Genomic DNA, 72,089 nt, shown 5'->3' with positions numbered 1-72,089 from the left:
ATAAGAGTGAGGTTTGTGCACATAAACTGGTTTAAACCCCCAGTAAATTTACATTTTACTGACCGTTCCAGGGCGGTACCTAACAACTCTTGATAAACATACCAATTATATATATGCTACTGAGCATGTTTTTGTAGCTTTTTGCATATATATTAATTATTTTTCTTATAAATCATTTGCAATATCGAATTTTACATATAAACATGTACGGAATTCACCCATCCAATATGTCGAATATGATTAATGTTGTTAAGCAAATATGTCGTTATGCTAACGTTTGCCCTTTTCTTCAAGAACGACCAATTTTAATTTCAGCATGTCCAGCCATCACCAATTGTAAGCGCAGAAGCTGCACAACAACCTCCAACGTAATCTGCAAGGAGTGTAACGATAACAATGTCTTCTTCAAGCGTTACAACAGAGACAAGGAGTGTCAGAGTAAGGATCTATAAATATTTACAAAACAACAACAATATTTTCGAAATACTTGGGACAAAAAAATGAACAATTGAAGCCTTGAAGCTTAAGTCTTATACTCAGACTGAAGACGTTAGTGAATACGATACCGGAAATATATGTTGCAAATACTGTGTTTGACAATTATTCCAATATTTTTGTAAAAATAACTATATTGAAGATCATCCGTGACATTTGAAAAATCACTTTTCCTCATTGAGTTTCAAAGTCACACTGAGTTAGTGAATATGGACCTAGCCCCCCAAAAATACAAATAAACTTTTACATTTATTATTTGTCAATGGAAAAAAGTTATCAATAGTTTTATCTAAAATAAAGTCTATCAATAACTTAATTTCATTTGGACCGTAATTCATCACAATGACAATTTTTAATTTCAAGTAGTATGTGATGTTTAAGAAAACGTTAAATTTCATTTATATGCATATGAGGTCACCACAAATGTTGTTGTATATAATGTTTTTCTGTTATAACTTAAAATCCAAATGCTTGTAAGAAAAGTATTTAAATACTATTATTTTTTGTTTCATTAGAGATGTGTTCCTGGAACAACCACTACTGTTGGCCTGGCAGCTGCAGCACAAATGGTCTAACGAAGGACTGCACGTGCGCGACGGGGTTTAGCAAGATTCAAATTCTGCAGAAACCTCGTGTCATCCAACTAAGAAACCATCTATCTTAACTTGTGACACTGTTACAATCGGTCCAAACGGTGAAAAGAAGAGGGCAATGTCATCAAGAATTTCAAGTGCATGTCAATATTTGCAAGATATGTACGGCAATTATCAGCCGTTCACAATTCAGTTTGATTTGAGCACGGAATACACAATTGACATTTCCAGATACTCGCCTCCGTCATTTATTGTCGAACAGGCCTTCGGAATAACGGACACAACGATATATATCAAAAGGCAATCCGTATCAGGTACGTACAGCAAAACAAATATTCAGAATTTCATTTCCGAATATTTATGTTATTATTTCCATGCTATGAATCACATATTTGTATGATTGAATTATGCGAAAATGTATGTCTAATTGCTAGTAAAAGTTTACATCTGATTTACATAAGGTAATATTTGAACAAAAGAATACAAGTTCCGATTTCAGTGTGTGGGTCAATACAAAGTCTTTTGATTTACAATGTTGTTTGTGCATGTACAATGTATAGGTTTGCTAAGACTAAAACTATGTTAAAAACTTGTGTTATGTTTTTCATTCGCTGTTATATTTTTTGATAAGTCAATACTCAAAATGTGTCTGTATTTGGGACAGCTTTGCTCACTACGTTAGCAACAAACCGACGGCTTATCGATATAAACTTGAGCCAGTCTGTTAAGAGCAGGCATTACGATTCACATAATCTTACTGTTTCCTCAACTGCATACTCACTCGCAAATGGCCAGGCGTAAGTAAATTGTTGATATGTTGATTATTTTATTCATGGCATTAATTCAAATCGAGAACAGTTCTTTTGCAAATGTTAAAGTACGGGAATAATTCCAACTTGTATTTAATTATTTTGAAACAGGCTGTGTTTAGAATTCGAAACTAAAGGCGGTGGTTACTTAAAAGCCAAGGATACAAGAACCCACCTTGTTCTCAGTTCCAAACCTTATCGTAAAACTGTGGAACGACGAACAATCTGCTATCGGTATGACAGCCAGCCACCTGAACACTGTTCACATCTATCGACATGTACCACTAAGCCACTCCAACTGGACGAACGGATAACACGATCAAATCTCCACCATATTAAGTTTAACGGTTGGGTAGATCCTGTCCCTTCAGGGGGAGCGTCGCGCTCCGCTTCATCTATTGAGAGCTATGAAGTTCGCGTAAATGAGGTTTTGCCCTCTGGCGGGAAATTACATGTAGATTACACAACCAATGTTCTAAATATAAAGGTTAGTAATACAGTCAAAAACATGAGTCTAAATCTTACTTCAGACACACCAAGGCTCTATTGTTTTACACTGGAGGTTAAGGATGTAGCAGACAATGTCCGTCAGTGTCGGCGATTTGTTCTCTACGATAACTCTTCATCAATTCAAATTTGGAATGATAAGCCATTTAGATTACATCTGCCTCACATGACACAGATTACACATGGCAAACTCATCACAACGATGTCTGTGTAAGCTGGAAAGATTACTTTTACAACGATTTCTACATTCATAATGAACTTCTGAATCCTATTGAGCCCGACCCGCACGGTCTCATCACCGGTTCATGCGAGCAAACAACTGGAAAAATACCTGTTTCCGGAACATCAAATGTATACGGTATCGTAGCATACGAAGTTTCGTGGAGCCATAATAATGGTTCATTTTCAGGAGAAAATCTAGTTCCCTCGTTCACGAACCAATCGTTTTGCAAAGATTTGATGGTTAATGACGGTGATATATACACACTGAATGTAAAGGCTATTGATATAGCTGGAAATACTCTTAGCGATAAGCGAACTGTATTTATCGATCGCTCAGCGCCACACCTCAATGAAATTAGGCTTGAGAAAGATGAAAACGAAATGCTTTATGTACATTCCATCACGGACTTATCGAAGATGAAATTGACTTTCAATGCTCTTGACAAACACAGTGGAATTTGCTGTGCAACTTGGACATTTGGCGATTCAAAAGCTGACACAGAGTTTTTATCAGCACAAATCTTTGGTCAAAAGGTTTCTACGGTAGATATATTTATTAGTTTTACTAACGTAGTAATCAAAAACTTTAATAATAACATCTCAATTATCTGAAATTATCTCGTATGCAATAAGACATGTAAGACGTAGAATGTCCAAGCTAAAGTATTTATTACATTTTATTTAATTGCCTTTAAGGCTTAAACAATTTGTACTGCCTTCCTTCTTCCGGCATACAAAAGTTTTCTTACAAAAAAACAAATTTCGCCTGATATTTATTGCAGGAAATGTGTGACATCAAGTACGATAGCACATGTTATTGTCCGAAGATTGGGCACTGTGAAGTCTCCAAGTACAACATCGACCTATCCGAAAGCATAAATGATAACATGATCATTGGTGTACAAAATGAAGAATACTTTTTCAATATATCGGTCAAGAACAAAGCAGGCTTGATAAGTGAAAAACGGATTACAGTAGTTGTAGACGAAACTCCGCCACAAGTGGGCAATGTATCCATAGAACAATCGCAATTCAATGGTAAATCTGCTCATTTTTAATATGAATACGATTTCCTGCATGATTTTTGTGTAATATAGGTTTTGCCATTGAAATAACAGCAATGAAATTTAACTGCAGACTTTGGAGTGAAAATACAAACTTTAAGAACTACTTTTTGAAATCAATAGTAGTAACTTCCCTTTGATAAAAAAGAAAACCTCAATTATGAATCAGTTAATTATGTCAATCCCCTTATTGGAACGTTTTTGAAGCTGAATGTTCGACTATTTACTTCCGTACAGTAGAAAATTAATGTTCGATCATAAATGAAACTTTCAAATACGCATTCATCAAATGGCGAATGGTGTAATTCGGTCCATGTAGGAATAAAATGGATAAATAAATGTTTATGGGTAAATTTTTTAAAAAACTAAACAAGACAGTAAAATTAAATTTAAAATCAAATCTTTGAAAACTATTTATCCACGAGCCGGCGTTTGAACGACAGTCTACGTCATTTATCCGCGATCAAAACTGCGCATAAGGGGCGTCCAAAGGGTTGCCGGGTAGCAAAGGGGTATTCCAAAAAAGTGGTATCTATCCTCTATTCAATATATTTTTTCGATGAATTATAAACATTAATATGAGAAATAAAAAATCTGTTTCAGTGTTTCAAACATTTAAATAACAATTTGAAAGTGTTCACTATTTAGAGAGACCGAATTCACGTTCGAATAAAACGTCATCGCGCACATGGCTGAGACGCAAGACAACGTCGCATTTGCATACGATTCCATGCACTTTCCTTAACCAAATACAATCATCACAAAACATTCTACCCCGTTAACACAAAAAGTAAATATGTCACTCGTGGCCACACCACAATGTAAATTAAAACATTCTACCCCGTTAACACAAAAAGTAAATATGTCACTCGTGGCCACGCCACAATGTAAATTAAGTTTTTCATGGTCACTCGGTGAGATGTGTTGCAATCTTACACTGAAACAAACAACTATCAAACAATCCTCCTCTATGTAATGTTGAAGATTGGCGTTTAATCCAGGCATATTTATTACTTAACTGAATTTAATTCGCTACTTTCTCATACATAACGTCTATTGATATTTTATTTCATTTATCTGAAAAAAAACCTATCACTATTGCAGATACAAATGGTACACAACGATACTCAGTTGTCAACTGGCATGGATTTTCTGATCCGGAAAGTGGAATAAGATCATACCGTATAGGTATTGATACCCGATGTTTGATAAAAGAAGAACTGCACAATTTCTCGAACACAACAGAATCGACGTTGTATGCTGAGATTTCATTCAACGAGTCTTCAACAAAGATAGTCGACAATTTCACCTGCACATCTTATATCACTTTTATTGCAATCAACAACGCTATGCAGCCCTCGTCGGCCGTATGTATCGAAGGCATAAATAAGCATGTCGGAGACAGTTGTGAAGGTAAGCTTTGCATGTCTAAACTGGAAATTGCGATTAAGAAAACGATCTTTAACGGATGCGAAGATATTTGTTATTATTTCGAAAGAGTCAACGAAAGATTCAATGTATGAAACTTAATTTAAGGCATGTACACATTTTATCAATACGTTTTCAAGGCTGTACGTTTATCAGATGAAATTCTTGAACCCTTAAAGCATATATTAGCAATTATAAAAAAATCTTCTTTTTTTCAATGCTCTTATCGGGTTTGGAATCTCTATAAATGTTCTCTATTTATAGCTAACCTTACACAAAGATACACAATACTTGTATATGAAGTGTTCATTTTTTAAAGAAAGCTTTGTGTTTTAGTTGATGAAGTATCCATGCATAAAGATGATAATCCGGTGTTGGCAGTTGTGCTTTCTACATCCGGAGCTATAGTTGTTTTTCTTGGTGTGGCTGTTGTTGTCTATCTTGTGATCAAAAGGTATAGTTTATGTTTCTGTTCGCTTGCAAACTTTCTCAAAACTAGAAATTCACTAGATAAGTTTCAATATTTATATGAAAAACTACAAAAACAAGCACATTAGAAGATAGTTTAAGCATTAAAACCGCTGAATGGCACAGGGTCAATGCCAAATGATTAATCTTAGTAAATTTTTAAAACAAATCTTCTCACACGCTGAAGCATTCCTAGCCAGTCAGAAACGGTTTTAAAGAAAACACGAATCTGCAATTTTTAAACTAAAGCAAAGAACTGATAGCTAAGTTATGTTACGACACCATATTTAACTTGTTGTTTTGTGTGAGGAATTTATTCTCAAAAAAAACACAGAAGGCAAGTACTCTTCAAAGAATTACCATTATGTCCACGGTTTAAATAAGATCCAAGCAATTCATTGAGTTTATCTGCCCAACTAATCTTTAAAATCAAATCAAAAATCGTTTACAATTTGCATCTATTTTTACATCAATTTTTATTAATTGCAGACCATATCAAAATGATTTATATTTACTCAATATTTAAAGAAATGAACAAGTTTGTCAGATTATGGGCAAAACAGAAAAATAAAATTACAGTCTTATACAATTGAATATACTCGTAATACCATTTTAACACAGAATCGAAATGTGTTTTTCCGGTTAGCACAGGGGTCAGCGCACACGCCCCTCATCATAGCGTCCCAAGTTAAATTTCCGGCCTGAGCCTGTCAGTTTGCTTTACGGTCACCAAACTGGGACAGTGAGTTTTGTTGGAGTTCCCCGGGTTTCCCCTCAATACAAGACCACACATTTGAAAAACATTGTGCCAAGGGGTCTGATTTATGTAATGTTGCAATCACTTATTAAACAATCTTTTAACAGGCGCCGTTCCAATGCTGTGGAAAGAAAGGAATGTCCAGTATCGTATCATAAAGGTACACATTCGTCTTTTTGATCACATATAAAGCGTAAACCTTAACACATATAGACTACGTTTCCCTTATTGTTATACATGTTATCCCACTGTCGAGAATGAAAATGGTTCGTCTCTCAGGGCGACTGGAATTATCCAAATACACTTTTATGAAGAAATAAAACAATAAAGTTTCCAAATTTATCAAACGATGTTTACTTCTACATCGACAAAATATGAGTGCAAATACATCAAATTACACAAGACAAATTCACACAATGCCAACATGTATATTATAGTAATAAATCATACCTGGAATTATCCAAATACATTTTTATGAAGAAAAAAGACAATAAAGTTTCCAAATTTATCAAACGATGTTTACGTCTCCTTCGACAAAATATGCGTGCGCTTCGCACGAGGAAAATACCGCCACCAACTGTGAACGAGGCAAACTAATTTAATAAATATAGAAAGTGAAAGCGAAAATGAAAGTAAAATTAGTATATGACTTAGTGGATGATAGGAATGACTGAACGGAATGAAATAATAGGAAAATAGATTATCACAAGAAAGATGGACTTGGAAGGTATGTGTACTGGATAAACATACATGTAGACATATGACACTAACACAAACATATAGAGCAGGGCAAATTGACCCCGCGACACCACAATTAAAATCTTTACAGTTCATGGCTTTGGCTGTCACCAAACGAGAACTATAGATTTAGATGTAAACAGTAGTTTGTGATAATATAGTTTTGTTTGGTATACTACCAGAAGCAATGTCTTTCATAGTCATTACTTTTAGAGAAGGGTTTTAGAAAATACGGCTCAAGCCAATCCCTCCCTTATTAAAATTTAGTTTATACTAAAGTCATTCAGCTCGACTGTAACAAAATTTGGTAGAATGCTTGTGTCGATTTTCAGAGGCTTTTATAAAATGATCAATCCCGTAATCTATAGTGTGAGAAATGGCCACATGAACCACTACTCCAGTCTCAACCTGATGGGGATCGAACCCACAACCTCTATGAGAGAAAACCACATGTGCCACTATACCAGTCCCCCTCGAATGAGAATCAAACCCACAATCTCTTGTGAGAGGTGGCCACTGATGCAACAATCGATTGATGTAAACTTTCACAGAGACATTTCAAATAGTATTGGTATCTCACGTTTAATGTTTTTAAAACATGCAGTTTGTTCTGCCTTTTTCTTGTGAAGACAGCTAATGACCCAATTATGCCCATCGCACATTATACGTTTTGTACTTTAAGATAATCCTACCTACGAGTGGACTGAGCAGGAAAATGATATTGCTTCCTCGCCGTACAGTAATTTAAGCAGACGCTGTGAGGAGAACCCCTACGACTCGCTCTCGAATGAAATTGAAGGAAGAAGAATTTTCTCCGTGGAGAATGCAACATACATGAACCTTAAACTGAAAACCTCGTGAATTCTTGAATTCTCAGCTTTGAATTTTTAAATACATTTTGTTTTCAAATTTATGTTGAACCTTTTTGAATTTTGGATACAAGTTACTCAACTTGATTTGTTGATACCTGTGATATAAATGAAATGATTTATATGGCGTTAGAAGTAAATTCAAATTTGCTTCTAAAACGTCTCGAATATGAGTGGAATATACCAATAATTCGTTGTTATAACTGTACAATTAAATGTTGTTTATCATATAAGCAGCATTTTCTTTTAACAAACAGATTGACTATTAAACATTTTATCATTTAAAAGGCTGATCCACTCCTAGACAGTTTACTCTTGTAAATTCTCAATGTGTTTTATTATATGTTTTCACTTCAAAAGAAAAACAAATATATCAGGTGCTTCACTAAATATCTTGTATCCAATACCTTAACGGAAAAAGAGTTTTGTTTTCAGCAGAATGGCTTACACTAACTGTACAAGATATGATATTCAAATAACAGCAAATATTTTAGGAAGCAATGCTGAATATGAATATCAAATATCAAAATTAAATAACAATGGTCAATGTTTATTATTGTTTGTTTCATATGTATGTATCATAAACACCTATCGAACACGTGCAACTGTGTAGTTTTATCCGGCAAGTTATTAATGAGGTGTTACGATTAAGTATTTACAATTACACATTACACAGTTTGGATGTTTAGGTAGTGACCGATTTCTCATAGGAGAAACCGTGTATCCATATTCTAAGGTTTCTGATGATGCCAGCACTAGACGTAGTACTTTGAATTTCATGATAAGTTAAGTACCTTCTCATTGCAAATCATTTTCGCAAACTACGCACTACTATGCTGTAATTATCATGCACATATAACGGTAATTGCAGCAACGCTGTCTTAAATGCATAGTATTATTATCATAAATACATGCTGTTAAAACCGTACAGCCAGAAAAACTATTTTCCCTTAATACCATTTTATGACCTCATATCCTATATATAGAAAACAACAAAATCAATACTTTTCAATGGTATTATTTTGGAAAGCTCAGTGAAGCGATTTGGGAAACCAATAAACACATACAGCATAAACTTGCAACATGAGCAAAGATGTCTGGTAACAACATGCCTGACAAAAATGGAGCTTACAGACGTGGCCGAGGAAAAACTGACATAAAACCCTCCTTCTCGGGAAAACTCAGAAACCTCTGCCCGTTTGTCATCCAGATTTACAGGATTTGTCTCGTACCACTAGATGTCGGGCCTCATCACCCATAAGCTCCTTAACAATTAGGTATAAAATGCATATCATTTATATGATTCATGTCACGTACTATATCAAAATATACAATTGTCAATTACAACGCTATGTATACAAGTGAGAACAAAAAGATCATTTATATGATGAAATTGCATAATAACAGAAAACTTTCACCGTAAACATTTCGAGGGGTGAAAGCGAAAAGGTTCTATCTGCTTCTTTATTTAATGTCACTTAGAACCTTTTCGCTTTCACCCCTCGATTTGCTTGTAAAATGTTACAATCAATTGTATCGATGTGAGCGTATCGGCTTCCCAGCGCTGAATGCCTTTACATTCATATACGCACGAAATACTCGTTCCTATGAACCACTCGTGCATATAAAACGCCACCTGGCGGTTATTCCATTACTGTCACACAAGGGAAAATAATTTTCTTCTAATTCGATTCACTCAAACGCAGAAAATAATATGACATTATCATTGTATACAGTCTCTTTTTCATTGTATTTTGTGTAAGTATTTGCATCCATATAATTAGAAACGGTTTTTGTGAATATATGTAAGTTATTTTTAACGATATGCTTTTATATCGAGTTCATCTATTCATTGTCATGTATTGTTATGTTTTGTTTAGTATGTTTGTTAACCATGTCAAAATAGTTAATTCAGATAATTTTGTAAACCATATACCCGACTATAAATAAAGATGTTTGTTTCGTGTATCTTGTAAGTGCGCAGGCGAGCGTTGACCAAAATTACACAAGAGGCCGATAACTGTCCTGTTTTTTAGAACATGCAATAAAGATAAATAGAAATTGGATGAATGGAAAATCAAAACAAAAACTAGGAAGGACTATGTAATCAAAAAAGAAAAGAAGACACCTATCCAATACACCACGAGCCCAATTTCCTCATATATTTAAAAAGGGAAGGTAACGACCTATAACCAACTTACTGTTGCACCGCTGCTACCATTAATTTAAAAAGAGAGTTTATCAAAGCTGTGGATTCAGCAGTTTTTGGTTTATATCATTTATATATCTGAGTTTCAGAAACACACGTCCGTTTAGTCCCGAGTTTTATCACCAGACACACAATTTTCCATTTTGACGGAGCAGTAAATAATCTTCCTATATTTTCACTACAAAAACTTAATAATACTAAAACGTTTTAGGGTCAGGGTGCGTGAGGTTCCTCCCCTCTCCCCAAAACACCGTATCTTGTGTGAACAATTGTGACTAAAATGATGGACGGTGTGTGTGCGTGTGTGTATGTGCGTGCGTGCGTGTGTGCGTGCGTGCGTGCGTGCGTGTGTGTGTGTGTGGATAAGGACTGGCAGCCAGCTGCTTTGTTGGTTTTGGCCATCGTGATGGTGTCCTGGTAATCATGGGTTCGAGCCCCATACCGGGCACTTATTCTCCCAATTTAACATTAACGGAGAGTGTGTCCCCTATTGTCATGCAACACCGTGTTTGTGTGACAGAATGCAACAAGAAAGGGAGGGCGCGTGAGGAGGGTCCCCTCCCGTCAAGGACTGCCTGTCTTGTGTGAGAGATTGTTACTAAACTGATGGAAGATGTAATATTAGTATGGATAAGGACTGGCTGCCGGATGCTTGGTTGGTTGGAACACACAATCATATATAATAATTTAGGTCTGTGACACATCGATTTTTTAAGTAGACATACTTTTATATCAAACTGAAGTCAGCATTCATTTGTTTTATCTTATCATTTTGTGTCTTAAGTAAATCTCGCAATTGATTAAGCCGATACTTACGTTTGCTACTGATTCCAAAGCCTTCTTATATGGGATTGGTAAGTCAGATCTATTAAGCCTCAGTGTATGATTATCTTAATATGATATTCTTACTTAATACCGTTGCCATATTGTCTGGGTCAGAGGTAAACATAAAATCATTATATTTAAGTGTCTGTCCGATGTACTGAGATATCGAAAAAATATACACAAAAGTGTTCCTTGCCAACAAACAATTACAGCCGTGCCAAAAATACTAGGTTAGGCTGGAAAACCGGGAACAAACATTTTATTTGTTGTTGTTTCTTATGTTACAACTAATGAAATACAAAATGAATAATTTATTTTTTCTCACTTGAGGGAGATCATTGCGTAGTAGATTAATTACCTCCGATATACATTTGTTTCAGAAATATACAAGCGAATGATTTTTAAACACGAACCGACTAAGTTGTCATCGCCATACAATGTAAGGCCCCTATTGACTTTATATTCTCTACACGACAGAGACTGATTTGAAACATTGTTTCTTTGATAGTTTACCTTTTCTGTCATAACAAAGTGGTTTTACTGTTCATTGATGATATTCGATTTAAAAAGTGAACCTTTAGTGTACCCTTATTCAGGTTTAAGTGTTCATCATTATTAAAGCGCAATAAAAGTTTTAAAGGTTTTCACTAAATTATGACGCTTTCTTACAGGAAAAACATTCTTGGTGTACCCTCACGTTGCCAAGATTCAAAATAAGAAGTCATCGGGTGTTTTAAAATAAGAATCAGGACGCGCAAAAAGTTCCTTCCTTTTATGTTTCTACAACTATTGCATAGAGCTTGATTTATATTATGTTTAAGACTATCATAACATTATAATACCTTGTTGCAGTATGCTACTCTTCATAATAATTTTAATTATAATATGTGGTACACTGTACTGATACCACTTAATGCGATCAATGCGTACATATATTTTTTCCTTATATTTAACGTGCCATCTTTGTCATTTTGTCGAATGCTGTAGTAACAGATGGAAACAAGAAAGTGCAATAGTTTTAACTTTAAGATTATTTACTCACTTTTGGTTAATTTGAAAACCAATAGGGAGCCATCCACAACATCAGACTGCCCAATTAAAGTAAATCGGCAGGGTATTGCGAAAGTTGCAATTCAAATCGGGATAATTAGCGACATGTACGAGACCGCGAATGGAACTGTAATTGTCCTTCTTGAAAAGGGCGACCACGTTTACGTTCATTTAATAGTGTGAATTTGGGCTCAGGCAAATACTGCTAACCTCGGACAAATGGCTGTGGCAATATGAAATCACCTAATAAATAACATTATATTATTGCTCCAGTTGCATTACATCCTAAATGAATATACTTCACATATCGAACGTATATACCGGTATTTAGCTCGCGATAATCATGTCTGTTTCAATTGTTTCTTTATAACCTACTTACATCATATTTCAATCAGGATAGACACCCATGACTTCCCATGATATATACAGGTATTTGAGTTTAAGGTATCTGATTCTCTATTATGTGAGCTTTGAAGGCCTTATTAAAAGATTTTCACAAATCTTTAGGCTTTAACAAGTACGATTTGAGAAGATTACACCACTTACTTTACTAGGGAAAATCAAAATATTAATGATAATACTGCTTTAGTTGAACGCAACGTTTCTAGTTTTCGTTAAGGGTCGATTCGTTTGTTATCAATTGGTCTGTTAGAATTGTATTAATAACAAGTGGCATATCTTCAAATGTAACAGGATTTATTTGTTATTGCGAATTTCACATTAAAACATTTCCACAAGTAAATAAGAGGTTCCAATGAAATAACTTAACGTCCAAGAAAAAAAAATTCTATTCCAGATTTATGTTTCAAAAATATAAATTATAAAGGAAATTGACATGCGTTTAAGTGACCAATTGAAAAAGAAGCTGTGCTTAAAAGCACAACTCAACTCAAAACTTGTTTTATTTACTAATTCAGGTTACAATGTATGCAACAACATGAATAGGGTATATATAAAACGCATGTTAAATTATTGGTAATCGGGTACAGGAATTCGAAATAACTTATTAATAGTACGCAACATTATAACTATCTATACATGAACGTGTATAAAAGCTTAACAGGGGCACTGTTGTTTTATCTCGTCTACAAAATGGAGCAGTATCACACCGAGTCAACTCTGTTATTCAGAAAGCAGTATAAAACACCAGGGGCTCTGTTTGGCTATTTCATTCATTAAAACATACAAGTACAATGTTATACAGAGTGATAGTAGTATTCAGATACTATGCATGTCACACAAGTAAAGGTAATTGTATATTAGGTAATATCAATTATGTTACAAAAACAGTCAATTCATACATATTATAACGGCAATGAAAGTCTAAATGGAGACAAATATGTTTCAAGGGTTAGTATCAATTAATATTTAGTGTAATAGATATATACTTGTATTGGCAAGACATTGCCGGGGGAGGTTGGGGTGTTCATGTTCATTATGGATAGGATACATACATTACTAGACATTTGGGTTAATAATGAGTTATACAAAGTGAATAGGGTTGCATAAACGGCGGATGAGTAAACAAACCGTACCACCAGTGGAGCTGGTATTTGTTCTTCGTTGTCTGCGTGTGTTTAGTGCGAATACATGAATGGGAATATTTTGATGAATGAACAAATGTTTTGGTTGTAAATTTTGCCATCGGCGACTGAAGAAGCTAAGTATTAATTTGTAGGGTAAATTATTTTTCTGTTTCTTTCAATTAAGTGTTGAGTATTTTGTATTATTTTAATTTGAAATGTTAGTATATGATGCGAGGTAATTTTAAATTGGTTGCATGATTTAAGTATTATTCGAATTAACCTACATAAATTTTCGAGAGTGTCTTTATCTGTACTTGTCATTAATAGCTTATATTTCACAATATTAAGGCTGTTAAAAAATAATGGTGAGATGTATATCATTCTTTGGTTTATGAATTTCTTACAGACTAGTAGCGAGTGAAATTTATCGCCAATGTCTAATGAGCAAAAATAACACTATATTTTGTTATGGGCATTGAATGTGCTTTGCCATCTACCTCTTTCAACAGCTTGTTTGTGGTTTGAAGATCTGAACCTATATAAAGTTAGAGCATCATTTCTGTTCGAGATCTTTAGGTAGGAGGCTTGTTAGGTGTCTTCTTTGAATAGGTTAAAAATTGTGCTTTTATTTGTATTATTAATGTTTGCATGCCAGGACAGTTTAAATTAGTCAATTAGAGTGTGTTTTACCAATTTGTCAATCGACTTAAGGTTTCAAGGTGCTTGTTGGAACCAAACATTTGGGTGGCCTACATCGTTTAGTGTTTTTTGTATGTAAGCAAACCATTTTGACTTTAGTTGCGTATATAGCATATAGTGATAACATGACGATACCAATTTTAGAGAGTTTTATCATTTTCGAAGGTATAATTATATTTAGGGATTCTTCCAAGTTCTGCGTAAAGAATATACATTGGTGTACTTCTCCTTGAGTTAGTGATTTTCCTCAAACAGTCATGCACTTTCTCAATGATATCAATATTTTCAAACCCCCAAATTTCCGATCCGTATGTAAGTATTGGTAGAATAGTGCTGTCAAAATGTTTTAATTGAAAGTCTATTGGAATATCAATATTATGTATTCTGGTTTAAACAATATTTATTTCGATATAATATTTACAATTAGTTTAGTTCTACAAATTGGAGCATAATCCAAATTAACAAAGACCAAATACGTAATGCACTGAAACAGAAAAACATGTAAATTATGCACAAAACAATAGTGTACACAGAATTGAGAAGAAAGCATTGAGGCTTATATTATGTATGCTTAGTAAGTGCATTGCCTTGTTTGCTTGGTAAGCTTTATGTTGTCTTGCTGATTTAAAGTTTCCTTTACTGGAGAAAAGAGTTCCGAGATATTTATAGCTGTTAACAATTTCAATTTCATCATCATTAATCCTAAATCGGAATTTATCTGTTTTTCTGGCACCAAAAATCATTATTTTAGTTTTACTTTGGTTAATGTTTAGTTTCTATCGATTTCAATAATTTTGAAAAAATAATGTGTATCTTCGAAGTCTTTTTTATTGCGAAAAAAGGACAGTATCTTCAGCATAAAGTGAAATTAGCACGTTGAAGAAAATTTTCATCGTTCAATACTTTTTCTTTATACCTGTGTTTATGTTTGAGCGTATATATGTTTCCAGATAATTTAAGTATAGACTAAACAGCACAAGACTTATTTGATCGCCTTGTTTCTACTCCGCATGTAGTTTTGAAATAACATGACTTTTTATCGTCTATCATTACACATGTTTTGATGTTTTCATATAGAGACTTCATGGCTCTGAAAACTTTCCCGTTAATCTGGTTAAATAGGAGTTTATGGTTGAGACCATCGTGCCAGACTGAGTCAAAGGCTTGAGAATATGATGACCTAAAATCTGCTAGGTTTTCACGGAGTATTTCCTGGGTTTATAGATATCTGTTAAATATTTCATTTCAAACTGACGAAAATAGTTTGCAGAGGCAGCTCAAGATACAGATTGGTCTATAATTAGCCGGGTCCTCTGTTGACCCTTTATTTTTGTATATAGGTCTAATAATGCCTTCCTGCCAATATAGTAGGATTATTCCACCGTCAAAAACGGCGTTGAATAGAGCTTCATGAATCGGTAGCTTAGTGTCTTAGTAGATGCAATGTACTCATTTTGAATAAGATGGTTTGCATAAGCCTTCCCTTTTTTAAATTACTGATTGCCTTTTCAATTTCCTGTTTTGTAATTTTGGAGTTCAAAATGATATCGTCATTGTTAATGTCATTTTCTTCTAAAAGAACGAGTTTTGGTTCATTGCTTTTATTATCATTTGCCCCAATTGTTTTAAAATGCTCGTACAATTTACTTAGTCCAGGTATTTAATATTGTGCTTTTTTGTTTAAACTGTTTAATTCTTTCCAATAGTCTTTGGGGTGCTTTGAATGAATTTGTCTTAGCCTAATTTCATTCTTGTGCTTTTGATTACGCATAAGTTTATTCATTTTCATTTTATAATGTTAACTGGCCTGTGTTAAGTTATATTTATTAAGTTCAGTTTTATCCAATTGGTATTTAATGGCCGACACAAACCAACAAATTCCTTCACACTGAATAACTTCCATATTATACAGCTATTAACTGTTTATCCTTTGTACAACGACTTAATATATAATCTTTGATGATTTGATCAGATGACATAGTAAGCAACATGGAACTAATTTTTGTATATGGTCGTCATCATTTGCAAAGCTGTTATGGTAATTATTGCAAATATACCAAATAGCAGCTTGTGAAAACATCCCCAGAATAACCTATAACGTGATATGCATGCAAACATAAATAACTAAGAAAACATTAAATATACTGTAAAATAATGCACATTCAAGTTTATCAACAAGCCTAAAAAATAAAGGGTTACATCGCCAATTTGATGTAAAAATATCTCATTAAAAGCCAATTATAAGCAACAATTGTTATATGAATCCGATTAAATGGAGTTATAAGCTATAAAAGACGCGAATCGATCAATACGCACATTTGGAAAAGTGACTTAAATAGCAAAAAATACATTTAACAATACATCAAATATACATGAAAAGATCTTCACTGTCAGGAAAATAGCTTTTGGACAATTACACTCACACGTTCAAAATGAGGCGAAGTCATTTGCAATACATTCATTCACAGTCAATTGAAATGCAAGAAATAGTCACATTATATGTCATAGAAAGGAAAGTAATTAGCATTTTACGAAAACAATTCTTAAGAATAATAATATTGACAATAAGAAGAAAGTAAGAATGTGATACCTGTAAATTATATGTATATCAAAGGCAGATGGTTTATCATGAAGCATACAATTCTGCAAAAATGGCGGCAAAAACTGAGAACAAAACCAAGGTCCTTAACACTTTTGACATATGCAAACTATCAACTAAATTTTACAATTCCTGTTACCACGGCACGTGTCTTTTTTGTTTGAGTAAATTGCACCGGTTTTTGTATGTTGTCTTGTGATGAAATTTGTTAAATAAGTTGGCAATTGTTTAATTGATTATAAACATATTTATCAACAAGCAAATATGCGTGCCTGTGAACCAAAACTACTATCATGGACAGAGAAAAAAAGAAACTGTTTGATGGAGTTGGACGTCCAAACTGCCGTGAATCTCAAAAGTCGGATCAAAACAAGTTAAATAGCGTATCATCCGGTTAACATGATGTCATTAAAGGTATCCAGTGTAGAAATGCGATTTTGATTTTAACGTGCTATCAACCTTAATGTTTAATTTAAATGCTTTGTGACCCCATCTTTTGTTGGTATAGTTTGAAAGAGTATTTCTTAATGTGCAATAAATGACCAAAAAGTATTATAGATATAGTTATTGCATATTTGTTATGGTTATTTGTGCAACTGAAATCAAACGTCAACTTATCTATTTTGCAATTGTTCATACCTTCTTTCTTATATTCACGCGATACTTGTTACATATTCTGCTGGTCATGACCTACATTTCTTTCAAGTTTAATAACCTCTTATCTTATTTGTGCACATTTTCTCTTCTGTGTAATGCCTTTCAAATGATACCAACATTAACAAGGTGTCACAAAAACAAATAATCCTGAAATCATACAATTGTACTCCGGATATCTCAAATCATATTTACTTGTATGGCAAGTTTGATGGTATATCATATCATTCAATTAACATGTGCGTTTTATATTGTGGAGTATAATTGACAAAAACTACTACCCCTTTATGAATTTAACGATAAAAATAATACAATACAGACTACAGACTACACTACTCAAGTTGAATATCTTTAATATACATCTAAAATGAGAAAGGCGTTTGCATTGCTATCACCAATCCAACAAGGAACAAATATGTTGGTTTTTTTGACATACTGCTTATTTGATAATCATCGATTCTGACATTGAATTTGAAATAGTCTTTATTATAATAACATTCTGCTTATGTATTCGAATAATGTAAAATTGTACTGTCATATTATATAAACTGTAGCATTTGCTTTATGTTCGGCTACATACATGCGTAAACGTTTAACTAAACTATCTAGCATATGTCTCTATTCAACAGATACATATGTCTCCATTAAACAGATATATATGTCTCCATGAAACGGATATATATGTCTCCATTAAACAGATACATATGTCTCCATTAAACAGATATATATGTCTCCATGAAACAGATATATATGTCTCCATGAAACAGATACATATGTCTCCATTAAACAGATACATATGTCTCCATTAAACAGAAACATATGTCTCCATTTAACAGATACATATGTCGCCATTTAACAGATACATATGTCTCCATTTAACAGATACATATGTCGCCATTTAACAGATACATATGTCTCCATTAAACAGATACATATGTCTCCATTAAACAGATACATATGTCTCCATTAAACAGATATATATGTCTCCATGAAACAGATACATATGTCTCCATTATACAGATACATATGTCTCCATTAAACAGAAACATATGTCTCCATTTAACAATTACATATGTCTCCATTAAACAAATAAATATTTCTCCATTAAACAAATACATATTTCTCCATTTAACCGATACATATGTCTCCATTTAACAGATACATATGTCTCCATTAAACAGATACATATGTCTGCATTAAACAGAAACATATGTCTCCATTTAACAATTACATATGTCTCCATTAAACAAATACATATTTCTCCATTAAACAGATACATATGTCTCCATTAAACAAATACATATGTCTCCATTAAACAGATACATATGTCTGCATTAAACAGAAACATATGTCTCCATTTAACAATTACATATGTCTCAATTAAACAGGTACATATGTCTCCTTTAAACATATACATATGTTTCCTTTAAACATATACATATGTCTCCATTTAACACATTAAACAGATACATATTTTTCCATTAAACAAATACATATGTCTCCATTAAACAGATACATATGTCTCCATTAAACAGATACATATGTCTGCATTAAACAGAAACATATGTCTCCATTTAACAATTACATATTTCTCCATTTAACAGATACATATGTCTCCATTAAACATATACATATGTCTCCATTAAACACATTAAACAGATACATATTTTTCCATTAAACAAATACATATGTCTCAATTAAACAGATACATATTTCTCCATTAAACAGATACATATACCTCCATTAAACAGATATTTAATAGAAAAGAAACATCAAGTATACTATTAATTATTACTTTCATCTACTCATTTTGTGAGATTTAACTTGAAACAAACCGAAATTTTACATTTTACGCCTTATTTCTATTTTCATTTTGTATCAGAGGTACCACCAAATAAAAAGTTGAACGTATATCCAAAATAATAATCGGTTTAACTGAAATTAAAAACAAATATTAGAAACCCAAAGTGGAGCATTCGAAAAATTACGACGGTTTGAGTTGAAGGTTCATGTATGTTGCATTATCCACGGAGGAAAGTCTGTTCATTCCAATTTCACCTGAGACTGAGTCGTAGGGGTTCTCCTCACAGCTTTTGCTTATATCACTATACGGCGAGTGAGCACTAGCATTTTCTTGCTCAGTCCACTCGATGTAAACATTATCTGAAAATACAACTTAATTAGTCGTGGATTCGATTAAGCCGTATATATATACTAAAATTCCTCGCCTATAGTAGTGACAATGAAATACATGGCTTCTGGAAGTACACTCTACAAACGTTTGGATTTGCATTGAATATATTTACAAAACACAGTTTAAATATCAATTCATAATTATATTCTGGTTTGGTGGCAACTTAAACCTTGCAATGTTATGTTCATAGCTGTGGGACAACACATGTATGACAAGAAAGGGATAGGTAGTTGCTATTGTTGTATTTTTAAGCTTTAGTTGTGATCCAGATAACAAATTCGTACCTTTATGATAAAATACACGACTATCCTTTGTCTTTGGCTTAGCATTGGATCGCCGCCTATTAAAATAATTAAGTTATTGCAATCTTATAACAATCACATTTGTTTGCACAATGTTACGCGAGAGTGTGATCTTGTGTTGTCGGGGAAGCAGAAGTACCCGGAGAAAACTCACAAGTCCGGCGTGGTGACCACAAACCAAAATAACATGCGCACAGGCCGGGAATTGAACCCGGGACGCCTGTATGAGAAGCGAGATTGCTAACCACTGCGCTAACAGGAAAATATATTTTTATTCATCAAGTGTCCAGATAATAATTAAGAGTATATCAAAATAGATAAGTATTGTTATTATATTTTTATCTGTTATGATGATCTAACATACTGCTACTTTTCTTTATTAGATAAATGCCATTCATTTTTATATGGATATACATAAATTCACTTAAAATTATTAAAAAACACACTCGTAGACATGTATAACAAGCATAACGTTTGAGCGAAAAACCTTTGAATACATACTTAATAATGCATTAATAGAAAATATTAATTTCTGATAACAGGATTTTTACCGCGTAATTAATAGCTGAACATGCACAAATATTGAATGATTGGTGAGTTCGTAAAGATTTACAGTGATCAACTATCGTCTCATAAGGTAGAATTTCCGCATTTTCTGCACCTCTCTTTCAAATTAAACACGGTATCCCCCAAAAGAACCTTTTCTTCGATATGTATTCATCCTTTTCGGTAAATTAAAACAATTGTCCTAATTTTGGTCAATCTTATTTGGGAGCAAGAATACATATTTAAAACATAAATCATGCAAGCCAGCAAAAAAGTAGATTACTATCAACAAAAATATAAATACCTTTTGATCACAATATAGACAACAACAGCCACACAAAGAATAACAACTATAGCTCCGGAGGTAGAAAGCGAAACTGCCAACACCGTATTATCTTCTTTATGCATAGATGCTGCATCAGATAAAAAACAAAGCTTACGTATACAATAGGCGCGTACTTCAAATTCTAGTGATGTACATGTTTGGGAAAGTTTAGCATTAAATAAAGGATATTTGTTCAACTTCGGTATAAGATCGATATTTCACTGATTAAAAAAGTAGAACATATGTTCAAGAGTGGCATAGACACAATGTTATATCTTTTGAACATACGCCGATGTTCAACATATTGTCTTTTTTATGCCACAATAGATAAAAACGTTCAATTTAATTAGCTTTAAATCGAAAATTGCGTGATCATCATAATGTTGAAACGTATTTAGTTGCGTCATTTCAGAAATGTTGATCACTACACGTATAACGCTAACTTGAACATGTCCAAATTAATATTTTCATTGCAATGGAAATAACAAAAGTGCATATAACATGGCCTTTCACTTAAAAACATACCACAATATGAGTCTTCACTATGTAATATTGAAAATAAAACAGTACTATTATTGCTAAAAATTACTTAAACTCGTACCCCATGAATCCGATAACCTTAAGTTATTACTATTAAGTAGTGCAAAGTTTACCTTTACAATTGTCTCCAACAGGCTTAGTTATTCCTTCGATACATAATGTTGACGAGGGCTGCATAGCGTTGTTTATTGCAACGACAGTAATATAAGTTGTGCAAGTGGAATTGTCATATATCTCTGTTGAAAATTTGTTAAATGAAAGCTCCACAAACAACGATTCTGTCGTGTACATTTCGTCTTTCATCAAACATCGCGTATTTACACCTACACGGTAGGATCTAATTCCACTCTCCGGATCAGAAAATCCTTGCCAAACGGCAACTATGTATCGTTGTGTACCATTAGTATCTGCAAAAGTGCTTGTTAATAATTTAACTGAGAAAATGAAACAAAACATAGACAAATGTAATGACACATTACGCCATAGAAAACTTTAGAGAGTTGGCGCTTCAAGGCGGTTAATTAATATGCATTTATTCAACCCCAATATTTAACAATATACACACAAGCATTATTTCTTTCAGTGTAAGATAGAGTGAATAATTTTTTGTTTCGTTGTAACAATTGTAGAAGCTATTAGGCTATTGAATACAGGTTCAATACATTTCGTCGGAATTAGGAAAAAATATGTATGCCATTATTCAGACAAAATATTTGTTTGGAAGAAGGAACGTATTTTACACTGAATAAAACAAATTAAGGAACATATAGTTCTGATGTAAATCGAACGAGACTGATTCGTGCTTGGAGCGTTCATAGAAATAAATTTCGACATCACAATTTTCAAAGATCGAAATCGTATTCATATGAGAAATGATCAGTTTTACCATTGAATTGCGATTGTTCTATGGATACATTGCCCACTTGTGGCGGAGTTTCGTCTACAAGTATGGTTATACGTTTTTCACTCATCAAGCCTGCATTGTTCTTGACCGATATATTGAAGAAGTATTCTTCATTCTGTACACCGATGATCATATTATCATTTATGCTTTCGAATAGGTCGATGTTGTACTTGGAGACTTCACAGTGCCCAACCTGCGGACAATAGCAAGTGCTATCGTACTCGATATCACACATTTCCTGGAACAGGCGAAGTCGAAATGTTTTTGATTAATGTCAGACAACCGTTTTATTCTGGAGAAAGGTAGGCCAGCACAAACAGTTGTCATTTGAATGTAAATTAAATATTATGTAATAATAACTATATCATAGACATTCTACGTCTTTATTGTCACATGCCATACGAGTTAGTTTGTATTAGCTGATTTGACTATATTAGACTTCTACGCTAGTTAAACGTTTAAATATATTATCGTACAAACCTTTTGAACCCCAATTTGCCCTGATAAAAGTTTTGTGTCATCTTTTGCATAACCAAATGTCCAAGCTACACAGCAAATCCCACTGTGCTTGTCAAATGCATCGAACGCCAGTTTTATCTTTGACAGGTCCGTGCTATAATGAACAAACAGCATTTTGTATCCATCTTTCTGAAGCCAAATATCGTTGAGGAGTGGCGCTGAGCGATCGATAGATACAGTTCGGTTACCACTAAGGGTATTTCCAGCTATATCAATAGCCTTTACGTTCACTGTATAAAGATCGCCGTCATTAACAAGCAAATCCTTGCAAAACGATTGATTCGTGAACGAGGGAACAGGTATTTCTCCTGAGAATGAACCATGATTATGGCTCCACGAAAGATTGTATGCAATAACTCCGTATACATTTGTTGTCCCTGAGACTGGAATTTCTCCAACTGTTTGCTCGTATGGACCGTTAATAATGCCGTGCGGATCGGGCTCAATAGGATTTAAAAGTGGATTATTAATGTAGAAATCGTTGTAAAAGTAATCTTTCCAGCTAACGCAGACATCGTTGTGATGTGTTTGCCATGCATAGTCTGTGTCAGGTGAGGCGGATGTAAATCTAAATGGCTTTTGATTCCAAATTTGAATAGACGAAGAGTTATCGTAAAGAACGAAACGCCGACACTGACGGACATTGTCAGCCACATCTTTAACCTCCAGTGTAAAACAATAGAGTTTTGGTGTGTCTGAAGAAAGATTGAGATCCATGCTTTTGATTGTGTGGTTGACCTTTTTACTTGAAACGTTGGTTTCGTAATCTACCTTCATTGTCCCCTTTGATGGCAAAACCTCATTAACCGAAATCGCGTAGCTCTCAATGGATGAAGCGGTAGATGAAGCTCCCCCTGGAGGGACTGGATCGAACCAACCTTTAAACTCAACGTGATGGAAATTAGATCGTGTAATCCGTTTGTCCAGTTGGATTGGCTCATTGGTACATGTCGATAGTTCAAAACAATGTTCAGGTGGTTGGCTGTCGTACCGATAGCAGACGGTCCGTTGTTCCGCAGTTTTGTTATAAGGCTTAGAGCTTAGAACAATGTGGGTTCTCATATCCTTGGCGATTAAGTAACCACCACCATTAGCTTCGTATTCTAAACACAATCTGTTTACAAATAATAAAAAACAATGGGAATAATGTTCGAACCTTTACATTTGCAGTAGAACTGTTTTTTAATTGAGTTATTGCCATAAATAAGATAATCAACAGTTTACTTACGCCTGGCCATTTGTGAGTGAGTATGCAATTGAGGAAACGGTAAGATTATGTGAATCGTAATGCGTGCTTTTAACAAACTGGCTCAAGTTTCTATCGATAAGCCGTCGGTCCGTTGTTATCGTAGTGAGCAAAGCTGTCCCAAAAACAGACACATTTTGATTAAAATCATATCGATATATTATACAGCAAATGACATACATAGTTCATATATACAATAAATGCAATTAACATGTATGTGACTCTTGAAATAATAACGTAAATATGCAGAAATATAATTCTGAATATTGTTTATGCTATGCTAACCTGTTACAGATTGACGTTTTATATATACTGTTGTATCTGTTATTCCGAAGGCCTGTTCGACAATAAATGCAGGCGGCGAGTATCTGGAAATGTCAATTGTGTATTCCGTGCTCAAATCAAACTGAAGTGTAGATGGTTGATAATTTCCATACATATCTTGCAAATGGTGACACGCACTTGAAAGATTTGATGACATTGCCCTCTTCTTTTCACCGTTCTGACCGATTGCAACTGTATCACAAGTTATTATAGATGGTTTCTTGGTTGGTTGACAAGAAGTTTCCCCAGAATTTAAAATCTTCCTAAACCCCGTTGCGCACGTGCAGTCCTTGGTTAGACCATTTGTGCTGCAGCTGCCAGGCCAACAAAAGTGGTTGTCCCAGGAACACATCCCTAAATTAAACAAAAATATTAGTATCTATATGCATTTCTAACAAGCTTTGGGAATAAAGTTATGAAAGTTAACCATTTCATACAATAACATTTGTGTTGACCTAATATAACTGAAAATTGTAGAAAAAGTAAATTTGTGAAACAAACCACATAGGATGTTTCATGTCACACGTTTTCTAAAAGATCATATACTTCTTTAAATGAAATATTCCTGATATTGATTTTTCTTCTATATCTAATGACAACTTTGTTAACGTAGTTTTCACTGCTGAAAGCAAAACGTCATTATGGTGACATGTCGTGATGACATGTGGCCTAAGAAATTCAGATTTTGAAAGACTTATTTTAGACTATTTATTTCTTTGGTTGAATGACCAATAAAATAGGCCTGAATAAATTCAAAAGGTCTTAGATGTGAATGTCAGTCAAAGAAAATGGTTAAAATAAAAGTCAAATCCCAACATGAACTTCAGCTCATTTTACCACATCGCAATAAAGCTATTCAAAATCGTTATTTTTACATTTTTTACATGTTAGTAAATGCAACTGCGTACAACTTTTTTTTTAAATTTTGACATGAGGTTTTTTATCAAAACATTATATTAAAATATGTTTTAAAATGTGTAAAAAAGTTCAATATGTTGAATCATACTGTTATTTATGCGGTAAAAGTGGCTGAGATTAAGATTTAAAGTGTATTTGGAATGTTTGGGGCTTAGTCCGTATTTACTAACGACTTGACTCAGAGTTTGAAACCTCCTGAGGAAAAGTGATATTTTAAATGTCATGAATTATCTTTAACATAGGTATTTTTACAGAAAATAGTAGAATAATTGTTAAACATGGTATTTGCAAAGACATAAGTTAATACGGACCCAGGTTTGTCCAAAATATAAACAGTCTTAATCATACAATTATAAATTGTTTGTTGTTTTGCAAATATTTACAGATCCTTACGTTGACACTCCTTGTCTATGTTGTAACGCTTGAAGAAGACATTGTCATCGTTACACTCTTTACAGATGACGTTGGAGGCTGATGTGCAGCTTCTGCCCTTACAATTGGTGATAGCGGGACATGCTGAAAACAAAATTGGTTGCTCTTAGATAAAGAGCAAACGTTGGCATAACGAAAAATTTGCTTTATAAACATGACTCACATTCGACATATGGGATGCTTGACAGGAATATATATGCTTAGATGTAATTCCACTTAACAGTTTTTCGTTATATTCATTTGTTTTAACATTGCTTTAAAAATGACACTGATTAACACAGATACCATACATCAAACAGGAATTAAATTTCAATATTCCGGAAATATTTGGTTTATGGCATTTTATATTTAATAAAAACACACTTCATCACATGATTTTGCAAATGAATGCAGTTCAATATATCTTTGGCGGTATGGATGCAAATGTATGTATATGTATAAATATTAAATAAATGCATTTACTATAAAAGCATGTATTATTATGAGCAAACGTTTCCCGGATGTTTCCAATTGTTAAATCCTGCCATACTTAATGGAATGCGGCAATCTGCTCAATACTTCTGTTTTCAGTTAGTGGGAAAGTTTAGTCCATTCCGAATATCTGGAATCTGTGTTGTTTGTACACTTTAAGTCTTTTTACAAGTGATGTTTGTTCAGAAGAGCTTTCAAGTTTTAAAAAGCAACTGTGCGCTTTCCTTTGTATATTGGAATAATAAATACTATGTTTACACATTTCGGGAACTCTCTCGTTCCGTTAAATAACGTTTAAAAGCTGAATTAGCGCAGATTGTACTATTACATGAAAAAACATCTTCTGTACACACATAATCTGTCCCAAGTGACTTTATTAGGGTTTCTGTATTTTCACAATATTCTGCTAGAAAGTAGAGTATTTAAGCAGTCATTCGCAAGTTAATTGAGATCACAATCATTTATCGCAAAACAGTTAAATCACTGCTATTGTGAATATCACCAAAGCACTTATTCTCACACTCACCATGCTTTAAATCTTGTTTGTTTACGAAACTCAGATTTTTCTTGTTTGTATTATTGGTTAAACTCGTTCCAAATTCACTTCTCGTGGGACTTGCTTACCGGTACACAACGCTCAAAAAGTCCGGATCACACTTTAACTTCTTATTTAAGAATATTCAACTTAAGTATTTTTGATCGTACTTTATATTTTGCATGTTTCGTTAGTTCGCCTAATCAAAGCTATATATGACCTTTTTTCGTTTAAATTCAAATCTAGAAAGCAAATTCAATGAATACGCCGTGATGAGATACTTTCAAGTATATATATCAACTGTTTGTATCTGCTCTTCATGGGATTGTTACATCAGCATATACTTTATTTAAAAGAAAGTTGGAAGAAGAAACTATGTAAAACATTTATAAACATATAAAAAATGGCAGTTCCAATTAAACAACTTTACTTATTGACACCGATATCAGTTATTGGATAGCAGACAAAAACATCTCAGACACACTCCCCCTCCCCCCCCCCCCCCACGCACGCACGCACGCACGCACGCACACACACACGCGCGCAAGAAAACAAGCAAAATCAATACATAACAAGGCACGCCCTCATTGCGTGAGTGAAAATGACAGTAATATAACAAATAAAAAAATGGTTTTATCAGTTTGACGCTAGTGGACCATCGATAACAAAGGCAGCACAGCGAAAAATATCTATGTGACATACGATTATACCGGAATGTCGATAACTTCGCTGTTGATTGAAGTAATATCTGATATTCCTACCAGAACATCCTCCGTTATAACCTTCACTATAGTACGGGTCGTCACATCGAAGACAGCGGATACCATCTGGATTTCCACTGCATTGGTGCTGAGAGGTTGGACAGTTTACGATAAAGTTTGTCCTGCAGCCTATAAAATGAAAACATGGTTATATAATAGTTAATTAATATAATAAATAATTTGCAATAGTAATTCAATATTTAGATTGATTGTTAAAATTCTAGAATATTTGTTGTTGTTGACATTTTGACAAATACAGCTTAAAGTTTAACCCCAAACAGTTATCAGAGTAAAATATTTAGGCGAATGTTGCCTACAAAGTTATGGTGGACATCAATTGTTAAACGGTTTGTTGATAAAAACAAAAGCTCATTTTAGCTCTTTTATGGCACAGTTGAAAAACAGGTACGCAACAGTCCGCTTTCTGGTTAGATAACAATAATACCGGTTCTTCAAAGTTTAACAAAACGTTTCCACTCCTTATTTTGCTGAGTTAAATGTACTACACAAAACTTAGCACATATAACCAAATCTAGTGTTTTTGAAGATTATATTCGGCTAAGCGTCACCACAACTGTCAAAGCAATATTTAGAAACAACTACAAATAGCTTTTAAAATGAAGTAAAAGGAGATTGCCTTCACAACAAGTTCCATCTCGCCAGCTGGAACAATGACATCTCCCGCCAGAATATGTGTTTCCATGGTAACATAACTCGTTGCATCGTTCAGTGAAAGCCTTGTCTATTCTCCAAAAACAAGACTCACACGTTCTTGACTTAGTTCCTCCTCCACAACTTGCTGTGCAGGTGCTCCAAGCCGGACAGTCGTCATATTCCCCCCAAGTACAGCCGTCTGTTTATTCGTGAATTGCAATTAATAGTTATTAAACACGTTAATTTCACATGATTAAGAACGCATGTCATCAGTCTTTTTTTAAAGTACATGTATAAACAAGACAATGATGTGTTAATTTGAAAAAAAAACTGGTATACTTTTCAATTTGGAGCACTATGTAGTTTATATTTTCTACTTGATATAAATTATTTTGTCTACAAAATTATGACCCACTGTCGAATGTAAACGAATATACACCTAATTTAAATAGAAAATAGAGCTCACGTGAAAGATTATGAATTAGAAGATATGCCTGTTTTATATTATTCATCACTCCTGGCAAAAAAGGCTCATGTGTTTTGCACATATCAATAGATATTGGGGCAAGTGTGCGGTTTTTAACGTATCATGCAATGTTGGGGCAAGTGTGCGGTTTTTAACGTTTCATGCAATCTTGGGGCAAATGTGCGGTTTTGAACATTTCATGCAATCTGAGTTGTGAGGTTTTGAATTGGGGCAAGTGTGCAGTTTAAACGTATCATACAATGTTGGGGGCAAGTGTGCGGTATGAACGTATCATACAATGTTGGGGCAAGTGTGCGGTTTAAACGTATCATACAATGTTGGGGGCAAGTGTGCGGTTTGAATGCATCATACAATGTTGGGGCAAGTGTGCGGTTTAAACGTATCATACAATGTTGGGGCAAGTGTGCGGTTTAAACGTATCATACAATGTTGGGGCAAGTGTGCGGTTTAAACGTATCATACAATGTTGGGGGCAAGTGTGCGGTTTGAACGTATCATACAATGTTGGGGCAAGTGTGCGGTTTGAACGTATCATACAATGTTGGGGCAAGTGTGCGGTTTAAACGTATCATACAATGTTGGGGCAAGTGTGCGGTTTGAACGTATCATACAATGTTGGGGCAAGTGTGCGGTTTAAACGTATCATACAATGTTGGTGCAAGTGTGCGGTTTAAACGTATCATACATTGTTGGTGTAAGTGTGCGGTTTAAACGTATCATACAATGTTGGGGCAAGTGTGCGGTTTAAACGTATCATACAATGTTGGGGCAAGTGTGCGGTTTGAACGTATCATACATTGTTGGGGCAAGTGTGCGGTTTAAACGTATCATACAATGTTGGGGCAAGTGTGCGGTTTGAACGTATCATACAATGTTGGTGTAAGTGTGCGGTTTAAACGTATCATACAATGTTGGTGTAAGTGTGCGGTTTAAACGTATCATACAATGTTGGTGTAAGTATGCGGTTTGAACGTATCATACAATGTTGGGGCAAGTGTGCGGTTTAAACGTATCATACAATGTTGGGGCAAGTGTGCGGTATGAACGTATCATACAATGTTGGGGCAAGTGTGCGGTATGAACGTATCATACAATGTTGGGGCAAGTGTGCGGTATGAACGTATCATACAATGTTGGGGCAAGTGTGCGGTTTGAACGTATCATACAATGTTGGGGGCAAGTGTGCGGTTTAAACGTATCATACAATGTTGGGGCAAGTGTGCGGTATGAACGTATCATACAATGTTGGGGCAAGTGTGCGGTTTGAACGTATCATACAATGTTGGGGGCAAGTGTGCGGTTTAAACGTATCATACAATGTTGGGGCAAGTGTGCGGTATGAACGTATCATACAATGTTGGGGGCAAGTGTGCGGTTTAAACGTATCATACAATGTTGGGGGCAAGTGTGCGGTTTAAACGTATCATACAATGTTGGGGCAAGTGTGCGGTTTGAACGTATCATACAATTTTGGGGCAACAATGCCGTTTAAACGTATCATACAATGTTGGGGCAAGTGTGCGGTTTAAACGTATCATACAATGTTGGGGGCAAGTATGCGGTTTGAACGTATCATACAATGTTGGGGCAAGTGTGCGGTTTAAACGTATCATACAATGTTGGAGCAAGTATGCGGTTTGAACGTATCATACAATGTTGGGGCAAGTGTGCGGTTTAAACGTATCATACAATGTTGGGGGCAAGTGTGCGGTTTAAACGTATCATACAATGTTGGGGGCAAGTGTGCGGTTTAAACGTATCATACAATGTTGGGGCAAGTGTGCGGTTTAAACGTATCATACAATGTTGGGGCAAGTGTGCGGTTTGAACGTATCATACAATGTTGGGGGCAAGTGTGCGGTTTGAACGTATCATACAATGTTGGGGGCAAGTGTGCAGTTTAAACGCATCATACAATGTTGGTGCAAGTGTGCGGTTTAAACGTATCATACAATGTTTGGGCAAGTGTGTGGTTTAAACGTATCATACAATGTTTGGGGCAAGTGTGCGGTTTAAACGTATCATACAATGTTGGGGCAAGTGTGCGGTTTAAACGTATCATACAATATTGGGGCAAGTGTGCGGTTTGAACGTATCATACAATGTTGGTGTAAGTATGCGGTTTGAACGTATCATACAATGTTGGGGCAAGTATGCGGTTTAAACGTATCATACAATGTTGGGGCAAGTGTGCGGTTTGAACGTATCATACAATGTTGGGGCAAGTGTGCGGTTTAAACGTATCATACAATGTTGGGGCAAGTGTGCGGTTTGAACGCATCATGCAATGTTGGGGCAAGTGTGCGGTTTAAACGTATCATACAATGTTGGGGCAAGTGTGCGGTTTAAACGTATCATACAATGTTGGGGCAAGTGTGCGGTTTAAACGTATCATACAATGTTGGGGGCAAGTGTGCGGTTTGAACGTATCATACAATGTTGGGGCAAGTGTGCGGTTTAAACGTATCATGCAATGTTGGGGCAAGTGTGCGGTTTAAACGTATCATACAATGTTGGGGCAAGTGTGCGGTTTAAACGTATCATACATTGTTGGTGTAAGTGTGCGGTTTAAACGTATCATACAATGTTGGGGCAAGTGTGCGGTTTAAACGTATCATACAATGTTGGGGCAAGTGTGCGGTTTGAACGTATCATACAATGTTGGGGGCAAGTGTGCGGTTTAAACGTATCATACAACGTTGGGGCAAGTGTGCGGTTTGAACGTATCATACAATGTTGGGGCAAGTGTGCGGTATGAACGTATCATACAATGTTGGGGGCAAGTGTGCGGTTTAAACGTATCATACAATGTTGGGGGCAAGTGTGCGGTTTAAACGTATCATACAATGTTGGGGCAAGTGTGCGGTTTGAACGTATCATACAATTTTGGGGCAACAATGCCGTTTAAACGTATCATACAATGTTGGGGCAAGTGTGCGGTTTAAACGTATCATACAATGTTGGGGGCAAGTATGCGGTTTGAACGTATCATACAATGTTGGGGCAAGTGTGCGGTTTAAACGTATCATACAATGTTGGAGCAAGTATGCGGTTTGAACGTATCATACAATGTTGGGGCAAGTGTGCGGTTTAAACGTATCATACAATGTTGGGGGCAAGTGTGCGGTTTAAACGTATCATACAATGTTGGGGGCAAGTGTGCGGTTTAAACGTATCATACAATGTTGGGGCAAGTGTGCGGTTTAAACGTATCATACAATGTTGGGGCAAGTGTGCGGTTTGAACGTATCATACAATGTTGGGGGCAAGTGTGCGGTTTGAACGTATCATACAATGTTGGGGGCAAGTGTGCAGTTTAAACGCATCATACAATGTTGGTGCAAGTGTGCGGTTTAAACGTATCATACAATGTTTGGGCAAGTGTGTGGTTTAAACGTATCATACAATGTTTGGGGCAAGTGTGCGGTTTAAACGTATCATACAATGTTGGGGCAAGTGTGCGGTTTAAACGTATCATACAATGTTGGGGCAAGTGTGCGGTTTGAACGTATCATACAATGTTGGTGTAAGTATGCGGTTTGAACGTATCATACAATGTTGGGGCAAGTATGCGGTTTAAACGTATCATACAATGTTGGGGCAAGTGTGCGGTTTGAACGTATCATACAATGTTGGGGCAAGTGTGCGGTTTAAACGTATCATACAATGTTGGGGCAAGTGTGCGGTTTGAACGCATCATGCAATGTTGGGGCAAGTGTGCGGTTTAAACGTATCATACAATGTTGGGGCAAGTGTGCGGTTTAAACGTATCATACAATGTTGGGGCAAGTGTGCGGTTTAAACGTATCATACAATGTTGGGGGCAAGTGTGCGGTTTGAACGTATCATACAATGTTGGGGCAAGTGTGCGGTTTGAACGTATCATGCAATGTTGGGGCAAGTGTGCGGTTTAAACGTATCATACAATGTTGGGGCAAGTGTGCGGTTTAAACGTATCATACATTGTTGGTGTAAGTGTGCGGTTTAAACGTATCATACAATGTTGGGGCAAGTGTGCGGTTTAAACGTATCATACAATGTTGGGGCAAGTGTGCGGTTTGAACGTATCATACAATGTTGGGGGCAAGTGTGCGGTTTAAACGTATCATACAACGTTGGGGCAAGTGTGCGGTTTGAACGTATCATACAATGTTGGGGGCAAGTGTGCGGTTTAAACGTATCATACAATGTTGGGGCAAGTGTGCGGTTTGAACGTATCATACTATGTTGGGGGCAAGTGTGCGGTTTAAACGTATCATACAATGTTGGGGGCAAGTGTGCGGTTTAAACGTATCATACAATGTTGGGGCAAGTGTGCGGTTTGAACGTATCATACAATTTTGGGGCAACAGTGCCGTTTAAACGTATCATACAATGTTGGGGCAAGTGTGCGGTTTAAACGTATCATACAATGTTGGGGCAAGTGTGCGGTTTAAACGTATCATACAATTTTGGGGGCAAGTGTGCGGTTTAAACGTATCATACAATGTTGGGGGCAAGTTTGCGGTTTAAACGTATCATACAATGTTGGGGCAAGTGTGCGGTTTGAACGTATCATACAATGTTGGGGGCAAGTGTGCGGTTTGAACGTATCATACAATGTTGGGGGCAAGTGTGCGGTTTAAACGCATCATACAATGTTGGTGCAAGTGTGCGGTTTAAACGTATCATACAATGTTTGGGCAAGTGTGCGGTTTAAACGTATCATACAATGTTTGGGGCAAGTGTGCGGTTTAAACGTATCATACAATGTTGGGGCAAGTGTGCGGTTTAAACGTATCATACAATGTTGGGGCAAGTGTGCGGTTTGAACGTATCATACAATGTTGGTGTAAGTATGCGGTTTGAACGTATCATACAATGTTGGGGCAAGTATGCGGTTTAAACGTATCATACAATGTTGGGGCAAGTGTGCTGTTTGAACGTATCATACAAAGTTGGGGCAAGTGTGCGGTTTAAACGTATCATACAATGTTTGAGGCAAGTGTGCGGTTTAAACGTATCATACAATGTTGGGGCAAGTGTGCGGTTTAAACGTATCATACAATGTTGGGGCAAGTGTGCGGTTTAAACGTATCATACAATGTTGGGGGCAAGTGTGCGGTTTGAACGTATCATACAATGTTGGGGCAAGTGTGCGGTTTGAACGTATCATGCAATGTTGGGGTAAGTGTGCGGTTTAAACGTATCATACAATGTTGCGGCAAGTGTGCGGTTTAAACGTATCATACATTGTTGGTGTAAGTGTGCGGTTTAAACGTATCATACAATGTTGGGGCAAGTGTGCGGTTTAAACGTATCATACAATGTTGGGGCAAGTGTGCGGTTTGAACGTATCATACAATGTTGGGGGCAAGTGTGCGGATTAAACGTATCATACAACGTTGGGGCAAGTGTGCGGTTTGAACGTATCATACAATGTTGGGGGCAAGTGTGCGGTTTAAACGTATCATACAATGTTGGGGCAAGTGTGCGGTTTGAACGTATCATACAATGTTGGGGGCAAGTGTGCGGTTTAAACAAATCATACAATGTTGGGGGCAAGTGTGCGGTTTGAACGTATCATGCAATGTTGGGGCAAGTGTGCGGTTTGAACGTATCATACAATGTTGGGGGCAAGTGTACGGTTTAAACGTATCATACAATGTTGGGGGCAAGTGTGCGGTTTGAACGTATCATGCAATGTTGGGGCAAGTGTGCGGTTTAAACGTATCATACAATGTTGGGGCAAGTGTGCGGTTTAAACGTATCATACAATGTTGGGGGCAAGTGTGCGGTTTAAACGTATCATACAATGTTGGGGCAAGTGTGCGGTTTGAACGTATCATACAATTTTGGGGCAACAGTGCCGTTTAAACGTATCATACAATGTTGGGGCAAGTGTGCGGTTTAAACGTATCATACAATGTTGGGGCAAGTGTGCGGTTTAAACGTATCATACAATGTTGGGGCAAGTGTGCGGTTTGAACGTATCATACAATGTTGGGGCAAGTGTGCGGTTTAAACGTATCATACAATGTTGGGGGCAAGTGTGCGGTTTAAACGTATCATACAATGTTGCGGGCAAGTGTGCGGTTTAAACGTATCATACAATGTTGGGGGCAAGTGTGCGGTTTAAACGTATCATACAATGTTGGGGCAAGTGTGCGGTTTAAACGTATCATACAATGTTGGGGCAAGTGTGCGGTTTGAACGTATCATACAATGTTGGGGGCAAGTGTGCGGTTTGAACGTATCATACAATGTTGGGGGCAAGTGTGCGGTTTAAACGCATCATACAATGTTGGTGCAAGTGTGCGGTTTAAACGTATCATACAATGTTTGGGCAAGTGTGCGGTTTAAACGTATCATACAATGTTTGGGGCAAGTGTGCGGTTTAAACGTATCATACAATGTTGGGGCAAGTGTGCGGTTTAAACGTATCATACAATATTGGGGCAAGTGTGCGGTTTGAACGTATCATACAATGTTGGTGTAAGTATGCGGTTTGAACGTATCATACAATGTTGGGGCAAGTATGCGGTTTAAACGTATCATACAATGTTGGGGCAAGTGTGCTGTTTGAACGTATCATACAAAGTTGGGGCAAGTGTGCGGTTTAAACGTATCATACAATGTTGGGGCAAGTGTGCGGTTTGAACGTATCATGCAATGTTGGGGCAACTGTGCGGTTTAAACGTATCATACAATGTTGGGGCAAGTGTGCGGTTTAAACGTATCATGCAATGTTGGGGCAAGTATGCGGTTTAAACGTATCATACAATGTTGGGGCAAGTGTGCGGTTTGAACGTATCATACAATGTTGGGGCAAGTGTGCGGTTTAAACGTATCATGCAATGTTGGGGCAAGTGTGCGGTTTAAACGTATCATACAATGTTGGGGCAAGTGTGCGGTTTGAACGTATCATACAATGTTGGGGCAAGTATGCGGTTTAAACGTATCATACAATGTTGGGGGCAAGTGTGCGGTTTAAACAAATCATACAATGTTGGGGCAAGTGTGCGGTTTGAACGTATCATACAATGTTGGGGGCAAGTGTGCGGTTTAAACGTATCATACAATGTTGGGGCAAGTGTGCGGTTTGAACGTATCATACAATGTTGGGGGCAAGTGTGCGGTTTAAACGTATCATACAATGTTGGGGGAAAGTGTGCGGTTTAAACGTATCATACAATGTTGGGGCAAGTGTGCGGTTTGAACGTATCATGCAATTTTGGGGCAACAGTGCCGTTTAAACGTATCATACAATGTTGGGGCAAGTGTGCGGTTTAAACGTATCATACAATGTTGGGGCAAGTGTGCGGTTTAAACGTATCATACAATGTTGGGGGCAAGTGTGCGGTTTAAACGTATCATACAATGTTGGGGGCAAGTGTGCGGTTTAAACGTATCATACAATGTTGGGGCAAGTGTGCGGTTTAAACGTATCATACAATGTCGGGGCAAGTGTGCGGTTTGAACGTATCATACAATGTTGGGGGCAAGTGTGCGGTTTGAACGTATCATACAATGTTGGGGGCAAGTGTGCGGTTTAAACGCATCATACAATGTTGGTGCAAGTGTGCGGTTTAAACGTATCATACAATGTTTGGGCAAGTGTGCGGTTTAAACGTATCATACAATGTTTGGGGCAAGTGTGCGGTTTAAACGTATCATACAATGTTGGGGCAAGTGTGCGGTTTAAACGTATCATACAATATTGGGGCAAGTGTGCGGTTTGAACGTATCATACAATGTTGGTGTAAGTATGCGGTTTAAACGTATCATACAATGTTGGGGCAAGTATGCGGTTTAAACGTATCATACAATGTTGGGGCAAGTGTGCTGTTTGAACGTATCATACAATGTTGGGGCAAGTGTGCGGTTTAAACGTATCATACAATGTTGGGGCAAGTGTGCGGTTTGAACGTATCATGCAATGTTGGGGCAAGTGTGCGGTTTAAACGTATCATACAATGTTGGGGCAAGTGTGCGGTTTGAACGTATCATGCAATGTTGGGGCAAGTATGCGGTTTAAACGTATCATACAATGTTGGGGCAAGTGTGCGGTTTGAACGTATCATACAATGTTGGGGGCAAGTGTGCGGTTTGAACGTATCATACAATGTTGGGGCAAGTATGCGGTTTCAACGTATCATACAATGTTGGGGGCAAGTGTGCGGTTTAAACAAATCATACAATGTTGGGGCAAGTGTGCGGTTTGAACGTATCATACAATGTTGGGGGCAAGTGTGCGGTTTGAACGTATCATACAATGTTGGGGCAAGTATGCGGTTTCAACGTATCATACAATGTTGGGGGCAAGTGTGCGGTTTAAACAAATCATACAATGTTGGGGCAAGTGTGCGGTTTAAACGTATCATACAATGTTGGGGCAAGTGTGCGGTTTAAACGTCTCATACAATGTTGGGGCAAGTGTGCGGTTTAAACGTATCATACAATGTTGGGGCAAGTGTGCGGTTTGAACGTATCATACAATGTTGAGGCAAGTGTGCGGTTTAAACGTATCATACAATGTTGGGGCAAGTGTGCGGTTTGAACGTCTCATACAATGCAGGGGCAAGTGTGCGGTTTAAAATTATCATACAATGTTGGTGTAAGTATGCGGTTTAAACGTATCATACAATGTTGGGGGCAAGTATGCGGTTTAAACGTATCGTACAATGTTGGTGTAAGTATGCGTTTTAAACGTATCATACAATGTTGGGGCAAGTGTGCGGTTTAAACGTATCATACAATGTACGGGGCAAGTATGCGGTTTAAACGTATCATACAATGTTGGGGCAAGTGTGCGGTTTGAACGTATCATACAATGTTGAGGCAAGTGTGCGGTTTAAACGTATCATACAATGTTGGGGCAAGTATGCGGTTTAAACGTATCATACAATGTTGAGGCAAGTATGCGGTTTAAACGTATCATACAATGTTGGGGCAAGTGTGCGGTTTGAACGTATCATACAATGTTGAGGCAAGTGTGCGGTTTAAACGTATCATACAATGTTGGGGCAAGTGTGCGGTTTGAACGTATCATACAATGTTGAGGCAAGTGTGCGGTTTAAACGTATCATACAATGTTGGGGCAAGTGTGCGGTTTAAACGTATCATACAATGTTGGTGTAAGTATGCATTTTAAACGTATCATACAATGTTGGGGCAAGTGTGCGGTTTAAACGTATCATACAATGTTGGGGCAAGTATGCGGTTTGAACGTATCATACAATGTTGGGGCAAGTGTGCGGTTTAAACGTATCATACAATGTTGGGGGCAAGTGTGCGGTTTGAACGTATCATACAATGTTGGGGCAAGTGTGCGGTTTGAACGTATCATACAATGTTGGGGCAAGTGTGCGGTTTAAACGTATCATACAATGTTGGGGCAAGTGTGCGGTTTAAACGTATCATACAATGTTGGGGGCAAGTGTGCGGTTTAAACGTATCATACAATGTTGGGGCAAGTGTGCGGTTTAAACGTATCATACAATGTTGGGGGCAAGTATGCAGTTTGAACGTATCATACAATGTTGGGGGCAAGTGTGCGGTTTGAACGTATCATACAATGTTGGGGGCAAGTGTGCGGTTTAAACGTATCATACAATGTTGGGGGAAAGTGTGCGGTTTAAACGTATCATACAATGTTGGGGCAAGTGTGCGGTTTGAACGTATCATGCAATTTTGGGGCAACAGTGCCGTTTAAACGTATCATACAATGTTGGGGCAAGTGTGCGGTTTAAACGTATCATACAATGTTGGGGCAAGTGTGCGGTTTAAACGTATCATACAATGTTGGGGGCAAGTGTGCGGTTTAAACGTATCATACAATGTTGGGGGCAAGTGTGCGGTTTAAACGTATCATACAATGTTGGGGCAAGTGTGCGGTTTAAACGTATCATACAATGTCGGGGCAAGTGTGCGGTTTGAACGTATCATACAATGTTGGGGGCAAGTGTGCGGTTTAAACGTATCATACAATGTTGGGGGCAAGTGTGCGGTTTGAACGTATCATACAATGTTGGGGGCAAGTGTGCGGTATGAACGTATCATACAATGTTGGGGCAAGTGTGCGGTTTGAACGTATCATACAATGTCGGGGCAAGTGTGCGGTTTGAACGTATCATACAATGTTGGGGCAAGTGTGCGGTTTAAACGTATCATACAATGTTTGGGCAAGTGTGCGGTTTAAACGTATCATACAATGTTGGGGGCAAGTGTGCGGTTTAAACGTATCATACAATGTTGGGGCAAGTGTGCGGTTTAAACGTATCATACAATGTCGGGGCAAGTGTGCGGTTTGAACGTATCATACAATGTTGGGGGCAAGTGTGCGGTTTGAACGTATCATACAATGTTGGGGGCAAGTGTGCGGTTTAAACGTATCATACAATGTTGGGGGCAAGTGTGCGGTATGAACGTATCATACAATGTTGGGGCAAGTGTGCGGTTTGAACGTATCATACAATGTTGGGGGCAAGTGTGCGGTTTAAACGCATCATACAATGTTGGTGCAAGTGTGCGGTTTAAACGTATCATACAATGTTTGGGCAAGTGTGCGGTTTAAACGTATCATACAATGTTTGGGGCAAGTGTGCGGTTTAAACGTATCATACAATGTTGGGGCAAGTGTGCGGTTTAAACGTATCATACAATATTGGGGCAAGTGTGCGGTTTGAACGTATCATACAATGTTGGTGTAAGTATGCGGTTTAAACGTATCATACAATGTTGGGGCAAGTATGCGGTTTAAACGTATCATACAATGTTGGGGCAAGTGTGCTGTTTGAACGTATCATACAATGTTGGGGCAAGTGTGCGGTTTAAACGTATCATACAATGTTGGGGCAAGTGTGCGGTTTGAACGTATCATGCAATGTTGGGGCAAGTGTGCGGTTTAAACGTATCATACAATGTTGGGGCAAGTGTGCGGTTTGAACGTATCATGCAATGTTGGGGCAAGTGTGCGGTTTAAACGTATCATACAATGTTGGGGCAAGTGTGCGGTTTGAACGTATCATACAATGTTGGGGGCAAGTGTGCGGTTTGAACGTATCATACAATGTTGGGGCAAGTATGCGGTTTCAACGTATCATACAATGTTGGGGGCAAGTGTGCGGTTTAAACAAATCATACAATGTTGGGGCAAGTGTGCGGTTTAAACGTATCATACAATGTTGGGGCAAGTGTGCGGTTTAAACGTATCATACAATGTTGGGGCAAGTGTGCGGTTTAAACGTATCATACAATGTTGGGGCAAGTGTGCGGTTTGAACGTATCATACAATGTTGAGGCAAGTGTGCGGTTTAAACGTATCATACAATGTTGGGGCAAGTGTGCGGTTTGAACGTATCATACAATGCAGGGGCAAGTGTGCGGTTTAAACTTATCATACAATGTTGGTGTAAGTATGCGGTTTAAACGTATCATACAATGTTGGGGCAAGTGTGCGGTTTAAACGTATCATACAATGTTGGGGGCAAGTGTGCGGTTTGAACGTATCATACAATGTTGGGGGCAAGTGTGCGGTTTGAACGTATCATACAATGTTTGGGGCAAGTATGAGGTTTAAACGTATCATACAATGTTGGGGCAAGTGTGCGGTTTAAACGTATCATACAATGTTGGGGGCAAGTATGCGGTTTGAACGTATCATACAATGTTGGGGGCAAGTGTGCGGTTTGAACGTATCATACAATGTTTGGGGCAAGTATGAGGTTTAAACGTATCATACAATGTTGGGGCAAGTGTGCGGTTTAAACGTATCATACAATGTTGGTGTAAGTATGCGGTTTAAACGTATCATACAATGTTGGGGCAAGTGTGCGGTTTAAACGTATCATACAATGTACGGGGCAAGTATGCGGTTTAAACGTATCATACAATGTTGGGGCAAGTGTGCGGTTTGAACGTATCATACAATGTTGGGGCAAGTGTGCGGTTTAAACGTATCATACAATGTTGGGGCAAGTGTGCGGTTTAAGCGTATCATACAATATTGGGGCAAGTGTGCGGTTTAAACGTATCATACAATGTTGGGGGCAAGTGTGCGGTTTAAACGTATCATACAATGTTTGGGGCAAGTGTGGAGTTTAAACGTATCATACAATGTTGGGGCAAGTGTGCGGTTTGAACGTATCATACAATGTTGGGGCAAGTGTGCGGTTTAAACGTATCATACAATGTTGGGGCAAGTGTGCGGTTTAAACGTATCATACAATGTTGGGTGCAAGTGTGCGGTTTAAACGTATCATACAATGTTGGGGCAAGTGTGCGGTTTGAACGTATCATACAATGTTGGGGGTAAGTGTGCGGTTTAAACGTATCATACAATGTTGGGGCACGTGTGCGGTTTAAACGTATCATACAATGTTGGGGCAAGTGTGCGGTTTGAACGCATCATACAATGTTGGGGCAAGTGTGCGGTTTGAACGTATCATACAATGTTGGGGCAAGTGTGCGGTTTAAAAGTATCATACAATGTTGGTGTAAGTGTGCGGTTTAAACGTATCATACAATGTTGGGGGCAAGTGTGCGGTTTAAACGTATCATACAATGTTGGGGGCAAGTGTGCGGTTTAAACGTATCATACAATGTTGGTGTAAGTATGCGGTTTAAACGTATCATACAATGTTGGGGCAAGTGTGCGGTTTAAACGTATCATACAATGTTGGGGCAAGTGTGCGGTTTAAACGTATCATACAATGTTGGGGGCAAGTGTGCGGTTTGAACGTATCATACAATGTTGGGGGCAAGTGTGCGGTTTAAACGTATCATACAATGTTGGGGGCAAGTGTGCGGTTTGAACGTATCATACAATGTTGGGGCAAGTGTGCGGTTTAAACGTATCATACAATGTTGGGGGCAAGTGTGCGGTTTGAACGTATCATACAATGTTGGGGCAAGTGTGCGGTTTGAACGTATCATACAATGTTGGGGCAAGTGTGCTGTTTGAACGTATCATACAATGTTGGGGCAAGTGTGCGGTTTAAACGTATCATACAATGTTGGTGTAAGTATGCGGTTTGAACGTATCATACAATGTTGGGGCAAGTGTGCGGTTTAAACGTATCATACAATGTTGGTGTAAGTATGCGGTTTGAACGTATCATACAATGTTGGGGCAAGTATGAGGTTTGAACGTATCATACAATGTTGGGGCAAGTGTGCGGTTTGAACGTATCATACATTGTTGGTGTAAGTGTGCGGTTTAAACGTATCATACAATGTTGGGGCAAGTGTGCGGTTTAAACGTATCATACAATGTTGGTGTAAGTATGCGGTTTGAACGTATCATACAATGTTGGGGGCAAGTGTGCGGTTTAAACGTATCATACAATGTTGGTGTAAGTATGCGGTTTGAACGTATCATACAATGTTGGGGCAAGTGTGCGGTTTAAACGTATCATACAATGTTGGGGCAAGTGTGCGGTTTAAACGTATCATACAATGTTGGTGTAAGTATGCGGTTTAAACGTATCATACAATGTTGGGGGCAAGTGTGCGGTTTAAACGTATCATACAATGTTGGGGGCAAGTGTGCGGTTTAAACGTATCATACAATGTTGGGGGCAAGTGTGCGGTTTAAACGTATCATACAATGTTGGGGCAAGTGTGCGGTTTAAACGTATCATACAATGTTGGTGTAAGTATGCGGTTTAAACGTATCATACAATGTTGGTGTAAGTATGCGGTTTGAACGTATCATACAATGTTGGGGCAAGTGTGCGGTTTAAACGTATCATACAATGTTGGGGCAAGTGTGCGGTTTAAACGTATCATACAATGTTGGTGTAAGTATGCGGTTTAAACGTATCATACAATGTTGGGGGCAAGTGTGCGGTTTAAACGTATCATACAATGTTGGGGCAAGTGTGCGGTTTAAACGTATCATACAATGTTGGTGTAAGTATGCGGTTTGAACGTATCATACAATGTTGGGGCAAGTGTGCGGTTTAAACGTATCATACAATGTTGGTGTAAGTATGCGGTTTGAACGTATCATACAATGTTGGGGCAAGTGTGCGGTTTAAAAGTATCATACAATGTTGGGGCAAGTGTGCGGTTTAAACGTATCATACAATGTTGGGGCAAGTATGCGGTTTAAACGTATCATACAATGTTGGTGTAAGTATGCGGTTTGAACGTATCATACAATGTTGGGGGCAAGTGTGCGGTTTAAACGTATCATACAATGTTGGTGTAAGTATGCGGTTTGAACGTATCATACAATGTTGGTGTAAGTGTGCGGTTTGAACGTATCATACAATGTTGGGGCAAGTGTGCGGTTTGAACGTATCATACAATGTTGGGGCAAGTGTGCGGTTTGAACGTATCATACAATGTTGGGGGCAAGTGTGCGGTTTGAACGTATCATACAATGTTGGTGTAAGTATGCGGTTTGAACGTATCATACAATGTTGGGGGCAAGTGTGCGGTTTGAACGTATCATACAATGTTGGTGTAAGTATGCGGTTTGAACGTATCATACAATGTTGGTGTAAGTATGCGGTTTGAACGTATCATACAATGTTGGGGCAAGTGTGCGGTTTGAACGTATCATGCAATGTTGGGGCAAGTGTGCGGTTTAAACGTATCATACAATGTTGGGGCAAGTGTGCGGTTTAAACGTATCATACAATGTTGGTGTAAGTATGCGGTTTGAACGTATCATACAATGTTGGGGCAAGTGTGCGGTTTAAACGTATCATACAATGTTGGGGCAAGTGTGCGGTTTAAACGTATCATACAATGTTGGGGGCAAGTGTGCGGTTTAAACGTATCATACAATGTTGGGGCAAGTGTGCGGTTTGAACGTATCATACAATGTTGGGGGCAAGTGTGCGGTTTAAACGTATCATACAATGTTGGGGCAAGTGTGCGGTTTAAACGTATCATACAATGTTGGGGGCAAGTGTGCGGTTTAAACGTATCATACAATGTTGGGGCAAGTGTGCGGTTTAAACGTATCATACAATGTTGGGGCAAGTATGCGGTTTGAACGTATCATACAATGTTGGGGCAAGTGTGCGGTTTAAACGTATCATACAATGTTGGGGCAAGTGTGCGGTTTAAACGTATCATACAATGTTGGGGCAAGTATGCGGTTTAAACGTATCATACAATGTTGGGAACAAGTGTGCGGTTTAAACGTATCATACAATGTTGGGGGCAAGTGTGCGGTTAAAACATATCATACAATGTTGGGGCAAGTGTGCGGTTTAAACGTATCATACAATGTTGGGGCAAGTGTGCGGTTTAAACGTATCATACAATGTTGGGGCAAGTGTGCGGTTTGAACGTATTATACAATGTAGGGGCAAGTGTGCGGTTTAAACGTATCATACAATGTTGGGGCAAGTGTGCGGTTTAAACGTATCATACAATGTTGGGGGCAAGTGTGCGGTTTAAACGTATCATACAATGTTGGGGGCAAGTGTGCGGTTTGAACGTATCATACAATGTTGGGGCAAGTGTGCGGTTTAAACGTATCATACAATGTTGGGGGCAAGTGTGCGGTTTAAACGTATCATACAATGTTGGTGTAAGTATGCGGTTTAAACGTATCATACAATGTTGGTGTAAGTATGCGGTTTAAACGTATCATACAATGTTGGTGTAAGTATGCGGTTTAAACGTATCATACAATGTTGGTGTAAGTATGCGGTTTAAACGTATCATACAATGTTGGGGCAAGTGTGCGGTTTAAACGTATCATACAATGTTGGTGTAAGTATGCGGTTTAAACGTATCATACAATGTTTGGGCAAGTGTTCGGTTTAAACGTATCATACAATGTTGGGGCAAGTGTGCGGTTTAAACGTATCATACAATGTTTGGGGCAAGTGTGCGGTTTAAACGTATCATACAATGTTGGGGCAAGTGTGCGGTTTGAACGTATCATACAATGTTGGGGCAAGTGTGCGGTTTAAACGTATCATACAATGTTGGGGGCAAGTGTGCGGTTTAAACGTATCATACAATGTTGGGGGCAAGTGTGCGGTTTAAACGTATCATACATTGTTGGGGCAAGTGTGCGGTTTAAACGTATCATACAATGTTGGGGCAAGTGTGCGGTTTAAACACGTATCATACAATGTTGGGGCAAGTGTGCGGTTTGAAAGTATCATACAATGTTGGGGCAAGTGTGCGGTTTAAACGTATCTTACAATGTTGGGGCAAGTGTGCGGTTTAAACGTATCATACAATGTTGGGGCAAGTGTGCGGTTTAAACGTATCATACAATGTTGGGGCAAGTGTGCGGTTTAAACGTATCATACAATGTTGGTGTAAGTATGCGGTTTAAACGTATCATACAATGTTGGGGCAAGTGTGCGGTTTAAACGTATCATACAATGTTGGGGGCAAGTGTGCGGTTTAAACGTATCATACAATGTTTGGGCAAGTGTGCGGTTTAAACGTATCATACAATGTTGGTGTAAGTATGCGGTTTAAACGTATCATACAATGTTGGGGCAAGTGTGCGGTTTAAACGTATCATACAATGTTGGGGCAAGTGTGCGGTTTAAACGTATCATACAATGTTTGGGGCAAGTGTGCGGTTTAAACGTATCATACAATGTTTGGGCAAGTGTGCGGTTTGAACGTATCATACAATGCTGGGGCAAGTGTGCGGTTTAAACGTATCATACAATGTTGGGGCAAGTGTGCGGTTTAAACGTATCATACAATGTTGGGGCAAGTGTGCGGTTTAAACGTATCATACAATGTTGGGGCAAGTGTGCGGTTTGAACGTATCATGCAATGTTTGGGCAAGTGTGCCGTTCAAACGTATCATACAATGTTGGGGCAAGTATGCGGTTTAAACGTATCATACAATGTTGGGGGCAAGTGTTCGGTTTGAACGTTTCATACAATGTTGGTGTAAGTATGCGGTTTGAACGTATCATACAATGTTGGGGGCAAGTGTGCGGTTTAAACGTATCATACTATGTTGGGGCAAGTGTGCGGTTTGAACGTATCATACAATGTTGGGGCAAGTGTGCGGATTAAACGTATCATACAATGTTGGGGCAAGTGTGCGGTTTAAACGTATCATACAATGTTGGGGGCAAGTGTGCGGTTTGAACGTATCATACAATGTTGGGGGCAAGTGTGCGGTTTAAACGTATCATACTATGTTGGGGGCAAGTGTGAGGTTTAAACGTATCATACAATGTTGGGGCAAGTGTGCGGTTTAAACGTATCATACAATGTTGGGGCAAGTGTGCGGTTTAAACGTATCATACAATGTTGGGGCAAGTGTGCGGTTTAAACGTATCATACAATGTTGGGGCAAGTATGCGGTTTAAACGTATCATACAATGTTGGGGGCAAGTGTGCGGTTTGAACGTTTCATACAATGTTGGGGGCAAGTGTGCGGTTTAAACGTATCATACAATGTTGGTGTAAGTATGCGGTTTGAACGTATCATACAATGTTGGGGGCAAGTGTGCGGTTTAAACGTATCATACTATGTTGGGGCAAGTGTGCGGTTTGAACGTATCATACAATGTTGGGGCAAGTATGAGGTTTAAACGTATCATACAATGTTGGGGCAAGTGTGCGGTTTAAACGTATCATACAATGTTGGGGCAAGTGTGCGGTTTAAACGTATCATACAATGTTGGGGCAAGTGTGCGGTTTGAACGTATCATACAATGTTGGGGCAAGTATTAGGTTTAAACGTATCATACAATGTTGGGGCAAGTGTGCGGTTTAAACGTATCATACAATGTTGGGGCAAGTGTGCGGTATGAACGTATCATACAATGCTGGTGTAAGTATGCGGTTTAAACGTATCATACAATGTTGGGGGCAAGTGTGCGGTTTAAACGTGTCATACAATGTTGGTGTAAGTGTGCGGTTTGAACGTATCATACAATGTTGGGGGCAAGTGTGCGGTTTAAACGTATCATACAATGTTGGGGGCAAGTGTGCGGTTTAAACGTATCATACAATGTTGGTGTAAGTATGCGGTTTAAACGTATCATACAATGTTGGGGGCAAGTGTGCGGTTTAAACGTATCATACAATGTTGGTGTAAGTGTGCGGTTTGAACGTATCATACAATGTTGGGGGCAAGTGTGCGGTTTAAACGTATCATACAATGTTGGGGGCAAGTGTGCGGTTTAAACGTATCATACAATGCTGGTGTAAGTATGCGGTTTAAACGTATCATACAATGTTGGGGGCAAGTATGCGGTTTAAACGTATCATACAATGTTGGTGTAAGTGTGCGGTTTAAACGTGTCATACAATGTTGGGGCAAGTGTGCGGTTTAAACGTATCATACAATGGTGGGGCAAGTGTGCGGTTTAAACGTATCATACAATGTTTGGGGCAAGTGTGCGGTTTGAACGTGTCATTCAACGTTGGGGCAAAGTGAGTTATTTAACGTTTAATGCAATCTTGGGGCATGTTTGCGGTTTTTAATTGGGGCAAGTGTGCGGTTTAAACGTATAATACAATGTTCGGGCAAGTTTGCGGTTTGAAACGTATCCTGCAATGTTGGGGCAAGTGTGCGGTTTAAACATATCATGCAATGTTGCGGCAGGTGTGCGATTTTTAACGTATCATGCAATGTTGAGGTAAATGTTCGGTTTGAACATATCGTGCGATGTTGAGGCAAGTGGGCAGTTAAAACGTATCATGCAATGATTGGGCAAGTGTGCGGTTTGAACATATCATCATTGTTGGGGAAAGTGTGCGATTTGAACATATCATGCAGTGCTGGGGCAAGTGTGCGGTTTGGACATATCATGCAGTGCTGGGGCAAGTTTGCGATTTTAAACGTATTATGCAATTTTGGGGAAAGTGTGTGCTTTTAAACGTATTATGCAATGTTGGGACAGTTTGCGGTTTGAACAAATCATTCAATGTTGGGGCAAGTTTGCGGTTTTAAACGTATTATGCAATGTTGGGCAAAGTGTGTGGTTTGCACATATCATTCAATGTTGGGGCAAATTTGCGGTTTTAAACGTATTATGCAATGTTGGGGAAAGTGTTTGGTTTGCACATATCATTCAATGTTGGGGCAAGTTTGCGATTTTAAACGTATTATGCAATGTTGGGGAAAGTGTGTGGTTTGCACATATCATTCAATGTTGGGGCAAGTCTGCGATTTTAAACGTATTATGCAATGTTGGGGAAAGTGTGCGGTTTGAGCATATCATTCAATGTTGGGCAAAGTTTGCGATTTTAAATGTATTATGCAATGTTGGGGAAAGTGTGTGGTTTGCACATATCATTCAATGTTGGGGCAACTTTGCGTTTTTAAACGTATTATGCAATGTTGGGGAAAGTGTGTGGTTTGCACATATCATTCAATGTTGGGGCAAGTCTGCGATTTTAAACGTATTATGCAATGTTGGGGAAAGTGTGTGGTTTGCACATATCATTCAATGTTGGGGCAAATTTGCGGTTTTAAACGTATTATGCAATGTTGGGGAAAGTGTGTGGTTTGCACATATCATTCAATGTTGGGGCAAGTTTGCGGTTTTAAACGTATTATGCAATGTTGGGACAGTGTGCTGTTTGAACATATCATTCAATGTTGGGGCAAGTTTGCGATTTTTAACGTTTCATGTAATGTTGGGGCAAGTGTGCGTTTTTTAACGTTTCATGCAATATTGGGGCAAGTGTGCGGTTTGCACATTTCATTCAAGGTTGGGGCAAGTGTGCGGTTTTTAACGTTTCATGCAATGTTGGGGCTAGTGAGATATTATATAAATATTGCATGGCTTCCAGTGTGACAGTACATATTGTCAACATCAGGGAAATACTGTTACCCGAGGCGAAGCATTTATATACATATATAAGATTTTTTCCAAGACACAAATTTCAAATTTAATCAATTTATTCTGTTATTATTGTTTGTTAACATTATTAGCTGTCATTTTGTTGCAAATGACGTTTAGAAATAATGCAAACATCGGTTGTAACCAGATTAACAACAAATTTTAATAAGCGCTTACCACCTCAGCCTTGGGAAACCAAAAAAAAGCCTATTTTTAGACCTTTTTGTACTTTAGGAATATTTATAAACCAACTAATGTATTTCCATCGGCCTCCGTATGAGAGGCAAAAGGTTAAGAATTCAGTTTCCACTGCCTCTGATGTCCTGACAAAAATAGTATTTTTTTTATTTTTTTCATATCGTAGTCGATAACTTGAACGGTTTTGTTATGCAATTTTATTTATTGTGCGGGCATCAGCTCTTATTATTAATGCGGCCATTAAACATTCTAAAGCGCACGCGCATCTTTTGTGCGCATGTGATATTACTTTGCCATTCAACATTACCGGGCAAAAGTAAAAAATATTGACCGCTCGGGTTTAGGGAATTTAACATGGAGAATATAAGTGAGGTATAATAAATGCATTTATCATTCAATGTCGGGTCAAGTGTGCGGTTTGAACATATTATGCAATGTTGGGGCAAGTTTGCGATTTTTAACGTTTCATGCAATCTTGGGGCAAGTGTGCGGTTTTTAACGTTTCATGCAAAGTTTGGGCAAGTGTGCGGTTTTTAACGTTTCATGCAATATTGGGGCAAGTGTGCGGTTTTTAACGTTTCATGCAATATTGGGGCAAGTGTGCGGTTTGCACATATCATTAAATGTTGGGGTAAGCGTGCAGTTTGAAGATATCATGCAATGTTGGGGCAAGTGTGCTGTTTGAACGTATAATGCAACGTTGGGGTAAGTGTGAGGTTTGAAAATATCATTCAATGCCGGGGCGTGTGTGCGGTTTCAACATAGTATTCAATGCCGGGGCATGTGTGCGGTTTGAACATATCATGCAATCTTGGGGCAAGTGTTCGGTTTGAACGTATCATTAAATGTTGGTCCAAGTGTGCGTTTTTAACGTATCATGCAATGTTGGGTCAAGTGGTCGGTTTTTAACGTATCGTGCAATGTTGGGGCAAGTGTGCGGTTTTGAACGTTTAATGCTATCTTAGGGCCAGTGTGCGTTTTGAACATTTTATGCAATCATGGAGCAAGTGTGCAGTTTTGAACGTTTCATGCAATGTTTGGGCAAGTTGAGGTTTGAACGTTTCATGCAATGTTGGGGCAAGTGTGATGTTTGAAAGTATCATGCAGTCTTGTGGCAAGTGTGAGGTTTGAATGTATCATGCAGTGTTGGGGCAAGTGTGCGGTTTCGAAGGAAACATACAATGTTGGCGCAAGTGTGCGGTTTTTAATTTTTCATGCAATGTTGGTGCCAGTGTGCGGTTTGTAACGTTTCTTGCAATGTTGGGGCAAGTGTGCAGTTTTGAAAGAATCATGCAATGTTGGGGAAAATGTGCAGTTTTGAAAGTATCATGCAATGTTGGGGCAAGTGTGCAGTTTTGTACACATCATGAAATGTTGGGACAGGTGTGCGGTTTTAAACGTATAATGCAATGATTGGGCAAGTGAGCGGTTTTGTACACAAAGTGAAATGTTGGGACAGATGTGCGGTTTTAAACGTATCATGCAATGATGGGGCAAGTGTAAGGTTTGAACGTTTCATGCAATATTGAGCAAGTTTGAGGTTTGAACGTATCATTCAATGTTGAGGCAAGTGTGCGGTTTTAACATATCATGCAGCACAGGGACAAGTGTGCGGTTTTAACGTATCATGCAGTACAGGGACAAGTGTGCGGTTTTAAACGTATAATGCAATGATTGGGCAAGTGAGCGGTTTTGTACACAAAGTGAAATGTTGGGACATATGTGCGGTTTTAAACGTATCATGCAATGATGGGGCAAGTGTGAGGTTTGAACGTTTCATGCAATATTGAGCAAGTTTGAGGTTTGAACGTATCATTCAATGTTGAGGCAAGTGTGCGGTTTTAACATATCATGCAGTACAGGGACAAGTGTGCGGTTTTAAACGTATTGTTCAATGATGAGGCAAGTGTGCGGTTTTAATCGTATTATGCAATGTTGTGGCAAGTGTGCGGTTTGAACATATCATTCAATGTTGGGGTAAGTGTCTGGTCTGAATGCATCATGCAATGTTGGGGCAAGTGTGCGGTTTTGAACGTTTCATGCAATGTTGGGGCAAGTGTGAGGTTTTGAACGTGATATACAATGTTGGCGCAGGTGTGCGGTTTTGAACGTTTCTTGCAATGTTGTGGCAAGTGTGCAGTTTTGAAAGTATGATACAATGTAGGGGCAAGTGTGCGGTTTTGTTCACATTATGAAATGTTGGGACAAGTGTGCGGTTTTAAACGTATCATGCAATGTTAAGGAAAGTGTGCGGTTTTTAACGCATCATTATTGATGGGGCAAGTATGCTGTTTAAACGTATCATCAAATGTTTGGGCAGATGTGCGGTTTTGAACGTTTCTTGAAATGTTTGGGCAAGTGTGCGGTTTTGAACGTATCATACAATGTTGGAGCAAGTGTGCAGTTGTGAGCATATCATACAATGTTGGAGCAAGTGTGCAGTTTTGAGCGTATCATACAATGTTGGAGCAAGTGTGCGGGTTTGAACGTATCATACATAGTTGGGGCAAGTGTGCAGTTTAGAGCGTATCATACAATGTTGGAGCAAGTGTTCGGTTTGAACGTATCATTCAATGATGGAGCAAGTGTTCGGTTTGAACGTATCATACAGTGTTGGAGCAAGTGTTCGGTTTGAACGTATCATGCAGTGTTGGAGCAAGTGTTCGGTTTGAACGTATCATACAGTGTTGGAGCAAGTGTTCGGTTTGAACGTATCATACAGTGTTGGAGCAAGTGTTCGGTTTGAACGTATCATACAGTGTTGGAGCAAGTGTTCGGTTTGAACGTATCATACAGTGTTGGAGCAAGTGTTCGGTTTGACGTATCATACAGTGTTGGAGCAAGTGTTCGGTTTGAACGTATCATACAGTGTTGGAGCAAGTGTTCGGTTTGAACGTATCATACAGTGTTGGGGAAAGTGGTTTGGACGTATCAACCAATATTGGGGCATGTGTGGGGTTTTGACGTATCAACCAATATTGGGCATGTGTGAGGTTTTGGACGTATCAACCAATATTGGGGCATGTGTGAGATTTTGGACGTATCAACCCATATTGGGGCATGTGTGAGGTTTTGGACGTATCAACCAATATTGGGGCATGTGTGAGATTTTGGACGTATCAACCCATATTGGGGCATGTATGAGGTTTTGTACGTATCAATCAATATTAGGGCATGAGTGGGGTTTTGGACGTATCAACCAATATTGGGCAAGTGTGAGGTTTAGGACGTATCAACCAATATTAAGGCATGTTTGAGGTTTAGGACGTATCAACCAATTTTAGGGCATTTGTGAGGTTTTGGACGTATCAACCAATATTGGGGCATGTGTGAGGTTTTGGACGTATCAACCAATATTGGGGCATGTGTGAGGTTTTGGACGTATCAACCAATATTAGGGCATGTGTGAGGTTTTGGACGTATCAACCAATATTGGGCATGTGTGGGGTTTTGGACGTATCAACCAATATTGGGCATGTGTGAGGTTTAGGACGTATCAACCAATATTAAGGCATGTTTGAGGTTTAGGACGTATCAACCAATATTAGGGCATTTGTGAGGTTTTGGACGTATCAACCAATATTGGGGCATGTGTGAGGTTTTGGACGTATCAACCAATATTAGGGCATGTGTGAGGTTTTGGACGTATCAACCAATATTGGGGCATGTGTGAGGTTTTGGACGTATCAACCAATATTAGGGCATGTGTGAGGTTTAGGACGTATCAACCAATATTAGGGAATGCGTGAGGTTTAGGACGTATCAACCAATATTAGGGCATGAGTGGGGTTTTGGACGTATCAACCAATATTGGGCATGTGTGGGGTTTTGGACGTATCAACCAATATTGGGCATGTGTGAGGTTTAGGACGTATCAACAAATATTGGGCATGTGTGAGGTTTTGGACGTATCAACCAATATTGGGGCATGTGTGAGATTTTGGACGTATCAACCCATATTGGGGCATGTGTGAGGTTTTGTACGTATCAATCAATATTAGGGCATGAGTGGGGTTTTGGACGTATCAACCAATATTGGGCAAGTGTGAGGTTTAGGACGTATCAACCAATATTAAGGCATGTTTGAGGTTTAGGACGTATCAACCAATTTTAGGGCATTTGTGAGGTTTTGGACGTATCAACCAATATTGGGGCATGTGTGAGGTTTTGGACGTATCAACCAATATTGGGGCATGTGTGAGGTTTTGGACGTATCAACCAATATTAGGGCATGTGTGAGGTTTTGGACGTATCAACCAATATTGGGCATGTGTGGGGTTTTGGACGTATCAACCAATATTGGGCATGTGTGAGGTTTAGGACGTATCAACCAATATTAAGGCATGTTTGAGGTTTAGGACGTATCAACCAATATTAGGGCATTTGTGAGGTTTTGGACGTATCAACCAATATTGGGGCATGTGTGAGGTTTTGGACGTATCAACCAATATTAGGGCATGTGTGAGGTTTTGGACGTATCAACCAATATTGGGGCATGTGTGAGGTTTTGGACGTATCAACCAATATTAGGGCATGTGTGAGGTTTAGGACGTATCAACCAATATTAGGGAATGCGTGAGGTTTAGGACGTATCAACCAATATTAGGGCATGAGTGGGGTTTTGGACGTATCAACCAATATTGGGGGCATGTGTGAGGTTTTGGACATATCAACCAATATTGGAGCATGTGTGAGGTTTAGGGCGTATCAACCAATATTAGGGAATGTGTGAGGTTTAGGACGTATCAACCAATATTGGGGCATGTGTGAGGTTTTGAACGTATCAATCAATATTAGGGTATGTGTGGGGTTTGGGACGTATCAACCAATATTAGGCATGTGTGAGGTTTAGGACGTATCAACCAATATTAGGGCATGTGTGAGGTTTAGGATGTTTCAACCAATATTAGGGCATTTGTGAGGTTTTGGACGTATCAACCAATATTAGGGCATGTGTGGGAGTTTGGACGTATCAACCAATATTGGGCATGTGTGGGGTTTTTGACGTATCAACCAATATTGGGCATGTGTGAGGTTTAGGACGTATCAACCAATATTAGGGCATGTGTGAGGTTTAGGACGTATCAACCAATATTAGGGCATTTGTGAGGTTTTGGACGTATCAACCAATATTAGGGCATGTGTGGGGTTTTGGACGTATCAACCAATATTGGGCATGTGTGAGGTTTAGGACGTATCAACGAATATTAGGGCATGTGTGAGATTTAGGACGTATCAATCAATATTAGGGCATGTGTGAGTTTTAGGACGTATCAACCAATATTAGGGCACGTGTTAGGTTTTGGACGTATCAACCAACATTGGGCATGTGTGAAGTTTAGGACTTATCAACCAATAGTAGGACATGTGTGAGGTTTAGGATGTATCAACCAATATTAGGGCATGTGTTTGGTTTTGGACGTATCAATCAATGTTGGGGCATATATGGGGTTCTGGACATAACAATGTTTGTTATGTGTGTGGGTTTAGACATTTCAATCAGTGTTGGGGCATATGTGAGGCTATACCCATATTAACCAGTAGTTGTGCAAGTTCCAGGTGGTAACAGCTATGAATTTAATGCTTTTCGGCTTTTTGTTGATATTTAACGTCGTGTTGAAATACTGCGTATATTAATATTTAATTTTTCTATTCAACAATTCTAGACCGTTTAAATATGTAAACGAACATCATTCTAATCTGAAAATAGACGACGATAGTGGCATTTGGCATGTTTAAGGGTGGACTTCACTGGACTTGATTATTTATTTCATTTCACCCCGCCGTGACAAAAATTACCAAGGACAATTTTACTAAAAAGTAGTGCTTTGTTGGAACAATAACTTCACTTCATGTTTTCTTGTCGAGATTAAATCATTTCACGTCGATTTAATTTCCGATGCAAATGTAACTTTTGTCCTTAAATGAGTTTGAACTCGATGTAGTGATCAAATGTGAGGAGCAGGTTTATGATCTTTTTTCTGCTACAAGTTCATTCTATTACCGAAATATTTGTCAAATATTCACCTTATTACTTCAAAGTTGGCTGTTGTTGTCGTTTTTTAAATTTGAATGGTAAGGTGCTGATCAACTACCCATCCTTATTGGTTTTGATGAATTATCAGCGTAAATAAAACAAATCGTGTGTTTTCAGTGTGCTATGGTATTCAGCGGGGTACCTTGCACTGAGACAAACAATTATCCTCTGTATGTAAAACAACTGTTTTCTCTTTGTCATGTTACCAGCTCGCTAAATTTATTTTTGGTACAATTTGTGCATTTTTCCCATTAATAAGGGAAATATTTTAAAGATAATCATGATAAATTTGTTTTGTTATGTACAGTGATGTATAAGCATGTTATTTGGATTTTGAATATGCGATCAATTTAGGCCAGTGTTATCAAGGAGGATACCTAAGCATTAACTAACAATTAGTACAAGTATCAAGTGCTTCGTTTCTGGTGACCTTGTTTGCCTTTCTTCTTTTAGTTTCATTTTGGTATTGAAACAGGTATTTGGCTTTTTCTCGAAATTTCTAAATTCATTTTAAATCTTAGATCATTATTTTAGTGTTGGTTTTAATTTAGTATTTTCGTTAGCCTTTAAAGGGTTTTGAAACTTTTAAAGGAAACCGTTTTTAAGATCAGCTTGATAAACTATTAGTTTACTGTTTAAGAATTGCCCGAATATCTGACAGTCATCTTTTTTACCCTAGTCTATCTTAATCGCAGGATGTTACGAGAACCTTTTCCATGGATACAAATTCCCGATTTAAGTACATTCGCGTTATGAAAATATATCAAAATCGTTCAATGTACGCAGTCAGCTTTACATATGGCAATAAGACGAAACCATTTAACATATTGTGGATGCATGCGTCCCTAGAACTTGCAACTGGATTATATATAAAATTGAGTATTCAACTAATATGTGCCCCGATAAACCTGTTACACTTTAGATTGAGACAACTATACCCGAGCTTGTCCCTGAAACTAATCTATATTTAGTTAATTGTTATAATCCCAGGTTAGGCTACAGTATCTACCATGGTTTACAGCGAAGTGATATGTTATATATATTTCTCAAAGTATAAGAATAAAGGTTGGATAGGTTTACAATTGGGCATCAAACACACACTTTGCAACCCAACAAAATATTTTCTGGAAACTCACCTGCAAATGCCAGAATCATCAAAATTAAACCAATGAGCATATTCGTAATCATACTTATCGACACAATTCATGATGGAGTTGATGAGAACGAAGTAGGTAGACTGATAAAAAAATGTATTTACAAGCTATAATGAAGTGAATGATAAACAAGGAAACAATTACGACTCGGTGCATTATAAGATGATACGTAATATTACGTATCATAACCAGGCTATAACCAAGCCAATGAGCTTCTCAAATGGCAGAAGGGACACCCAACCGTTACTTTAAACGCTTTAAGTGTTACTTTACACATCACAAGGTAATAGCTAAAGCATGTAAAACAAATGTTATGGTATCGTTAAAAAAACATTTCATGCATTTGAAATGTTTTGTAGAGTACGTATCCGCAAAGATAGGTGTAGCTTGTTTGGTGTTACATGCTTGTGAAATATACTTTTCACTCCTAAACGAACAAAATACAAACACATTTATGCCGCGTCACGAGAGTTTGAATCTCCTGACAAATTATCTTTCAAACCTTCTGTTTGTTTATACCCACTACTCTAATGAAAACACTTAAAGAATTTAAGTTTTCATAATACCATAACATTTAAATAAGAATGGACAAAAAACAGCATAAAAGACCGACGTATATATTGAGCTCATATTTTGACGTCACATATTTGACGTTGTAACTGTTTGGAGATTTCTATTTGCATGTCTTACCACCACTTTGTGTTTAGTGTTGTTTCGCAAGAATAAATATTATCTGGTTTGAAATTTAAATCCCTTGATTGATTTAGTGATTAATTGTAAATAGGAAACTCAAGGGACAAGCCAAAAATACAACTATTTAAGGGTTACTTAGAGTAGATGCACAAGGCACAAAACCTACCGGACACGCAACGTCATAAACAAAGCTAGGCGCTTTTCGGACATGTTGCATAATCACAAAGACCGCGATGGGTTCAAGTTTTATACCAAACATCAGACTCAAATTTCATTACGATGATGCTTTAATAGCCAGTTATAAATATATAAAGCATGAAAAGTATTTGTTGGCTTTACTATATCATCTTCAACACATAAACAAAATGAATTACTGAGACAGGCCTAGTTAAATCTTTAATTGACATGTTAAAGGACACTTTACACATACGAGTATTACATCGAAATATTGTTATTAAAATATTGGTGAACCTGTAAATAAGTACTCCACTTAACACTTTTCTTACATTATTAATAAAAGCAAAATTAAACATAAATGCCTAATCCGTACCGGCACTAACTTGAAGGAAATGAAGTGTAAAGCAAACACAAAGCACAAGATAATCCATTTATATCAATCAAACGCTATAGTTAATTATTAGGCAACGATTCAGTTTGCGCACCGAAAAGCAATGACATACGATTTTTACATCACTTTTGTCTTTACTTTAGTATGACGAACTAATGTTCACATTTCAATACAATTCGTATTTCTAAAACAAAAAAACACGGAAGTTTTTCTATTGAAATAGAAAACAATGACAGCCAGACAGATGGGTATTACCCTCAACTATCCAATGTCTCAACGAAACGCACATTTGTTTTGGTATGAGAGAATATTACAAACCTTGATCTCTAGCGATTAACGAAAATTACCGTAATACTGAAATGCAATATTTACATTTGTTGTTGTGTTTATATCGATGAGCTATATATGCTTACTTTACAAATGCACAAAGGTCTAGGCCGATGAGCAATCACTTAATATTATAAACATAGATAATGAATACACGTAAACTATATAATATTATTACATATACAACTGTCTCTGGTAGGCCAATGTTGAATAATGCATTGACTTAGGGGCACTCCTAAGAATAAATCGTTGATTGTAAACTTCATAGTTCAAAAGAGGACATTGAATATAGGTACATTAAAATGCCATGTGCCCGGATGAGGTCCAAAATGCACTCTCTTTCTTTAATTTCGAAAATGCTATTGTTTTAATATTTTATTAAAGTCTGAGTAATTAATGCAAATTATAATTAATTGGTATGTATACTTGGATTTCAGTCCAAAACTTGCAATCAGAAAGAAAAAAAAACACACAGATATTCCAGAGATTAATATATTTTGTAGAGGATTAGAATTTTGTTCAAAGAGAATGAATTTTCCTAGGATTTACATGACAATTTTTTTTTATTGCTTAAATCAATTGGAGTGAAAATGAATTTTAAGGAAATTTATAATTGTGATATATGTAAAACGCTAGAAATGGTATTTTACGAGTCCAATGTATGCCTATAAGCATTCAAATGTATGAGGAAAATCAATATGTAGTCTGTAACATATAGGTAATGGTCTATTTATTGGTATTAAACATATACCCCAAAATGGCCAATAACGTATAGGTTACAGACAATATACTACTATATATGGAAGTTAGCGCATCCAGACGAACGATTAGTTTTCATATTTACTTCAACGTATTTGATAACGTATATTATTGTTGAAATGATTTGTTCAAACTTTACTTACCTCTTGTCGTTTTGGCCCGATGTACCAAATCTCGACAACCGAGACCGCAACCACATTTCATTCACGTCATGTTTCACTACATTTTAAGGATTAAAATTCGATATGTTGCATTTTATTGGGGTATGGTATGCAATGGGGCTGTTCAAAATGACTCCACCAACATTTTGAACTGCGCCATTGCATACCATACCCCAATAAAATGCAACATGTCGAATTTTAAAACTTATATTTACATTCATTTAAATCTACATTTCTGCTAAAATAAATTGATTATTCAAGAGCATTTTCTCTCTTCTTTCTCTCCTAAAGAGAACAGCTATCGTAACCTAATTTTATACGACAATGAATGCACAGATAAAATAGTTCCTTATTTATATGTTTATTTTCTATCTTTTCAAGGTCAAGAATATTATGAATACGTATTATTGCATACAATGTGTGTTTTCGGTCCGTTATCGTGGTGTATTAAAATGCAAAAACCCGGGCGTTATCGGTAGAAAACGTGCATTATTCAGTAAATTCACGTGCCGTTAATGCCCAGTTTTTTTTGTTTTACATATGCGCTTTCAGGGCCCGCATCATAACAATGAAGGCTGAGCGACCTGGTTTCTGACCGAAAGTTGGTCAACGATGCAAACTCTTGCACAAAAACATATTTTAGAATATATAATGTAGCTGCATACAAATACCAAAACAAGAAATAAACCACAAAAGTCATATAACTTACATATTTTCTGCTGAGTTGTCTTTTCCTGGCAAGCTGATGTGTTTACCAAATAGTCTTTTCTGCAGTTGTTTTAACTATTAAAAGCACTAAATTATGTCCAAAACGACTAATTCCTCCGAACTTTTAGTTATTGCTGTCGATTTTATTCAGAACATACGACTTATATGGACATGATTCCATTATGTCGTATGCAATGAACAAAGAAATTTCAAATACTTTTTCTCTGATGCTGAAGATGCTGTACATTTTATCAAAAACATGTTTACACACTTTTCAGGCTTAAATTAGTTATCAAAACAAATAATGGTTAAAGTAGGACTGAATAGGTAATTAATTGATTACCCAATAGGTATTGTGTGTAAATAATCCCAGTAATCCAGTCAATTTTCGAAAAAACAACACTTTCAAAACGAATGAACACTGCAAAAAATGGCGTCGAAAAAAAACGCAGCTGCCGAGTTATGTTGCGGCCCGAATCGAGCTTAATGTAAAACTTTTTCATTGACATCACTCATGACGTCATACAAGCACCCGTTATAGAGGTTATTTTGAACTAACTGTTTTTGCATTTTCGTGACATTTAACAGCATTTTTAAACACAAACGTTTCTTCAACTGTTCCATCCATCATGAAATTATCTACATTAAAATCAATCAAATTATCGTTGCTTATTTTGTTTTAACTGCTTTACTGCAGTTTACAGTTTTGCATGTTGCCAATAATTTTACTACGATTTCATTAAAAAAATAGCTCCGTAGTAAATATGCCCCGGCCCTTGGTATTATTGCGCCCAATGACAGGACAGAAGTATCGAACAAACGCACGCGGTAGCGATGGGAAATGCCATTGCACTTTATACAGAAATAAAGTGCAATTGATAAACAACAACCATCGTTAAGGAATGAAGTGTGAATGTAAATATTATATAATAACGTACTTCATATACCAGTAATGACCGCGAAATTGGTTCAACCCGATGGCGAAGGTGAAGAAGTTAATTGCTCGATTAAATGGCTTGCAGGTTATAATGTTAGATGTAATGCCCGCTTGCATAGTGTAGGGTTATAGTTAAACGGATTGGATCGCACGATTTATTTTAAGGCCTGAGCGCTAGCAAGACTTTTGTAATAGACCACAATATTTCCACTGAGTACATGTGGAGTTGAAAATCATACTTGAATGAACCAGATTTCAATGAAAATCAATTCATGAAACATACCTGGCAGAATTCTTCATTTACAAAATAAATTCTTATTATTCTAAAAGTATGAGTGTGTAATATTTGGCATATATTAACAGAAAACACATTTATAAAACACGGATATGAAAGGGAAAACTAATTGGAATAATATTACATAACAATTCTAAAAATAAGGCACTAAAGGGGAGGTAACTCAGATATATATTACAGACAGACAGACAGACAGACAATTTATTTTGACTTGTACAATGTACATCGTCAACAACACATAATGATATAACATATAATGTCAACGTGTATGTAAAGTAACAGATAATGCAAACAAATGAGTATATATATACAAATATATATGTACAAAAGTATTCAATACTTCTAAGTAATTAAATTAAATAAACTAATATATATATATCAGAGGATGAACATTAAATAGAATTATGTTCTAACATTAATCAAAGCGGATCTTTCTTTGAGAGCATTTTTAACAAACAGACATAAGTTAATCAGTTCAGCTCTATTGTTAGATTTCAACAGCTGCATATATTTAAATACAGAAGGTCTTATAAAGTAACAATTGTTGATATATTTCTTTCTTAAATTGCTAAAGGATTTACAAACACAAATAAAATGATATTCATCTTCGATGTCATTAGAGTTACAACACAAACAATATCTTTGGTTGCGTACAACGTTATTTCTATTGTATCTACCAGTTTGAATATGGAGTGGGTGCACGGACAGCCGTAGTCTACAAAAGAAAAAACGTAAGCTCTTTGGTAAAATATCTAAATAAGGTTCATATTCCAGACAGGTTTTAAAATGTCTATACACATCTAACACCGTGCTATTTTCTATAGTACTATACCAATCTTGTTTAAAAGTATCGATAATTCTACATTTGAATTTTTTTATGAATGATTTAACATCAATATTGTAATTATCACCAAACACATAACTAAAACCATAATCATTTAATATCTTTTTAACATTATAAACCCAATTACGGCAACCTTTATTACTATCACTCTTAGCCTGTTTGTATACAGATTTTATGATAATATTATCACTGTTAGCAACCTTAAACCAATAAGACAATATACGCTCATATCTATGAATATATAATGGATATCTACCCAACTCTCCGTAAACAGTGGCATTGCAAGTGTTTGTTTTAACGTTCAATAATCTTTTACAAAATTTCAAATGAATTCTTTCTAATTCCTTTGATTTAGTATACCCCCAAACCTCTGCTGAATAATTTAAAATAGAACCAACAAATGCGTCAAATAACTGACACATAATTTTGGGTTTTAAGTCATAATCTTGACATTTACAAAATAATACGTTCATTGCCTTAAGTGCTTTGCCATTCAAATGTTCTTGGTTCAGGTTAAAATTTCCAGTATAATTAAAAACAACACCCAAATTATTAAAATCATCAACAACTTGTATATCATGGCCATTGTAAGTCCATCTTTCATTGGGAAATAATCCGCCTCTTTTACGAAACACCATGATTTTCGTCTTATCAATATTCACCTTTAATCCCCAGGTATTACAGTAATTTGACAAATTGTCCAAATGGGTTTGAATTTCTTCAGGAGATTTTCTTACAATGGCCATATCATCAGCAAATAATAGCATAATTATGACAATATCATCTATTTGTAATCCTGAATTAATATCATTTTGTAAATACAATTCAATATCTTCCACAAATAAAGAAAATAACAAAGGGGACATAACTTCACCCTGACGCAACCCGACAGCATAGCTAAAGTATTCAGAATATGATGACAACGATTTTACACAAGATTTAACCTTCATATACATATCACGCACTATTCTAAGTATTTTTCCCTGTATTCCACATTTATACATTTTCAGCCATAGGGCATTTCTATAAATAGTATCAAAACATTTCATCATATCAACATATATAACATAAAGCCTTTTGTTTTCAAACAAATAATTTTGAATAAGAGATAACAATATAAATATAGCATCAGTGGTAGAGCGCCCTTTTCTGAATCCGAATTGGGCATCCGAAATAATATCATGTTGTTCACAAAACTTTTCAACACGCTTATTTATAACAGTGGTAAATAATTTCGATAAACAACTAACTAAAGTAATTCCCCTATAATTATTTACATCAGAATATGATCCTTTTTTATGTAAGGGGATTATAATCCCTTCAGTCCATTGTTCGGGAAAATAACCGGAATTTAATATATTGTTAAACAAATCACATAGATGTGATGCTAAAATGTCTATAGTTTCAATAAAATATTCATTCAACATATTATCAGTACCATAGGCTTTACAACGTTTTAATGCCTTAGTAGCATTTATTATTTCTTGTACAGATATTGCCTCGTCAAGTTCTGGAAAACTATTATTTGGTGCATTAAAATCATAATTAATATTAAAATCCTCTGCGTCATGATTAAGGCTGCCAAAGACAGAGGTACTGAGATTTGCGAAATATTCTCGAAAATTATCGAGTGGAATTTTATTTGAATTGTTTGTAGTTTTAGACTTAAAATATTTCCAGAATTCTCTAGGCTTACTCTTTCTCAAATTTTCAATATCTTCCATTCTCTTTCTATAATCAATATTCTTTCTCTTACGAACTATATTCTTGTACTGTTTTTTCGCATTACATAATAACAATCTATTTGCATCTGACCTATCAGTATTAAAAATTCTAAGGGCATCTAAATACAAATCACGTGCTACAGTACAATCATGATCGAACCAATTCTTATTGTTATGGGTATAATTCTCAAAATTTACATGATCTGAATAAAAACATTCTTTTGAAAACAATGGTTCAGCTACACTTTGAATAGTGTTTGTGAAGGAATGTAGCATATTGTTAACTGCGTCTCTGTTTGAGCAATCAACATTATGAAAAATATTATTGAAAACAGGTAAATTAGAAATAATCCTGGAGCGAAATTGCTCCCGAAAAGAGACATCCCATTTAAATTTAAGCTCCGAGTACTTTGTAGTATTAGGTTCAATAGTATTGCATAGCAATGAAATATGTAACGGAGCGTGGTCACTCCATTCATTGAAAGATTTAATAGTAAATTCTTTAATCTGTGAAAAATTACGCTCGCTTGACAATAAATAATCAATCATAGAACAACCGTTATGTGACAAAAATGTATACTGATCAGTGTTACCAATACGACCATTAACAATACGAATACTTGACCCTTTACATATATCTAATAATTTTATCCCATGGCTATTACTTGATATGTCGATAGAGGCCCTATCGGGGATACAGTCAAAGTCATAATCAGGGCTGTCAATATTACAATTATATTTATCATGTATTACATAGTCCTTTTTATTACTCGTTCTACTATTAAAATCACCACATACATATACACTACCAAGACTGTCATATAAAGACAACTCATGTTCTAAAATATCAAACAAATCAACATTAACAGTGTTATATATAGGTGAATCTTCGCCCCAAATATATGCACCACATAAATATATATCCTCAACTGTGTTAAAAAAATTGTGGTCAAACTTAAGCCATATAATTGTGTCAAAGTGGTTTCTAATAATTTCAATTCCCTCGCTTAAACAATCTTTATAATACAAAACAATACCCCCACTATTTCTTTTAGCGTTCCTATGCTGAAATTTACGATAAAAATTATGCGATTTATACCACTTTAATTCAATATTGCTAGAAGAATCACACCATGATTCATACAAAAAACAAATGTCATATTTATCTAAGATATTTACAAAGTCGCTGCTCTCCTTTTTGTCCCTAGTGAGACCGTGGACGTTCCACGAGAGAACTGACAGTTCACCCCCGTCGTGTCCCTACGTCCGCACCGGTTTGCCGTCCACGTACAGCGTGTCAAAGATGATCCACGCACGCTTACCCTCCTTCCTGGCGTCCTTCATCTTGGGCACTAAACGTCGTCGTTTGTCCATCACATCATATATTACACAATTAATATTCAATGCGATTTCCCCCCTTCTGAACTGCTCTAGCAGTGAAATTAGCTAAATGGTGAGTGAGTGAGTGAGTGAGTGAGTGAGTGAGTGAGTGAGTGAGTGAGTGAGTGAATTTTGTATTGATTTCCAGACTTGTGGAAGTGTTTCTAAGTGAATGAATTTGTTTCTCAGATCAATTTGAAACTCCAATTATGATACGGACATGTATATACCAATTAACTTGAACAAAAACCCTTTTACTTTATTTAGTGTACAACTGTTTACGATATGGTGCGTTTTCAACAATTTTAAGAGAGGGCGGGGTTGGGGGTCAGTTGAGGTCATCCCCACCCCTTAACCTGCTTAGTGATATTTCATTAATTAAAAACAAAAACAAATGATACATAAATTTGCTCTTGAATTCCGCTTTAATGTCTTCTTTTTTAGAACTCATTGTCATTGAATTGGTATTGGAGAACATCAGTACGTTCATATCATATCACAATGGAATTGACATATGCAAAGATAAGTTACGATTTACTTTAGGCCTTTTTTATGAATTATATATTTTACGAACGGCCAGAGTTGTAAAGTGTAGGAGGAGGAGGAATTAAAAATAAAAATAAAATTACATTTTATTTTTTGGTCGGGAAAAAAACACACAGAAAAGCAAAAGCTATGATGTATTCTCTATGATTTTCTATTTTAATGTCAAGTCAATATGTAAGTGTGCGCACATTTGTTTTTGTTTCATCTGACAAGTTCACTTCATATTTTCATTAATCACTCTTTATGATTGTAAATGCATGTTATAATAGACAAGTGACATAAAAAAATCAAATATTTTCGGTAAATTCGGCTATCACTCCATTGTGTTGTCTTGGCTGCAAACTGTCTAATACCAATTCACCAACCATGTCATTGTTACAGTTAGCAAAAGAACTTTTTTGTTTCCTTCTATACAGCGAATATTTATCCGCCAGGAACTTGTAAACTAACTGATTATAGCTGTCTGATAAAACAAAATCTGTCTATCCAACAGTGATTCAAGTAATACTAATTGTCCATCACACATTCTGTCCAACAAGCAGTTCAAACAACACTAGTGGTCCAACCAACACTACCGGTCCAACCATTTATAGTTGTTCAACCAACACGTATGGTCCATCAAATATAGCGGTCCAGCAAGCAATAGATGTCCAACCAACAATAGTGTTTCAACAGGCATTAGCTTACATCATGTTGCTACCAATCTAGCAGCCCAACTGATTGTATTGATGTTCTTCATTGAAAGTAATGATCTCAGTAGATACCATCAGCTTATTTGAATCATATCTGTAAAGAAAGGAATGGAACATTAAAAGTATTTTTTTTTATAAAAGAAAGAAGTTACTTTCAGACTTTTTTTATGGATGGGTTTTTAGACAATCTGGACCCCGATTTAATTCCAGGCCTGGGTGTATGTGACTAGTCCAGTGGCCATCATAATGTTTAAACATAACTAACTAGTAACAAATCATTCAGAAGCTGAGAACACTACAAAGGTGACAGCATAACATTATTACTCTAAGTAAAAAAAATATAACATATTTATAAAACACACAGAGCAGTATAAATTTCATAATTTATATTAATGATGATTTATATACATGTATGTTCATTCATAATACTATTACATAGTTATAATGTACATACAAATTCCTCATTATAGATTATGACAGTCAGATAGTAAAACAGCGTAATTTATTTGTGTTTATTTTCAAAACAAATGTTTTAGAATAGATGAGACTTATTTGTTGTTAATAATACTCCAATAAGAAAAGAAACCGAAGTCTTTTCTGAACCATCTACCCCACCCACCAGAACTAAACTGTCCAGGCAAACAGTCAAGCGATTGATAGCTCACGACATTTAAATTATATCACAATAATATAATATAAACTCATTAAAATGACAAATATAAAAATAAATAAATAATAACAAACCTGGTACGATAGTTAGTCCATATTATCGCTGTTATTATACTTCGTTATAACCCGGAAATAAACCGGAAGTCACCCTGCCGCAAGTGATTATCCGGTTGAGCCAAACCCGGTACCAGGTATCGATATCAAGAAAAGCCGTTATCACAGTTAATGTTACCGGATTATGTTGTTACCGTGTTATTTAAAGTATGCATTGGTTGTGAAAAAGCAATCTATAACGGACCGTGGATACTTGGATTTATCATCTGATAATTACCCTGATATCAACATAATCCGGTATCAGAAAGTGATACCTGATACGGGGGATACCAGGTACCGGATACCGGGTTTTTAGCACCAGCCTGCAAATCCGATGAATGTTTTTCAATGACTTAAACTATTTCAGAAATGTTTACACCAACATTTTTACAACTATTGGGATGTCCTCTGCTTTTAATGATTTGCCGCGATAAAATTTCATCGGCGGAAATAAAAACAAAGTAAATAGGCTAGGATGTTACTATCATCGTTAAAGGTCAAGGCCACTGCACATCGTCTCAATAAGGACATCATTTGTACCCGGTAATATGGTAATCCATCAATTCATAAGTAAGTTATAGCGCGGACACGAGCATGTGAACTCTGACCTTTAAATGTCTCGTGTGACCTTGACCTTTGAGGTAATCGACTAAAATCGCACCCGCTCAACTCAAAAAGTCGTCCTGCATAATGAGAGCTATTCGTAAGTTAACGGCCAGTGATTTGTTAAGATGGTTAATGATTTATTCATTGTGATAAAAAAAACAACGTTTACTGAATATCTTGAGCAATGGGATGTAAAACAAAGAGTGGTGGATCCGTGATATATTGGTAACACACTTGCCAGTCAATCCAGGGGTCGCAGGTTCGATTCCCTGCCGCACCATTAAAATGATGACACTAATCATTTACCGTGATTTGGGTCCCGTGTGAAAGTCGTAGGGTAGCTCTACCCAGCGTTACATTCTGTCAAAGAGCTATTCTCAAAATACTTAGATGACTAACAATCTTATCCGGCCACTCGCCGTATCAGTCTTGCACGAGTGTGACTATAAATACACTCAAAACCAATGTATGACAATCCAGTATGAAGGCATGTTCGGATCAAAATTTCTTTAAAACACACTATATAAATAATAAATATTTTTGCAGGAACAACCTTTTTGGCTAGTCTTCCAATGTGAGAAAAGCATCACCGGCAGAGGTCATTCGGTACTCGATGAATGTACATTCAACACAGAAATCCGTGCAAAGAACACAGATACGCCCCTCTGCAAGATTTTGTCACAAACGCTCGGTCACTTTCTGCTAATAGTTAATACATGTGCAATGAAATTACCAGAACGAAAGAGGTGGGGAGAAAAATGCAAACATCACACTTTCTACCCCGCAATATACCTACATACCATACTGTATCACATAACTTTGATATAGGGCAAATTGTCCAACGAGTGGTTTTCAAGTTACGCTTTGGACAAATTGCAACAAACCGACCAACCGATTATACGACCGACAGACTGACTCAAATATACACCCTTCAAACTTTATTTTTCGCGGGGTATAGAAATGTTTTGATGTTGTTGAAACAATAATCCTGGAATATAAGGATGCTATGGTTTAGCGCAGCCCATTTCTTTAGACATAATTGCAGATTTTTCTCACGCTAGTCTGAAATGTATGGATTCTAATCCTAATAGAATCATGAAGAATCTCTGTTGGTATCCAACCGATGCAGTCTCGAGAACTATTTTTAAGGGGATAAGTGGCGGGAGGTGGTGTTTCATATTACAATATACCGCTTCAAGAATTGAAATGAAATAAAAACAACGACAACAAAACAACAACAATAACAACAACAACAACAACAACAACAACACATTCTTCTTCAATAGAATACATAATCAAGAAAGATATACCCTTATCACTCATGACTGGGCCGTTAAGGAAGATACCGTTAGCAAATGTTCGTACTTTTCCATTTAGCATTGTTTCCTAGGCTAGTGTTGTGTTTATTTCGGTTAATGACATATAAGTTTTATTCAGACCGCAAAGGTGTAAGGAAGGGATATATCGTACCTTTTGTTTCGTTTTAAATACCTCATTTAACTCCGTGACAGACACGACAATTAATCGGAGCTAATGTGCCTTAATGTCAAAAAGCGACATAAAGCATTTAGGCAAATCAGTATTTACTTCGCTGATTTTTACTTGCTAGATATGAAACCCGGAGGTAACTCTTGCTACGACAAGTGTTTATGTTTCGGACGCAGTAACGACCCTGCCTTATTCAACACAATTGCAACACTGTTACGTTGGAAAATATTCGATGCTTAAGGCATTAACAGAATGGATCACAACTTGGATGACTTCATTACGCTGGTCATGTAGATTCCAACAATAGTGTCCAACTAGTTTTAATAGTATTTGTGATAAACTCAGTGTTTTGATAGTTGATGCGTTTAACCATATCGCAGATTTTCTCTTGTTTGTCTAAAATCATTATAGGCTCTTCCTGTTCAACGCCCACCCTTCCGGCATCCCAACTTCCGGTCCCTGTCGCCACTTGTTGCAATATCCGGACCCTCGTGGCGCGATCACCCTGTGGGACCTGAAACATTTTTTTCAATCGTCCCCCCAGAATTTAACAATTTACTATGTCGGTATCCATGTACAGGCAGCCTTCAATTTACTTTTAGAGGTGTTATTTAATCTTAACGCTTCAAGATAAGGAAGAGAATAAAAACATGATAGTCCGCTAAAACACTTTTTTTCTGAAATACATAGGGAATATTATGTTAGGCGGTGTGATCCGTGATGTTGTATCACTTCGAGTTGCTTGTGGAAGAATCCGTATCGCACGAGACCTTCAAACTATTTCTGAATAAAAACAGCAAACTATTTTATTTTTTTAATTTCATCGAACCCAAAACAGATAAGCAACTAGACCACATAGTTTCAAATATAGATGTACAATGCAAAATATGAATGGCGTATGAATAAAAATTATTCACGCGACTCTGTGTGACGTCAATAATGAATTGACTGAAACGAAAGTAAACGTCCGCCATTTTCAAACAAGTAAACGGTTGAACTGTTTAAACTGGTTAATGTGAGTTTTATTCATGGAACTAATTCTTTTAAGGGCACTCAATCACTGTCACTATCGATTATACGAATCCGACTTCGTGTGTTTTTGTGGGGATCTGTCATTGTTTACAAAATCGCGTTTGATAAGATATTATAGCTGCCCGTAGTGTACATGTATGTTTGCAGCCGACACATAAGTTAACCGGAAATCGCGTTCGGTTTGGCGATATTCTGCATATTTTAACAAGCAATTTTTAAATAGGAATTCATTGCTAAACATTTCTTTACTTTCTTAAGAATTGCTGTCATATACACCTGAACAATAATACCATTTTAGCTATTTATTTACATTATAAGTAAACCAGGTCAATCTAAAAATAGAATCGGAATGGCGGAAACATGTACGATAAAAAAAGTAGTTTATTTTTATTTTTTCCTGTCGATCATTTGTCATTTACAGTTAACAACTTCAGTATTTTTGATATGAGAATATTTATAGGTGTATAAGATTTTTTTTTCAGTAATGAAATTATCCTTATTCATCTTGGCAAGACCGTTTGGGTATCCAACGTAGCAAATTTCCGTTCTCTCCCAAAACACGTTGTTTCCAAGGAAAGTGTTGTCAAGTTAATGAAACATATGTTATCTTTCGGGGCGTATCTTATGATCCGTTATATATACTTCATTTAACTTTATTCTTGGTTCAGGCTTAATGTCAACGTGCGACATAAAGTCAGCATCAAGGCATTTTAGCGGATTTAAACCATTGTATCCGATTGCACGTGATAATTATGTCACTTCAGCCGCTGAAAAATCTTCCTTCAAATCAATCAGTATTTTCTTGGACTACTTGTAGATTAAGTCACCATGACAAAGTACACTATTTAATAAAAGCGATGACATGTCGAATGACATGGGTGTTTAGAAAACGTGCAACAATTGATATATTGACATCGCTTGAAGAGGTGATTTCGATTTTACTGGCCAACGTGTAAGTGTACCAAACCATATCTTTATGATCAAGTATCTAGTATTAATTGCAATGGGCTCGTCCGCAATATGTATGTGTGTGTGATTACATAAACATGGTTTGGTGTACACGTACAAATTATAAATAAGCAATATTTTCAACAAGTTATGCATCCTAGGTACATTCAAGCAACATTACAGTTCAAACGCGGCACTTACCTACTACGCACATTATCATTTGTGAGTTTATTTCTTGCAAGCGCTTCGTCAGGCGGCGCAATAGGCGAAACTAGCTCCGGACCCAATATTACCTCCGTGCCCGTCAGTCATCTATATAACGGAGCGAATATAATATAAAAGGACGCCCATTCCGCTAACAACATAATGTCTTACATTCAAAGTTCCTAATGCATTCGCCCAATCATGGCATGTGCATCTGAAACACTGGCTTGCCATCGTGCACCACAAAGTATTGTTTATTTCTGTCCGCTCTTACCACAATCGCTTTCAAATAATGATCTCTACAACAACAAATTATAATCTCCGAAATAATAGCAATTTCATTTCTACTCCTCGCAGAACAGAGTTATTCTCAAAGTCTTTAATTCCATAAGCAATAGATTTATATAATAATTTAGAACATAACATTACAGCATCTCCTTCAAATTCGGCATTTAAAGCAAATTTAAGGGAAAATTTCAAAGGTCCTGTGGTTCCCAAGTACTTTCTGTTAGGAGAACGTGTATACTCTGTAATGCATGCTCGTATAAGGAACCATTGTAGTAATCTTAACTTTGACCTCTATAATAACCATTTACTTAAAAGCACTAGATGCCAGTGTGGTTACCCAGTTGAAGATGCAGAGCATTATTTCTTTAGGTGTTATCTTTATACTCAGAAACGTATATCCATGTTTCGTGGAACACGTGCGTTTCACCCACTTAGCATTACGTCGTTATTATTTGGAAAACCCTTACTCTTACGCCGCATATCATCTGTACTAATTTAAGTGCACTTTTTATGTAACTATTCATGTGAGCAAGTTTAGAATTATCTTAGGTTTTGCGGGTTTTCATTACAAGCGAAATTCGCCGGACAATTACGTTTCGCGATAGTATCTCTCTTTTGATACCATGCAAATATAATCCTATTTTTAGCAGGGTTTTAATATTGCCACAAGACAAGAGTTCCGTGTTGCTACAGACGACGATCTTCAACAAGGGAGGTAGTTGCGTGATGACAATAAAAAGTAGTTCTTTTAGTTATTTCTTTGTTTTTGCTCGTGGGCAAGTTAAGGGTTTCCAGCATGGCCAATTGTTTGGATCTATTTATCTGGAGTTTGGAAAACTGAATCTGACAATAGTCCTCATATAAAACAGTTGTATGTGCTAGTAAGCTCTACATAGGCTCGCTTACGAACATATTTCATGGACGAGTTTAATATTGATTTATACAATATGACGACTCGTGACAGATCCTTTAAATATATATAAAAATGGTGTACATGTATTTATACAATTATACTATACCAATGTTTATCATAAGTGAATGCTCATCGGCACGAGCCTTTGTGCATTTGTAAAGTATGCATATACAGCTCATCGTTATAAACACAAACATATAAATATTTCATTAACGTATGACGGTAATTTGCGATTATTATTGGAGAGCTTGGTATGAAATAGTAGGCGAAAACCCCCGTCTAAATACCAAAAAAAAAGTTTGCGTTTTGTTAATAAATGTGTTAGATAAGGAATACCGATCTGTCTGGCTGTCATCGTTGTCTGTTTC

The 72,089-nt window shown here is 36.9% G+C and overlaps 2 protein-coding genes and 1 pseudogene across 2 annotated transcripts; 2 read left to right on the top strand and 1 right to left on the bottom strand.

The window, feature by feature from the left end:
• LOC128223378 (uncharacterized) overlaps positions 1-2,618 on the top strand; it is a 5,658-nt pseudogene extending 3,040 nt beyond the window's left edge.
• A 158-nt stretch (positions 2,619-2,776) lies between these two features.
• LOC128224832 (uncharacterized) lies at positions 2,777-8,925 on the top strand. The gene is made up of 6 exons (XM_052934912.1): positions 2,777-3,169; positions 3,409-3,664; positions 4,795-5,103; positions 5,455-5,572; positions 6,451-6,503; positions 7,764-8,925. The coding sequence occupies exons 1-6, from the start codon at positions 2,864-2,866 to the stop codon at positions 7,940-7,942; spliced, it is 1,221 nt and encodes a 406-aa protein (XP_052790872.1). The 5' UTR covers positions 2,777-2,863; the 3' UTR covers positions 7,943-8,925.
• Positions 8,926-19,330: 10,405 nt separating this feature from the next.
• On the bottom strand, positions 19,331-57,198 carry LOC128223377 (uncharacterized). The gene is made up of 12 exons (XM_052932658.1): positions 57,090-57,198; positions 28,167-28,382; positions 27,530-27,658; positions 25,724-25,846; positions 24,374-24,766; positions 24,071-24,203; positions 22,804-23,956; positions 22,306-22,561; positions 21,533-21,826; positions 20,859-20,967; positions 19,991-20,046; positions 19,331-19,675 (listed from the first exon to the last, which is right to left on the bottom strand). The coding sequence occupies exons 1-12, from the start codon at positions 57,145-57,147 to the stop codon at positions 19,497-19,499; spliced, it is 3,099 nt and encodes a 1,032-aa protein (XP_052788618.1). The 5' UTR covers positions 57,148-57,198; the 3' UTR covers positions 19,331-19,496.
• Between the last annotated feature and the right edge of the window lie 14,891 nt (positions 57,199-72,089).

This window comes from Mya arenaria, chromosome 17 (assembly GCF_026914265.1).
Source record: "Mya arenaria isolate MELC-2E11 chromosome 17, ASM2691426v1".
NCBI lineage: Eukaryota > Metazoa > Mollusca > Bivalvia > Myida > Myidae > Mya > Mya arenaria.
Note: the sequence above shows the minus strand (reverse complement) of the source record. Positions and strands in the feature narration are given on the sequence as shown.

Bases quoted from the DNA above. Each gene is read 5' to 3' on its own strand.
- LOC128224832 (XM_052934912.1), top strand. From the start codon at position 2,864: ATGGTTAATGACGGTGATATATACACACTGAATGTAAAGGCTATTGAT. The intron at 3,665-4,794 runs GTAAATCTGCTC...TCACTATTGCAG, and splicing joins AGAACAATCGCAATTCAATG to ATACAAATGGTACACAACGA. The intron at 5,104-5,454 runs GTAAGCTTTGCA...TTTGTGTTTTAG, and splicing joins TGTCGGAGACAGTTGTGAAG to TTGATGAAGTATCCATGCAT.
- LOC128223377 (XM_052932658.1), bottom strand. From the start codon at position 57,147: ATGGATTATCTTGTGCTTTGTGTTTGCTTTACACTTCATTTCCTTCAA. The intron at 24,204-24,373 runs GTTAGCATAGCA...TTTTTGGGACAG, and splicing joins AAAACGTCAATCTGTAACAG to CTTTGCTCACTACGATAACA. The intron at 23,957-24,070 runs GTAAGTAAACTG...ATTTGTAAACAG, and splicing joins TCACTCACAAATGGCCAGGC to ATTGTGTTTAGAATACGAAG.